The 72089-nt window shown below is 38.3% G+C and overlaps 3 protein-coding genes and 1 pseudogene across 4 annotated transcripts; 1 reads left to right on the top strand and 3 right to left on the bottom strand.

Annotated features, from left to right (window-relative positions):
• Window positions 1-4324: 4324 nt before the first annotated feature.
• Window positions 4325-7869, bottom strand: LOC148861801 (stem-specific protein TSJT1-like). 2 transcript variants are annotated; one of them, XR_016112607.1, is made up of 5 exons: window positions 7400-7687; window positions 5645-5885; window positions 5293-5559; window positions 4922-5214; window positions 4325-4659 (listed from the first exon to the last, which is right to left on the bottom strand). XR_016112607.1 is itself a non-coding variant. In XM_088983136.1 (5 exons), exons 1-5 carry the CDS (start codon window positions 7600-7602, stop codon window positions 4624-4626), a joined length of 711 nt encoding a protein of 236 aa, XP_088839262.1. In that variant the 5' UTR covers window positions 7603-7869; the 3' UTR covers window positions 4325-4623. The 2 variants fall into 2 exon arrangements, 1 of the variants encoding a protein (XP_088839262.1); XM_088983136.1 differs by having other exon boundaries at window positions 4922-5031; window positions 5439-5559; window positions 7400-7869.
• Window positions 7870-16775: 8906 nt separating this feature from the next.
• On the top strand, window positions 16776-17727 carry LOC148861800 (cytochrome P450 86B1-like; annotated as a pseudogene).
• Window positions 17728-21672: 3945 nt separating this feature from the next.
• CAX11 (cation exchanger 11) lies at window positions 21673-43528 on the bottom strand. Its single transcript, XM_088983135.1, has 2 exons — window positions 42160-43528; window positions 21673-22601 (listed from the first exon to the last, which is right to left on the bottom strand). Exons 1-2 carry the CDS (start codon window positions 43057-43059, stop codon window positions 21837-21839), a joined length of 1665 nt encoding a protein of 554 aa, XP_088839261.1. The 5' UTR covers window positions 43060-43528; the 3' UTR covers window positions 21673-21836.
• Window positions 43529-47172: 3644 nt separating this feature from the next.
• Window positions 47173-61483, bottom strand: LOC148861798 (signal peptidase complex subunit 3B-like). Its single transcript, XM_088983134.1, has 6 exons — window positions 61192-61483; window positions 60997-61044; window positions 60001-60063; window positions 54011-54064; window positions 47748-47834; window positions 47173-47619 (listed from the first exon to the last, which is right to left on the bottom strand). Exons 1-6 carry the CDS (start codon window positions 61315-61317, stop codon window positions 47494-47496), a joined length of 504 nt encoding a protein of 167 aa, XP_088839260.1. The 5' UTR covers window positions 61318-61483; the 3' UTR covers window positions 47173-47493.
• Window positions 61484-72089: the final 10606 nt, after the last annotated feature.

Here is a 72089-nt window from a genome sequence, read left to right as displayed (position 1 = left end):
AACCATCAATTGTTGAGTTGGAAAATTTATTATTGAATCAGGAAGCCTTGGTGACACAAGTGTGTAGTAAGTCTCCCTCTGATGTTGAAGATGCACTTCTTATCGAAGACAAGTCGAAGTCAAAGCATGCTTACAGGCCCTCATCAAGCGGTGGTAAGCAGCAAAAGGCAGAAGGGGAGCAATCAAGAAATTCCAAGCTAACATGTTTTCGGTGCGGAAAGGTGGAGCACATAAAGTCAAATTTCCGTGCAAAGATAATGTGTAAAAGGTGCGGAAAACCTGGACATATTAAGCCAAACTGTCGCGTTAAGCTTACAACATCAGACGTTAATGTAGCACATGAAGCAAAAGATGTCGATGAGCTGAAATGGGACAATTGTCTGTTTATTGAGGTGATAAATCAGCCTAATAACATTGCTTCTATTATGCATCAAAATGAAAGAAATATAGATGCTACTAGTTGCATTGATTATGAGAAGGACTGGATTATTGATTCGGGCTGCTCACACCATGCCACTGGAGATGCTACATTACTCTCCGATGTTCGTCCTCACTTGAGAAAGCGAGTGATTGTGACTGCTGACAATTCATTACATCCTGTGATAAAAGAAGGAAAGTTCAGAACTGAAAATTCGAACAGTGAAGGTCTTACTCTTGAAGATGTGTACCAAGTACTGGGTTTAAAGAAAAATCTTGCTTCAGTCTCTCAAATCACTAACTCAGGAAGGTATGTGCTGTTTGGTCCAGACAATGTTTAGATTCTTAGTAACCTAAAAGGTGTTGATGCTGATGTTTTATTTACTGGAACAAAGAGAAATTCTTTGTATGTTTTGTCTGCAAGTGAGGCTTATGTGGAAAAAACAAGTCAAAACACTAGTGTCTCACTTTGGCATGCTCGTCTTGGGCACATTGGCTACGAGCTAATGCAACAAATATCAACAAACAAGTTGCTTGGAGGTGTCCCTTTCTTTAAAACAGTACATTCAGATGTTGTATGTGCTGGTTGCCAATATGGAAAGTCGCATCGTCTTCCATTCCAGAAGTCAATGAATCGTTCATCCGCTATGTTTCAGCTTGTGCACTTTGATCTTATGGGACCAACCAGAACACCAAGTTATAGTGGCTACCGTTATATGATGATTATTGTGGATGATTACTCTCGGTACAGTTGGATGTACTTCCTAGAGAACAAGAGTGAAGCTCTTACCAAATTTCTGCAGTTCAAGATGATGGTGGAAAGGGAGTTCGAGTAAGCCATAAAGTGTTTACGTACAGATAATGGAGGAGAATTTTTGTCTCAAGAATTTTCAAAATTATGTGAAGAGCATGGCATCCAACGACAAATCACGTGTCCAAATACCCCACAGCAGAATGGGGTTGCTAAGCGAAAATTAGCCCATCTTACATCAGTCACATTGTCTTGGTTGCATGATAAGAATCTTCCTCGAGAGCTATGGGCAGCAGCTACGCAATGTGCTTGTCATGTAATTAATCGATTGCCTCCATGGTCAGGTACATCAAAATCACCTTTTGAGATGATATACAATAAGAAGCCTGATGTAAGTTATTTTAGAGTTTTTGGTTCTCTCTACTATGTCCATGTACCTAAACATAGCCGAACTAAGCTTGACCCAAAAGCAAGAAAGTGTTTGTTTGTTGGCTATGATGCTTACAGGAAGGGATGAAGATGTATGGATCTAGACTCTAAGAAGATTGTTGTTTCCCGTGATGTTGTCTTTGGTGAAGTCTCTACTGTATATCTAGCTTTTTATCATGGAGGAAATTCTGAACTTGTGCCACTTACAGATTCTAGTCTTGAGTCAATTTCTACTGAATTCGATTGTGGTGAAAGGGGGAGTTTGGAGCTCATATCTCATAATAGTCTGTCACCATGTGAAGTTACACTAAGAAGGACGTCAAGGCAAAGAAAACTTCCCACTCATTTGCATGATTACGAAGTCCAGTTCAATCATTGCACTGTTGTTTCGTGTTTTATGGTGGAAGACACATTTGAAAATGAACCCACATCCTATCACGAAGCTCATGGGAAGCCTGAATGGGAAGGTGCAATGAGAGATGAAATTGCAGCCTTGATGAAAAATTCTACCTGGGATCTAGTTCCTAAACCCAATGATGCCGATGTTCTTACTTGTAAATGGGTTTACAAGTTAAAGAAGGCAGCAGATGGCACAATTGCAAGACACAAAGCACGCTTGGTTGCTCATGGTTTTTCTTAGCAATATGGTTTGGACTACGAAGATACATTCAGTCTTGTTGCAAAAATGGTTACGGTACGTATTGTCATCTCATTGGCTGCTAGTCGAGGTTGGACTCTTCTACAATTCGATGTGAAAAACGCTTTTCTTTATGGTGATCTAGATCGTGATATTTATATGGAGCAACCACAGGGGTTTGTGTCGGAGAAGTTTTCTAATTATGTATGCAAACTCAAGAAAGCCCTCTATAGTCTCAAACAAGCACCTAGAGCTTGGTACGGGAAGATAGCCGGGTATCTCTTGTTTTGTGGTTTTCATCCTTCAAATTCTGACCCTAGTCTCTTTGTGAAAATAAAAGCATCATTGTCCACCATGATTCTTTTGTATGTGGATGATATGATAGTTACAAGAGATGATACATCAGAAATTATGCACCTTCAAGAAGAGTTGTCTATTCGTTTTGAAATAAAAAGCCTGGGTGAAGCTCACTGTTTTCTGGGTTTGGAATTGGAAAGATCAAACAGTTACTTTCTTTCACAAAAGAGATATGCTGCAAGGATTTTGAAGCGGTTCGGTATGGAAAATGCAAATTCTACAACTACTCCTATGGATCCAAGTTGCAAATTACAGAAGGATGAAGGAGAGCCTTTGAACGAAGTAACCGAGTACCGCAGGATGGTGGGAAGTTTATTATATCTGACGATAACTTGGCCAAATATTACATACCCAGTGGGCGTGGTGTCTCAGTTTATGGAGCGACCATGCACTGGTCATATGGCTGCTCCAAAACAGATATTAAGGTATGTAAAGGGAACTTTGGATTATGAGTTATTGTATCGACGTCAAAAGGTATATTCTCTACAAGGCTTTGTCGATGCCGATTGGGTTGGAGATATCAATGATAGACATTCCACTTCAAGTTATCGTTTTAATACTGGTTCAGCAGTTATATCTTGGTGCAGTAAGAAGCAAAGCACGATGGCATTGTCAAGTGCAGAAGCTGAATATGTCGCAGCCACATTGGCTACTCAGGAGTGTATTTGACTTGTAAGACTTCTTTATGATGTATGTGCAGCCACAAACTCTCCTATTTCTATTTTCTGTGATAACGAAAGTGCCACCAGACTTGGTGAAAATCTTGTGTTTCACGCCCGTACAAAACATATTGCCACTCACTATCATTTTGTTCGGGAAAAGGTGTTAAATCAAGAAATTGAGTTGCGTGCCATACGTACAACTGAGCAGGTTGCAGATGGTTTTACCAAGGCTCTCTCTAGTGCTAAGTTTGAAGAATTCCAAACAAGACTTGGTCTTATTGATCGAGGGAATGCACTAAGGGGGAGTGTAATGAGTTAGTGCATCCCCTGTTATTTGGAGTCAGGAGTTTGAGTCAGTCAAATTTGTTAGTTTATAGATTTTCATTTGAATTTTTCCTTAGCCATGTTTTGTCGTTGTTTGTTTTGGTCAGAGTCAATTAAGTGAAAATAGGAGTCCACTAAGTCTTAGTTGATTGAGAAATATTAGGAAGTAGTTAGATTTATTTTTCTTATAAATTAGAGTCCTGTAAACTCAAGTACGGCAGAGTGACTTGAGTTTTTACTTCCAGAATATATTTCCTGTTCTCATTGAGTAATAAATATAAATTTTCTGTTCAGTTCTTTTGTTATAGAGTGTTGATTAATATGGCTGGTTTTGTTTTTGAAAACAAAAATAATCACATTAGCAAATACAATACAATTTTATTGATGTGGCAATTAGCCATGAGTCTGGATCTGCTGACCACAATGCATTATTGGCCACATTCATCCAGCTGCATGTTGAGAATATTGGCGATATAAGATACAACTGATGCTCCAGATGTGCAAATGGGTGAACGTGGCCAGCAATGCGTTGTAATTAAAACCCAAACTAGTTAACCATATTGTCCAACACCTTCTAAAAGGGGTATGCATTATTTCAGAACCAAGCAATCCACAGAATATTCCACAGTACAGAACACCTCCCTAGAGGTCCAAAAGGTCCATCTCCGGGCGGAGCATTTCTAGTGTATTCTTAAACCCAGAAACATCAGTAATAAGAACAAAGCTAAACAGTAAGACTAGTTAGGCTTACCAGTTACTAATTAAAGAGTTTATTATGAGTAGAGAGAGCATAACAACTAGGAAAGATAAGTCAAGGATTAGCTCCAAGATAACAACACTCATACATACATCCATCCATTCCTTACAAATTAATGTGGTTGCCACTTGTTGCATTCATGACTTTTCTTCAGCTACTCTTCCAACTTCCTCACCAACTCTCACTTGGGTATTTACATTAAAACCACTACACGCTTGTATTAACAAGCTTATGCAAACCACCCCTCCCCCTTCAAAGCCCTGTGCATTGGTTGAAAAATGACAAATTTCTACTTCATTGCTGCAATAACTGTTGAACCTTCCACCTGCAACATTACCCAAAGGATTCTTGACATTAGTAGAAGAAAATGAGAACAATTTTGGTGCATTGTATCTAATATTCATTAATCTAGTAAAATTAACTAAGGTTATGTTTGATTTAAAGGAAAAAGTAGGGAAAAGAAGGGAAAGATATGAAACCTATACAAGATTTGTTAAGGTTTTCCTACATTCGCTTTCCTTTTTCTACCTTTTCCTTCAAGTCAAACACAGCCTAAAAGATTGCGTTTTGTTTTTTATATTTCTCACCATGAATTTGGCACCCCAAATCTCTTCCTCCGCAGCTGGGATGGCAGTGATCTTGTTCTTCGGGTTCTCAAAGCTTCTGATCTCTCCCAGTGCGGTAGAGTAGAAGCATCCTGTAATTCGTTCATGGCAAAAACAATCAGAATTAGAGAAACAAGAAATCCAATCAAAAAAAGAAAAGAAAAAGCAAGGCTCCGATAATAGATTCCTCTAGATGAAGCACTGGTGCCCTTGACATGTTTTTGAAAGCAAAAACTCTGCAAGCACGGAATCTAATTGCACATTGAGAATATCTCCTGTACACGTATTTTAAATTCATGAGAAGATGTTCTCAATGTATGATTGAATGTTCATGCCTGCAAATTATTCAATACCTGTCATATAAAATAGAAGAGATGTTCCAAATGTGCGGATGGATGAATATAACCAGCAATGTATTGTATGTAGTCAGTAGATCCGAACTCTTTCCAAATAGGCCAATGTAACATAAAGATTAAAGAGTAGGGATGAAGATGATTACCCTGAGGGAATGATGCAAGAGACTTGCCACATGCACCTTTGAGTAAATTGGCGTCATCTGCAAAGGCAACGTATCCATCTGCAGTGATTCCCCAATATAGAGGCACCTTACCAAATTGATCCTGTTACATTATATCATTGTGTTTAGCCAAATTGTTCGTAGAGATGGTAAATGATGATGATGATGACTAGATGATGACTACTCACCGAAGCAACAAATAATGTGGATGTCGACTTGTCAAACAGGACGAATGCAAAGTTTCCGATGAGATGGCCCACCACATGACTTGGTGGATATGGGGCCCGGTCTCGTAGGGCCTTGTAGGCCTCCATCACTAGTACTACCTCATTTGCAGACTTTGCAAGCCCATACTGTTGCCTCAGGCTCCCCAAATTATTCAGCACTCCCTCAAACATGCAAAATATCTCATCCTTTACAGCAAATGATCTGCACTCATTCATCAAAAAGAGAAAAAATAAATAAAATGATATTTTTGCAACTGTATCAAATATCATTTTGATATTTGAGGTTTACTCAATAAATATTTTTGCAACTGTACAAAAGTACTTTTGGGCCGTTTAGTAAATTTTTTTAAAAAGATATTCTAAAAGTTTTAATAATTAAAAGATGCATTGAGCTTTTGTATGAAAATCTGAGTAATTCATGTCCTTCTAAATCTTTCTATACGAGTATGAGAAAAATACTAAAAACTCCATTTGGAGTTTTTCAAAATTAACCCAAAATGGGTTTCTTACTTTCATTTTTACAGTTACACCTATTACAAACCAAACAGAAAAAGACCGTGGCATAATTTATAAAGACGACACAGAAAGACGTGTTAAAGGAGGCAATGGAAGATCGGGTATTTTTAAGGGACATATCTCAAAAAAAAATTCTTTAATATTTATGTTTTGTTTATTTATTAGTATGATAAATTGGTTAATCAGATAATTAATCATTCTTGCATTCTTATGCGGCTGTATTAAGTTTAATAAACAAATTTTAAAGAGTATCACTTATTCAAAACACTAATCCCCTCTTGCCTCTCTCTCTTTAAGCAGATAAGTGAAAATGCACACGCATACCAGCATCGAAGCTATTTACATAATTTCTGCCCATAATACTTGTCCCGTTGTTTGGATAAACTCACTTAACCAGTTAAGTGAAAACAAACAGGGCATTAGTGTGCCTGCCTGATCCGGAACAAGAGTCGGATCCACTGCCCATTTGTGGTCGGATCTGGGCCGGATCTACTTGGACACGAATCAGGACCGAATTGAAGCCATATAATTCAACAAGTAGTTCACTAGACTAGACAAAATGACAAAATGTGGCCTTACAAACAAGAGAAGAGTGTTCTGTCAGGGTTGTCGGTTGCCGGCTGGCACTCATCAAGTGGGGCCAGCCATATGCCAATGATGTAAAGTGGGTCCCATATTCTACTAGGCATCTAGCCGTCAATTATAGATAACACACATGGATGGATGAAGGCCTGTAGGACTCGCGCGAGTGTGATCGCCGATCCTCTCACTCTCGTTTATGGCTCATGCTGCACGTCCCTGAAACTAGGACATCTCTAGCGTCAAAACGGAATATTGTTTGTAAGATCATTACCGCCTAGATTGTTTCCTACTGTCCAAAAGACTTGGAAGGTTTTAAGCGATTATGATTAACTGATCGGCATATCGGGGTTAAAAAACACCGATATTCTACTGTCCTACGCATCAACACGATCGACTGATCCAGAGCATCTGACCACTGTACGTTCTTCGACCAACTTTCCTGAAATTGATCAGACGTTGAAATCATTCAATCGTGCTGATTTTTGGCGTACTGACTACTGATCATCGGGGTTAAAAAACAAATTAAATTTTCACCAGATTCTTAGACCGCCCGCCGGAATTTGAGGTCCGACGATGTGGAACGGCCGTTTCGAGAGGCGTTAGTCTCTGGATTTTTACCTGGGCTGTAACGCCGACTCGTTTTGGTGTGTGTACGCCAAATGAACATGGTCCCCGATCTGTAGCGACACGGCGGAGGTGTTACTCTCGAGGAACCGATTCACTAACGCCGTCGAGGATATCTTCGGCGATGGCGTCCGGCATCCGGCAGCCACCAGTTCTTCAGGTGGCGTCACGATAGCGCTGCTGAACACACCCAACATGGTTTTTTCCTCCTCTCAACCAACTCTCTCTCTCTCTCTCTAGAAATGCAAAGAGCTGAGACACGGGAATGAGATTGGACAAGAAAAGAGGAGCTTCCATTTATAGCAACTTAGCAAGGTCACGAGGGTATTAATGTCCATTTGCACCGACAAAGGACGAGGGCATGTGGAGTGCGGCCCACAAACAGGAGATGATTCTCGAGTGTAAAACGAAAAGGACAGGGGTGGCCCCACATCCGCTCGACCTACGGAGCTACCGGGGCCTCCGGCCTTGTGTGTCAAGCTGTAGCCTCGATACTTTTAGGGATTTTTTTAGAATTCTTTATACATCTTTCTTGTATTACCGAAAAAGAAAGACGGAGAGAATTTTTACATAGATATTTAGGAATCCTACCGTGGATCGCGAACAGGAAAGATGAACATAGTCCATCATCAATGAAGGGTGACACGAAAGCCACCTCCGTTAGATTCAACGTCAAGTTGCATCAAAGTGAGTTGTCTGCAAGTCAACTTGATGAAATGGTGCTGAGTGACACACGCGTGCTACACACGAGGATTTAGGCAGACAATGATTATTGGCGAGGCATCTGGAATCTGGAGCACATGGTCTCATGAGTCAACCCGATCTTTTGACCAAAACGACCTGACGGGACGGCCATGGGATATGGAGATAAGCCAATAAGGAACCGTCAGATTGGAATACGAGAGGATTCAGGAGTTGGACGGTGATCTTATCCAGTCCATGAGATCAAGGGTCCAGCTTTGTCGATTGTTGGAAGTTGCAACTCCCATGGGTTGTTACTTATTAGTATATGGGGGTATTTTCGTCTTTTAAAACAATCATTTCTGACCTATAGTATTAGGGGTGTGCCGCTTTATTAAATAGGGTAAATGCCCATTCTGTCACATCCGAACCATCATAGAATTTTATAGTCATTCCATCTGATTGGAGAGGTGTGGGACCCGTTGAATTAGGGTGTTCTCGGATTCCTACACGTGGAAAAATGTTTAGTATATTATTGGCCCTGGACCCACATGCCAGCGGCTAAGATGTCCCACGTGGCAGTGCTGGAAATCCCAAACGAATCGAATGTTCAAACAGTCACCCATCTAGGAGGTCTCTCCGCCACCCAAAGGATCCACTTAAATTCCAAAAAAACTAATCAAATCAGGTAGTGGGTGCAATGCGGATCTACCCGATCTGCTAGGAGCAGTGGGACCAACTATTATGGGGCTAGGTCTGATTGTCTGATCACTTCCCCTTGCATCCAGATATGCATCTGCTACCAACAGCACGCTCCCAACAATCCGCTCGGTCGCACATTTGAAACATCTCTGTTAAGTGGCTTGGTTATGGGTCGGATAATCCGATGGGCTGGCCCTGACCGATCCGTTTTATGTCAAACTTAAACAAATTTTAAACCCTTGGCTAGAGTTCAGGCTCCAAAATTGGGCCCAATTATTTATCAGGTCGGGCTTAGACTTTTCCAAATAAGTTTGGCTTGAGTTCAAGTCGACTTTATAATATATACATAATAAAAAATATAGTATTATGTAATAATAATATTAATAGCAAAAATGTATTATATAATATTTAATATATAAATAATATATTACAAAATATCTATCCAGATTGGGTTTCAAGCTTTATATGGGGTCAAGGTTAGGCTCAGATCTAATCATTTCTTCTTTATAAAGAGGTAAAGCCCGGGCCGGCCCAAACCCGGCCTGTGAACAGATGTTCAACTATAATGGCTTGTTGAGACAATATTGGGTCTGAATTTCCTTACGTCCGTGCATGCGCATACAGAATACAATATATTATTTTTCCTCCCTAACCTGCGCATTTGCGCTCCATTTTGCTGTAGTACAATAGAGATGCACACAAGTCCAAAAGCAGCTATATTATATTATTTTATATATATTATAGCAAGAAAGAAGAAATTACAGACGGGTCCAAGTGGGTAGCCTTACAAAATCGCAAAACTGTGGGTGGAACCAAGTTTTGCGTGTAATCTTTCTGACGGTACGTGGTAACCTGAACCTACTACAGTCTACAGTACCAGTATGCCTGGAGAGACGAACTACAAATTAAAATATCGGGTATTCGTGTCGGAGGGGAACATGGTGCCTTACCCCCGGTACGTTACATACTTATTTTATGCTTATTAGTTAATACCTTAACAATTATTTATACCAAACATTATCAAATAATTTTATTTGTTTTTACTAAGTGGAGCCCCTGAAAAAATACAGAGAAGTAAGGAAACATCCGATGCAGAATTTTGAATTCCAGCCCCCTTATAAATCACATCCTGTCCGTGAAACCTGTCCGTGAATTTGATATCAATTCACGGTCAGGATGCATTCTCCCTGTACTTCGGAGCTATAAAATTCTGATCTGCACTGATTAATCATTCTCCTTAAAAAATAATACTTCAATAAATAGTTAATTAAGCCCACGAGCCACTCAAATAATTTGCAAGTATTCGGCAAATCGGAATAAATCGAATACACCCCTAGGCCCCACCCCGATCGACTCCCGTCCCCAACGTCCATCATGACCGCGATTAGGATCGGGGATCAACTGTCCCATATGTAACCCCATCATTGATATAGACAACTACTTGTACACGTGTGGGCAATAATATGGACCCATTTTGCCACATGGAAGAATGACGTGGCAAAATGGGTGCGTATACTGATGTAGAAGAGTATGGTATCCAACAAAACTACTAGCAAATTGTCTAGTGGAGGGACCAGGAAGGTGAGTGGAAACAAGAATCCAAAGACAGAAGAGGATGACGTGTGTACTGATGTATGCATCAGTGGAGTGGATAAGCATCGTAGGAATCTGTTCTATTTATATATAGATAGAAACCGTGACGCCCCCGGTATTTGACCACGGCCCAAGGTTTGGGAGATTGTGCGCGGAGTCTTTCTTCAATCTTGAATTCTATTCGTCTAATCTTTCACCATCGCACCATCCATCATCAATCAATCATGCTAAAACTGGGGCCCGCCCATGCCTATTGATGTGAGTACCGGCAGCTCCAGATCAAAACTCTAGACTACTGTCCTAGTTGGCCTTTGGCCATAGCCGCCCGATCACGATCAGGTGCTGCAGCGTCTTAGGGTCGATGACATAGTGATGGATTTGATAGTATCTTAATTCGATTCTTTTATTTCTGATATATACAGTAAAATAGGACCCCGAGAATCTGACTGACGTCGTTGATGAGGCAAACCCAGATATGTATATTGTAGAAACACATAAATAGGTAAGAAATGCATCGGGGTCGATGGGTCACAACAACTGCTCCTAATCTACTACGGTTCTACTAGCAGATATTAGATTAAGTAAATATTTGTGTCGTTTTTTAATACAAGCTTGTTCCGTTTAAGGAAGGAACATTAGGGGTGGATTCAAACCGCATTGAATATTAGATTATTCGAACTTGAAACCGGCTCGATTCAAAATTTGCAGGTTTGAATTTGTCTCAGCTTGAGCTCAACAATGAACCAGGCTTCATGTAAATTATTAAAAGTTATATATATAATGTAAATTTCATAAACTACCCTTATGGTTTAACTAATTAATTAAGTGTATTTTTAGTGTTTGAAAATTGATTAACGCTATTCTTACTGCTTCTGACAATTGATTAACTTTAACTAATTGATTAAATGTACTTTTAATGTTTGAAAATTGATTAATGCTATTCTTATTCCTTCTGACAATTGACTAACTCTATCCCTGTCTACACCTATTGTCGATTTCAGCACTTACATCCCTGTCATTTTTGCACCTAAAAACCGCTTTCATAACATCGGATTCTGCCTGCCGGAGAATCTATAGTTTGTTGCCACTGTGAGACTCCTGTTCTCCTTTTTCAAGTATTCTTAAAGTCACCCCAGATCACCAAACTGTATTGTGATTTGATTAAAATCTTATTTTTTTTGGTGATTTCTTCAACGTTTCTGATGACAAAATCATCATTACTGCTCCATTCTCGGAACGAAGGGCTATTTGGCCCGGAGTATCGCCTGGAGGGGTGACATTGCCGTTGTTTTTCATTCGAAGGAAGTAGGGGATGAATGAGAGATAATGACTGCGGCCACTGCTGTTTTGCTTGAATACTGCTCGGCAAGGCAACGAGCCCTTCGTTCTCTCTCCCTCTCAGCACAGCCGTCGCAGGCGTTGAGTCACGTGGTCTTCATTAGACCAAGTCTATTTTTTGTCGAGTTTATCGTTCTCTGTCCTAGTATTTAGGAAATGGTTATTAGTTTGTTTATTCTACATTTGTTTTACTTGGTCTACGTAGACGTAAATAGTCCAGTTGTAATCCCTAGCTATTTGCTAAGTTGTTAGATGTACTGCCTATATAAGGCACTTTTCTGTTCAATAAAATTATCAAGCATCAAGCATTCCAATTTTATCAATGGTATCAGAGCTTGGTCAATAAAATAGTGAGTTTTTTTAGGAGCCATTTTCGAAAGTAAAACCCCACCTGACAAAAGTGAGGAAGAGAAAAAAAAAGAAAGGAAAGAGTGTAAATGAGATAGGAGTGCGTACATCAGTAGCTTTATTTCTATTTCACCTGTTGCTTTGTGTAGTATCAGATGGCTTCCGATAGTTTTGTGCAGCTTGCCATTCCACATTTTGATGGTCACTATGACCATTGGAGCATGTTGATGGAAAATTTCTTGAGGTCGAAAGAGTATTGGAATGTAGTAGAGTAGTGTAGCAGCACCTGAAGATGGCCGAGCACTCACAGATGCCCAAAAAACAGAGCTAGAAGGACTGAAGCTTAAAGATTTGAAGGCAAAGAACTACCTCTTTCAAGCAAATGATCGTTCAATCTTGGAGACTATTCTCAACAAAGAAACGTCCAAGCAGATTTGGGATTCTATGAAGAAAAAATTTCAAGGATCAATGAAGGCAAAAAGGCACCAGCTTCAAGCACTTTGCTCAGAGTTCGAAATGCTTCGAATGAAGTCATGAGAGTCCATGCCTGATTTTTTCTCAAGAACAATGGCGATTATCAACAAGATGGGTGTCCATGGTGAAAAGATTGAGGACGTAACTGTTGTAGAGAAAATACTAAGCTCAATGACACCAAAATTCAATTGTGTGGTTTGTTCAATTGAAGAATCAAAAGATCTTGATAATTTTTCAATTGATGAATTGATCTTTGTTGGTACATGAGTAGAAAGTTAATCAACAAGAAAAGGAGGAGCAAGCATTGAAGGCCTCAACCGAAAATCATTCTACACCAAGTAGAGCTGATAGAGGACGTGGTAGAGGCAAAGGCAAAGGAAACCATGATCGTGGAAATCAACAACAGTACCAGCATCGGGATAATCAACCTCAAGGAAAGAGTAGAGGAAGAGGAGGCCATCATTCAACTACTTATAAACCAAAATCCGTAGATAAGTCTAATGTTGAGTGCTATAAATGTCATAAATATGGGCATTATCAGCCAGAATGTCGAACTAATTTGTCCTATGGACATGGTGACTAACTTTGTAGAAAATGAAGAAGAAGTATCATTGTTGATGGTTTGTTATGCAAAGGAAGAGACCAATAAGAATTTGTGGTACCTAGACACAGGCTGCAACAATCATATGTATGGAGACAAGTCTGCATTCTCTACCTTAGATGAATCCTTTCAAGATAATGTGAAGTTTGGAGGCAACTCTAAAGTCTCGGTCGTGGGCAAAGGACAGGTAACTATTCGAACCAAAGGAGGTGCTACTCAAACAATTTCCAATGTTCTTTTTGTTCCAGATTTGAAAACCAACCTGCTAAGTATCGGTCAATTGCAAGAAAAGGGATACGATGTGTCTATTAAAGGTGGAGTTTGTCAAAATAGAGATGAAAAGTTGGGCTTAATTGCTCAAGTCAACATGACCGCGAATCGAATGTTCCCACTGTATCTCCACAATACTGCTCATTCATGCTTATTTGCAAGATTGATAGATGTGGCATGGCTATGGCATTTTCGTTATGGGCATCTAAACTTTGGTGGAATCAAGACATTGCAACAGAAAAATATGGTAACTAGGCTTCCACATATTGAATGCCCTCAACAAGTTTGTGAAGAATGTGTTGTTAGCAAACAACACCGAAATCTATTTCCGCAAGGAAAATCATGGAGAGCAAAAAAAGCTTTGGAGCTAATCCATTATGACCTTTGTGGACCAATAAATCCATAGTCTAATGGAGGTAAAAAATACCTAATCACCTTTATTGATGATTTTAGTCAAAAAACATGGGTGTATTTTTTATAGGAAATTTGAAGCTTTGGCAGCCTTTAAACATTTTAAAGTGGTTGTTGAGAAAGAAGTTGGCAACCCAATAAAAATACTTTGCACTGATCGTGGTGGGGAATTCAACTCACATTAATTTGAATTTTTTTGTGAGATCCATGGAATCAAGAAGCAACTTACAGCAGTATACACGCCTCAACAAAATGGAGTTTGCGAGAGGAAAAATTGCACTATTTTGAATATGGTGCGAAGTCTTTTGCTGAGGAGCGGCATTCTAAAGAATTTTTGGCCCGAAACAGTTAATTGGAGCATTCGTATTTTGAACAGAAACCCCACACTTGCTGTTTAAAATATGACACCGAAGGAAGCATGGAGTGGACGAAAACCAACAATTGATTATTTCAGAATTTTTTGGTGTATTAGGTATGCTCATATTCCAGATGAAAATAGGATAAAGCTAGATGACAAGGGAGAAAAATGCATCTTTCTTTGTGTTAGTGATTAGTCAAAGGCTTACAAGTTGTATAATCCTAACACTAAGAAGATCATTATCAGACGAGATGTTGTTTTTGATGAAACAAAGTTTTGGCTATGGAGTGATAACTCAACACAACAAATTCCAACAGATTTTGATGGTGAAGATGATGAGAAAAGGCGGCAGTCTATTGCAAATGTGCAACAGCCAACAACCAATCAAAATGTTCCACTTCATAGTCCACCTACAACAACAGCTGAAGTAGATGAAGGTCAAAGGCCTCAGCGTGTACGAAGAAGACCTGCATGGATGACTGATTATGAAGTAGCTAGAATTGATCAACCCGATGACCCACTTACACACTTTGCTCTATTTTCAGATTGTGATCCTGTAATTTTTGAAGAAACTATCAAAGAGAAAAGTGACAAAAGGCAATGGATGATGGAGTTGCATCCATAGAAAGAAACAACACTTGGGAGTTATCAACTCTTCCAGAAGGTCAAAAAACAATCGGTGTCAAGTGGGTTTATCAGACGAAGTTGAAGGAGAATGGTGAAATTGATAAGTACAAGGCAAATTGGTGGTCAAGGGCTACAAACAAGAGTTTGGTGTGGATTACAAAGAAGTTTTTGCTCTTGTTGCCAGACATGATACAATCAGATTAGTGATTGCATTGGTTGCTCAAAACTTATGGCCAATCTACCAATTAGATGTGAAGTCGGCATTCTTACATGAAGATTTGCAAGAGCAGGTATTTATTGATCAACCCCTTGGCTATGTAAAAGTTGGTAGTGAACATAAAGTTTATAGATTAAAAAAATGCTATATATGGACTAAAACAAGCACCTAGAGTTTGGTATAGTCGTATAGATGCTTATTTCCATAAAGAAGGCTTCCAAAAATGTCCATATGAGCATACTCTTTACACAAAAAAGGAAGACAAGGAAAAATTGCTTATTGCATGTTTATATGTAGATGATTTGATTTATATAGGAAATGATAAAGCCATGTTTGAAAATTTTAAGAAGTCCATGATGCTGGAATTTGCTATGACTGATCTTGGACTGATGCATTATTTCCTTGGCTTAGAAATAGTGCAATCTGTTGATGGAATATTTATTTCTCAAAAGAAGCGAGACATTCTAAACAGGTTTCAAATGGGCAATTGCAATCCTGTTACCACACCATCAGAAGTTGGGTTGAAGTTTATGAAAAATCCTAAAGGAAAGAAGATTGATGGAACTTTCTACAAGCAAATTGTAGGAAGTTTGATGTATTTGACAACAACAAAGCCAGATATCATGCATGCTGTGAGTCTTATTAGTAGATACATGGAAAATCCAAAAGAACTACATCTCTTAGCTGCCAAGAGGATCTTTCGATATTTAAAGGGTACAATTGATTTTGGGTTGTTCTACAAAAGGGGAGAAAAGTCAGATTTGATCGGGTTCACTGATAGTGATTATACTGGAGATTTAGATGATCGGAAGAGCACTTCTGGTTATGTTTTTTAACTGGGATCAGGGGCTATTTCATGGTCATCAAAGAAGCTACCAATTGTTACTTTATCAACTACCGAAGCTGAATTTGTAGCTGCCACTACATGTGCCTGTCAAGCCATCTGGTTAAAGAAAATACTTGAAGAGCTCAACTTCAAGCAACAAGGACCTGCAATGATCTATTGTGATAGCACATCTGCTATCAAACTCTCTAAAAATCATGTTCTTCATGGTAGAAGCAAACATATAGATGTGAAGTATCACTACTTAAGGGAGCTCACAAAGGAAGGGGTCATTGTTCTTATTTACTGCAAAAGTGAAACTCAAGTTGCTGATATTCTAACCAAATCCCTCAAGACGGTTACGTTTGTGAAGCTAAGGAAATTACTTGGTGTTTCCACTTTGGAGAATCCTGCTTAAAGTTATAAGTTGCATCATTAAACTGATAGCTTACAACTTTCAGTTTATGGGAGGGATTGTTGAGTCACGTGGTCTTCATTAGACCAAGTCTATTTGTTATCAAGTTTATCGTTTTCTCTTTCCTAGTATTTAGGAAGTGGTGATTAGTTTGTTTATTCTACATTTGTTTTAATTGGTCTACGTAGACGTTAATAGTCCAGTTGTAATCCCTAGCTATTTCCTAATTTGTTAGATGTATTGCTTATATAAGGCACTTTTCTGTTCAATAAAACTATCAAGCATCGAGCATTCCAATTTTATCAGTAGGTGATGACAGCCACCGATGAAGGGCTCCCTCTCTCTCTTTCTCTCTTCATCCCTTCGTTCTCTCTCCCCCCATTCACCCTCGTCCCTATTTCATCACCGCCGCTGCAACTTGCACGCACTCGGATACAGACAACGAGTGTAATCAGAGCTCTTTGGGCATTCCACCGAACAAGGAGGGAGGAGGGAAACTAAACCGATCCCATATGCTCGAAGATGATATTTTCACTCTGGACGACAATGAGTGGCGAGCTCACAAGAAGATAGCACACATCGTTTTGGCTTCCAAGGAGTTCCGGAGTTTCACAGCCAGCGTGAGTAGGAAGCTGGTGGGTGATGGACTCCTGAGCCTGATGCTTCAAGCTACTAAGCATGGCAACGTCCTGGATTTGGAAGATGTGTTCATGAGGTTTGCATTCGACAGTGTCTATACGGTTGTCCTCGGTAGAAACCCGAACTTGCTCTCTTTGAGCTCTGCTGCTAATGAGATTGCTAAAGCCATCAACAAGGGGACAAAAGGTTTGTTCCATAGGCACATCATGCCCAGGAAGTTGTGGAAGTTGTTGGGTTGGTTGGGGATCGGGAGTGAGGGGAGACTGGCCAGAGCTCGAAAGATCATAAATTGTCACTTGTTAGAGCACATTTCATTGAAAAGAGAAGAGCTACGCAAAGGGGTGGAAGTGATTTGATAGCTATGTACATGAGTTCTTAAGCTCAAAATGGAGAAAGCAAGGCTTACAGTGACGTGTTCCTCAGAGACACTGCACTGGGCTTCCTATTTGCTGGGCGGGACTCGACGGGAACGCCTCTCACAGTTTCCACAACCCCTTGCGTGAAGGAAAAGATCCTGGATGAATTGATGCAGTTAAAGAAGAAGGAAGCGAAAGGTGTTGTCAAAGATCAAAAGCAGCCATGGGTGTTTGATTCAGAGATATGAAGGATTTGGTGTATTTCCATGCAGCCATGTGTGAATCCTTGAGGCTGAATCCACCATTTTCTCTCACTAGAAGAGTTGTTATCAAAGAAGATGTGCTTCCTGATGCGAAGGGGGAGGGGGAGGGGGAGGTCTTAGAAGAGAGAGAGTGGGGGCTTAGGGTACAAGGGCAATATTGGGTTTTAAAAAAATTGTATAGGTCACGTGGGGTCATATGTGCATAGATTGTGACGGAGCATTAATGGATGTTAACGACAGGGGTAGAACTAGTCAATTGTCGGAAACAGTAAAGGTATTGTTAGTCAATTTTCAATTAACTAAACCATAAGGATAGTTTAAGAAATTTACCCTAAAAAAGTAAAAAATATTTTATACAAGTTTGATTAAAGTAGCAAATTTCATGAGCAGAACTTCATACTACTTCAACTCGGCTCCAAATTTGCTTTAGACTGAACAAGATTAAACTTTTAGCGAGCCAAGCTCGAATAACTTACGAATAGCTTGAATTATGTCTACCTCTAAAGCTAACATTCAAATTGGAAGAGGAATGGGTAAGAAATGATCGGTCCAACTGGAAATTATGGATCCTGATGCGACCCCAGGATTGACCAAATCCAACCCAAGGGGGTCCAGTCAAGAACTTGCTGATATATTATTCTGACTGGTTATGAACCTTGGGATGTATCGATCAATCCAATTTGAAATAGGTTGATTTGGATGCGCCACCCACCGCCACCTTCAAGCGTATACATTCATCTGAAAATCAGAATTAATAGTGGAATCTTTGAATCAAAGCTAAGGTCTCGATCAGCATAAGTCATTTTCATTCCTCCCAATCACAAGACAATAAATAAATTATAAGTTTATAACACTTAACAATTCGGGGTAACGACTGGGGCACCTTACATCCTTTTCTTTTTCATTTTGAAAAAAGAGGCATATCATATCCCTATTCCCTAGTGAAAAAACAACTAAATATGGCACTGTTATATTTTTGCATAGCTGAAAACATTAGATATGTTCATCTTTGAAGTTTGGACCGTGTAGAGAGATATTTAGATTTATGTTATCCGCGCCTAGGGGTGGATTCGAGCCGAGCCGAGCTGAATATTACAAGGCTCGAGCTCAGCTCGAATCAAAAACTCAAACTCAAGCTCGGTTTGGCTTGAGCTTGATTTTGAGAAAAAATGTTTTATAAAAATAGAAAACTATACATATAAATATTTTTATTTGATATTTAAAAATGAAGAATTAATATATATATATATATATATTTATTTATTTATTTATATTTATTTATTTACTTATTCGAGTCGGCTCGCGAGCCTCATGAGTCAAGCTCTATTAGGCTTGAGCACGAATTGTTTTTTAATCAAGCCTATGAATTGGGTTTGAAGTTCAGTTGAAACCGAGCCGAGTTGAGCTTTTAACGAGCCAAGCTCAAGTAACTCATGAAGAGCTCAACTCGTTGCCACCCCTATCCACACCAACCCCAACACATTGCAACTGTGTATTGCAAACCAAGGTTCAAAATATTGATACACCACAATATGTACAAAGGAGTGTATTGATATTTTGAAAATCATCGAAAAATATTAGAAAAAGGAATATTAGTAAACAAAAGATGATACGATACACCTAACATGGGGCATATTGCATCGAAATTTTGAACTTTATTGGGAACATTTCCCCATAAATAACAATATACAAGTTAGGGGTGCAAGTCAGGTAGGTTGGGCCAAGTTTATAGTCAACCCAGGCCCGACCCAAAATTTGGGCTTAAGGCCCAAGCCCGAAGTCAAGCCCAATTTTCCCAACCCACCTCAGGTTGGTCAATGAACCCACTTTAAAATTATACATATATAAATATATTTATGCAAATATATATGCATATATTTATGTGTGTATGCAAAATATCTATACAAGTGTTATATATATAAATATGTATATATATGTAAATATGTATGCAACATTTACATATATACACATATATATGTATAAATATATATAATTGGGCAAGGCTCAAATCGGGTTCGAGCTACCTAAGGGCTCAGGCCTAGCCCGAAAAAAAAAAAAAAAAAAAAAAAAAACCCAACTTCTTGGGCCCAACCCGAGGACCGAAAATCCAAACCCATCCTATGCAAAATTCCAAGTTGGGCCAGTTCTGGCTCCAGTTGGGCCTGCCCAAGTTGTAACCCTAATACAACTAGGAGAGATGTTTCCAATGTGTGTTGCTACTTACTATGGAGAGCAAACTTGAGATCTAGATTTACCCATTTAACCAGAAAATAAAAGGAAGATGTGGGCAAATCTACGTTCTGGAGCAAACCAGAGTTTTATGAAAGTTCTTTTTATAACCAAGGTTTTTAAAATCGAAACGGTTAGGGGTTTAGTCCCCTAGTCGAATGGTCCAACTATTCAAACCAAACGAGTGGCCTATTCTGAAAAAATTAAAAAAAATAAAAAACGGCCAAAATTGTTGGATGGTTCAAGCGGTTTGGATGGTTCAATCATTCGAGTCGACGGTTTGCTAACCAAATCAACTGTTTTTGGCAAAATAACGGTCTTAGGGTAAAATGGAACCGGTTCTTGATTTTTCCAGTCCGATCCGATCTGATTTTGAAAACCATGTTTGTAACACTTTTACAAAAGCACTTTTATGAAAGTATTTTTATAAAGTACTTTTATGAAACCACTTTTTTAGTACTTTTATAAAAGTACTTCTATCAAAGTACTTTTACAAAAGCACTATTATAAATGTACTTTTATATCATTCACTTTGGCTTGAATATTCTGAAAATTTGAAAGAAAATGAAAGACAAAAGAGTCACAATTGCTTATTGGAGAAAAAGATCACTAAACGTCCACACTAGAAAAAGTTGGGTGCCAAATGCAAATAAGTGCTTATTTGAATAAGCACTTATTTTTAAAATAAGCACTCCGAAACATGGCCTAAATAGGTGATAAGGGCAACAGCCAAATGAAAATTTGTCATTGTACAAGTAAAGAATGAAAAAAGAAAAAGTGAGACGTTTTCCTCCTCTTTCCTCCATTTGCTTCTTTTGTTTTTTTACCGCTTTTACCTCTTTGGCTCTTGCTTCTCCTATCTTTCTTCTTTCTAATTTCTACAATCAGAAACTGTAAAATACTACCATCTCAATACACTAAAAAGAGAGGGTAAGCTTTTTGAGGAGAATGAAATGTCTTTTAATAGTTCAAGTGTTCAACCAAGGTGCAATAACTTCAATATTGACTGCAAGTTAAATCCAGGTCTCAACCAATCACACTAAAATATAGTCGCTTTTCACAAATTGTACTTTCATGCTTAATAAGGAATACTTATCATCCTGTTCAACCAATCATATCTTTTACTGCATGATACAGAAGATGCACCATAGATTTTGTTGTGTTTTAAATAAAAAGGCAAATTTGGTTCCAATAATTTTTTTCTCCAGCTCACCATTTTTACAATTAGTTTGTAAACAGTAAACACACCCCTGAATTTGTCAATTTACCAAACTTGGTCATTTTTTCATCCAAATACAATCAACCAAGGGTAGAAATCAATAAACCATCTACCATCTAGGGCGATTATTAGTAATACTAATAGGGTAAGGATCCATTAATGATGAATCAAATTTTAGATGGGATTTTAGTTTTCTTGTTTTTTTCATGCAGCCAAAAGAAAGAAAGAAAATTAGATGTTAACATATCGTTGGGCCCTACTCTTCTCTAGAAGATGTATCCCCAAATTGCTTGTGGTCTAGAAAAACCCTGCCACCGACAAGATGTCACTGTCTAATCCCATGAATTGTGCTCCGAGTTGGGGTTTGGAAGTACCTGGATTTGATTTAAGGGGATGGCAAACATAAAAAAGGTCCATCACCATCAATGGGCCCAACCCTCCATGTATCAACATACATGGATTCACGACCCACCCAGTTCAATTATTTGGCATCGTCTTCATCTAAACATGGGCTCAAGACAAAATTCAGTGATGCTCACATGATGATGGCCCCAAAACCTGTAACTTGGCAAGCCTCTGCTCGTATATCAATTATCAGTTTCAATTTTTTGGGAAACTTTCTGGGTTATCATGACAACACTGCCATGGTTGTGTTGTTCCTTACCCATGTTAAATTTCTAGTTTCCTTCCTACTAAACTCAGCTGAATGAATGAATTCATTTAGGTTTGATTTAATACAGAACAAATATTTTGGTTAAAATAATGGCAAAGGAATAACAAATATACATATGTCGCAAATTATTTACCTGTGGTGACGGTGGGTATGTGTGGGTCAGAAATCCCCCTCCAGAGGTTGGTCCCTCTCCCTTACTCTGAAAACTTGGCAATCACTAAGCTAACCATTATAAAGAGACTGTAGAGGCCGATTAAGCAGAACCCCCAGAATCTTGGCACCCGGAATCTAAACCAAGTAACTACCAACAGAGACCCCATCAGGCTGGACAACAAGAACACAAAGGCAACCACAATACTGATGTGAAACCGGAGCTCATATGCCAGTGGATACACATCTGCTGTTTGCATCACTAATGCTGTACCCAACCCAACTAGCATGTTGAACATAGGCCCAGCGAAGCATCCTGCCATTGCCATTGCAGGCTGTCCTGCCTTGGCAACAGCAACGTCTGCAACAAGGTCTCCCACTGAGTTGCCCCAAGCAAGTACTGTCAGCCCAAGAAGCGCAGGAGGTAACTCAAGAATAGCCCCCACTGCTGCTAGACAGTCCAGAAGTTCTCCTGCAACAGTGGATATCCAAAACACGCTCATCATGAATGCCACAAGTACTACGGGCATCTGCTCAGTTTCTGGAGGTTCCTTTTCTATTACATAGTGCAATACTGCAAGAGAGGAGCTTGCAACGAGTACAATCAACCATAGAGGAAAGTGGGTCTGTGGAAGGAGAAATACAATTTTGTAGTCCAACGGGATGATTGAGCTGCATGTGTATAGAAGGGCTAAGGGGCACAATGCTATGTTGGCCGAGAGGTAAAATCTGCTCCACTCAGAAGGTGCTGTCTGTGGAATTGTGAGGTTGAGAAGAATTGAAACTGGAACTTCCCATACTCTTGATATCTGCACAGGCAACATGAGCAGAAATTAGGTCATCTTTAACATGTCAGAAATATTCTGATTATTAACATACAGTCACATTTAATAAAATTTCCAGATATAAAATGCTCATAGTACCGCATAGAACAACGAGACTAAATTCTGGTGACAATCATGTAACACCAGTGTCATTCCTAACTTTTTCTTAACTTTCTTATCCATGAGATGATAGAAGAATTACAACAAATGTCAGAACTCCATAAAAACAAAATACTTGGTTAAAAGATATTGTATATAAAATACTTGATTAAAACATAAAAACAATCAACAAAATCAAACTTCATGGGATCTCTCCACTGGTGGAAGTCAACAGAAACACCAATAATCAGTGATCAGTCACCAAGGGCCTCAATAATCTTGAGATATTTTTACTCCCAATTAAAGAATAATTTCTTTGAAATGGATCCTTAATTGAATTTGCAAAACCTAGTGTTTTTTTTTAAGGTAAAATCAAGTGGTATTGTTATGTGCTTATATCTTCTAGAGGTACATATTCCCCCTCCTTTTGCAAATTGCCCCTTATAATATATGTGTAATGATCAGTCACCTGTTAAACTTCAAGTAAACAACTAAAGATGTGACATGGTTGGTAGTTTGGTATTGATGGGGGATATTTTGCATCCCCACCGTAAACCCTGTTACCCCATCATTCTATGCTAGTGAAAGAAGGGAATATTCTAGAAGAGGTTTGCTAACTACTGACAAGTGGATATACATGGAACAACAAGGTTTAGTTCTCAGGGTTGATCTACACAAGATTTATTATCATATTGCAACTTTCTAGATGATTCTCAAAAAAGAATATTTTAGTTTTGTACAAAGAAAATGGAACCATTCTCTTTTGACTTGTTTCTTAGTACACATCTTAATGGTACTAGTAAACCCTTTCACCTTTTTTAGGTGCCTTGGAATCTTTGCCTCTTTGTTGTAGAAACTGATTTCAAAAGAAAGAGTGAGGAAACTGAAACAACTTGAGTTTCCAAGTTTGCGAAAGTGGGTTGGATATTTTAGGTTATTAACATGATATTCTTTTTAAAACACAGTAAGGATAGGGGGTTCCTCATTCAAAAAGAAACCTGGTATCCTCAGACCCAATTTATCACACTTTAAGGATGTCTTATAAATCCATGTCAGTTTTTTAGAAGGTATTTGAGATTTATGCCTTGATGTTTTCTTTCAGACAAGGCTCAAGGAAAATATCTACAGATCATGCCTAAACGTAAAAGGAAATGCCTCACACCTGGAGATGCCTGACCTCAAGGGCATCACAACCATATCGTAAATGGAATAGGATTGCTATAACAATGCTTAGTTAAAAGACCAAATTTTTACTTTGGGCAAATTTCTTAAACCACCCTTATAGAGCTAATTGACTAACTCACCCTTACTGTTTACATATTGTCTTAAAGTACCCCTACTGTTTCTGACAATAGTCTAAAACCTCCCCTACCGCTAACTTTCCGTCATACTCCGTTCAGATGTAACTGATATGTTTTTTAAAATTCCTAAAATAACCTTTTATAACATCAGGTCTCTGCAAATCCCAGTGGGAGAAAAATCACCAGCCAAGAGACTATGAATACATCGACATCATTTTCACCAGAAGGCCCAGAACCCGTTACATTGTGGAAGGGGACTGGAGGAGAAATGGTTGGATATTCATTTTTTTTCCTGAGATTCAGGTACTGTAATTCATCAATTCTTTTATGCTATAATTTCACTTCAATTCGTTTTGGATTCCTTCGTTTCGAAACTGAATCTAACTGCTGAATAGTTTCTTTGTTTTATTGGTTTATATTGAACAGTTGAGAAGGGATCAAGATTAGGGCTATTTGGGCATTTGTGTTTGGATTGGATTTGATTTTATTCATATTCCAGTTTATTCAATTCATACTGGCAGAGAGTCGGCATGGAGGCAATTTTGTTTGGAGAAGCTATGTGGCCCAGCCTTCTCATCTGCGGAGGAAAGTGAAGAATCATGCACCCAAGGAATTGAATGTGCCACAGCTTGTACAGTAAATTCAAGACAAGCTCACCAAGGGGCCTGTCGAATGCATGATCTGTTACGATATGGTCAGTTGTCGATCTGTACAGCGATTGCCGTCTACTTTAAGAAATTCCCCAGAGTAAAAGCACCCTGATTGCCAATCTGTACAGCTCCCTCCATTCCAAACCCCAAAAGCCTCATGGGTTTTGTTGTTACAGAAACCTCTCACAGAGAGATTCTTCTCTCTTTATCTCTCTAAATGTGTCTGCTTCCGTTTTTTTAGCAGATCAGTTTATTCTTTTACGTTAAGTCATTGTTAACATAGTTTGAGAATTAAGTTATTTTCAGGCTTGGAAAAATGGAGGGACTGATGAAGTGTAATGGTGGGAAAGAGAAAATCATTGGGATCTGACTACAAAGTAGAACTGAGATGACAATGATGAGAATAACCTAAAGGAGAAATGGGCAGTGGTCCAATGGTTGTGGTGTGATTGGTCTACATCTTCTCAGTAATACTGGTGAAAAAGTAGGGAAATTAATTGTTTCTGGGTATGTTTTCGTTACTAGTGAGAAAGTTGGGAAATTAATTGTTTTTGGGTTTGTTTTCGTTAATTCATTATTAAGTGGTGATTTTGGCTTGTGGCTTATGGGTTTTGTTTCCGTTAATTCCTTTGTTTGTTATAGTTTCCTGAGTCTCCCGTGTTAACCGGTTATCATCTATTTTACAAATGCAGCTTGAGAAGGTTGCTACTGAGGTTTGAACGAGAGCGGCAACGGCAGGCTTGGAGTGGAGGGTGGCCTCTTGCTCCTTGTTGATGGGCTTTCCCTGAGAAATGCCACATAATGACAAAAGGGAAAAGAGATTACAGTTCTTCAAAATTTTCATCAGTTAAGTTTTATTTTGAAATTTTGATGAATAGTGGAGGGCAAATTCAACATTTCATTTTTTTTCATTAGCACTTAATGACAATGTCAATTGTTAGAAACAGTAGGGGTACTTTAAGACAATATGTAAACAGTAAGGATAGAGTTAGTTAATTAGCTAAACCATAAGGGTAGTTTAAGAAATTGCCCTTTTACTTTTTCATATTTGTTAACTAGTTTAAATTAATGGTAACACTGATCGTGTTTAACAGTCTCAACCCCTTTCAAGGTTTTGTTTTACATCAAGAGCGTCTCTAATAGGGTTTGAAAGGTTAAAGACTGCAATATTCCAATACTTTTTAACTTTTTTGAAATTGAAATTCATGATTCTTTGGTGTAGATAAACAATATAGCAAATACTAACCAGGGCACTTTCTGTCTTAATTGCTTTTGTGACAATTTAGTTATTTCTATCTTCCCTACATAAAAAAGCATAGCCAATACGTCTTAAATATCTTATTCCGTTTTATCAACAATGTAAAAGGTATTGCATCAAAGTGCAAGTGTAAAAAAGATACACAATGCAAAGCCCCAAGACTAAACACAGAAATGTTAATTTGAGGACGCCCAACATCCAGATTTGAGTCCCGTGATCCCCTCCAAAAATATATACAAAAATTTGCATCCTCAAGATGGCAATGGAATATCAAAGTACAATTACACTCTATGAGACCTCTCATAAAGCTATTCGCTACCATCTGGCTGATATAAGAATCCAATGGAATGAAAGGTTCACTCTGAATACCCAATACCAGATATCAGTCCCATCAACAAAAATGTACCCAAAAAATATCCTCAAGATGGCAAAGGAATATCGAGTTGAGATCCTGCTCCATGAGTCCTCTCATAAGGCTACTGGACAATAAGTTGGCTAGTTTAAGAATCCAATGGAATGAGAAAATCAATTGGTATCTTGCCTTTCTAATATGGTAGAACAATGGAAGAGCCTCTAAGGGCCACTAATAATATTCCCGTCCCCCATCCATCCTACGTTGATTTGATCTCCCCTAACATTCATCATAGTTTAACTTGGAGTTTACACTAGGAGAGGCACAAACAGTCATTGTCTACAATAAAATAGAAGATCCAATAATAGCAATATATTCTTTGATAATCAAGCCTCTCATGACACCTTTGAAAATCTCCAATATCTAGAACCACTGAATCACTATTAACTAGTACATTGCTCATCCATGACTTAACAGGGCCATTCCTTATTTTGAAAAGTTTGTCCATAACTTCTTTCCTAAGTGCAGCAAAATATTGGATTCAGAAGGCATCTCCACATTATCTTACCCCTGGAACCAAGTGCCCATGGGATGGAATGCCATTTCCTAAGGATATCTTGAATATCCTGGTGGATAAAGAACCAATAACCAGAAAAACAATATAAATGTTTTCATATTGAGACACATAACAAATAAAAAGGTGATTTGCTGTCTAATGTAGGACAGGAAGGAGAAAGTTCTATTGCAGGGAACATGGTGGTGAAGGAAGGAGAGTTGAGAATTTGAATTATAAAAGAAATATAAAACAGAACTAATATGTTTTTTTTTTTTTATTTCATTAAATTCAACTCAAAAATGTTTGTTTACAATGACTCTGCTTATAAACCCAAGATAATATTTTTTTTTGTCTTTGGATGGTCTGATGGACAAGCATATCCAGAAATATACTCGTTTTCTAGTTTCTGTTTGGAGAGCCCATCTTGTTATTATTTTGGTCCTTCACTGTATAACTTTTTTGGGGTTTCCAGTTATATATAACCCCTTTAAATAACTTTCTCAAAAAGAAAAGGATAAACCTAACATAATAGTTCACATCTGTCTTTATAGAATATAGACACCATATTCAACTAGGAAACTAATGGCCTGAATTTCCATCATATCCTGTCCTGTGTTCTCATCCAAGAGATTTATAGAACAAATTGCCTTCATTCAAGCTATGAAAACATGAATTGGTCAATGAAATCTCTGGCCTTCCCAATTGAATGAGCTATTCAATAAGGAACCCAAGGATTGTAACTGTCTCACCAACGGCCTGAACTTCCATGGTAATTCTGTCCTGTTTTCTCATCCAACAGATTATAGAACAAACTTCTTTCATTCTAGCTGTAAAAACATGAATTGGTCAATGAAATCTCTGGGCCTTTCAATGGTGCCATCAGCATGATATTTGATAGTACCCACTTACAGCCTACTGGATCCTTCCCTTCAGGCAAATCAACCACTTCCCAAGTGTCATTCTTATGCAGGGCATCAATTTCTGTTTTCATAGCATACCTCCATTCTAGAATAGTAAGAGCTTCTGGCACAGACTTGGGAATTGGGTTAGAAGCAACAGAAGAAAGGTAGGCAAAATATGAAGGAGAGAGCAAACTATAAGAAAGGTGTTTGGAAATGCAATGTGCAGTACACTTCCTTTTTCCTTTCCTAATAGCAATAGGAATATCAAGGTCTGGGAAGGAAGCAACAGAAGAGCTTCTAACACAGACTTGGGAATTGGGTTAAGAAGCAATAGAAGAAAGGTAGGCAAAATATGAAGGAGAGAGCAAACTATAAGAAAGGTGTTTGGAAATGCAATGTGCAATACACTTCCTTTTTCCTTTCCTAATAGCAATAGGGATATCAAGGTCTGGGAAGGATGGCTCCAAAAGGGTTGTATCAGTACATATTGTCTCTACTGTGATTGGAAGCGCAGGAGGCTCATGTGTTGTAGGGGAAACAATCTGCTCATTTCTGGTTCTCTATTGTTGATACAACCTGGGATTAAAAAGAGGACAAGGAGGTAAAGGAGGAGGAATAAGAACACTTGAATGAGAGTGAAATGACTGATCCTCCCTTGACTCATTTGAAGGAGGAAGAGTCTCAGCAAAAGACTCAACTGGGAGATGAAGGGGAAGAGCAAACAGCTGTGACAAATTCTCCCCCTTTGGACAATGCCTCTCCTGAGAAGAATCATAAAAGGAAGAGAGCTCATTAAAGGTGACATCCATTGAGACATACCGAGTGCTAGTCTTCGGACCAAAACAACAGTAACCCTTTTGTGTGGGGGAATAACCCAGGAAGATACACTTGTGGGCTTTTGGTTCAAATTTATGTCTCTGGACACTTGGAATATGTACATAACACGAAGAGGAATAGGAAAAAGATCCTTGTCCGGATGAAGAAGACTGAAGGGAGACTTAAACCCCAAAACCTTGGATGGCATACGGTTGACAAGGTAGGTTGCAGTGAGAACAACATCACCCCAAAATTTTGTAGGGACATGTGAGGCAAATAGAATACTTCTTGCAACTTCAACAATATGCCTATTTTTTCTTTCAGCAACTTCATTCTATTTTGGGGTCCTAACACAGGAGCTTTGGTGAATAACCCCCAAATCAGTGAGATAGCAAGTCAAGTTTTTCCCAAAATATTCTTTTGCATTGTCGGATTTGAAAATTTTAATTCTAGTATCAAACTGGGTTAGGACAAATTCATGGAATTGCCTTGCAAGTCTGGGAACTTCATCACGGGACTTCATCAAAAATATCCAAGTGAACCGAGAAAAGTTATCAATGAATAAGATAAAATATTTGTAACCACCCATTGAAGGTAAATGGTAAGGCCCCCACACATCAGAGTGCACAATATGAAAATGAGAAGATCTTTTATTACTCAGAGGATAACTGTTTCTACAATGTTTTGACAATTCACACGACTCACAATGAAGACTGGACAGACTAATTCCCTTAAGCAATTCTGGGAATAAATGACTTAATGCAGAAAAAGAAAGATGACCCAAATGAAAATGGCATAACATGACTCGATTGATGGGCTCTGTAGATGTAGACCTAAAGCAACTTTTCCAGGTTGTTCATGGCTTTGTCCAAGAGTGTCCAGCAGATATATTCCATTTGCCTTATGGCCACTCCCAATCACTTTCTGAGACTCCAGATCCTGAAAAACACAGTAAGAAGGAAAGAAGGTTACACAACAGTTCAATGACTTAGTTAAGCTACTTATAGATAACAAGTTTGTATTTAGCTTGGGTACATGAAGAGCATAAGGAAGTACTAAGGAATATGTAGCCTTGATGGTTCCCTTGCTGGAGATAGGGGCAAGAGAGCCATCGGCTATGGTGATTTTGTCACGGCCAGGAAGTAAATCATAAGAAACAAAGAAAGTGAAAAGGCTGGTCATATGATCAGAAGCACCGGAATCAATAATCTAAGGGATCCTACGATTATCTGAAATTGTTGCATGATTGGTAGAAGCCCGTATACCTGAATGAGCAAATGCAAAAGAGGTTGAATTTCCTGGAGGGTTGGAAGAAGAAGCCATACCCTCTAGGTGACTGATCATCCTCCCAAACTTTTCATATTCTACCTTCATAGCTGCTAAATGCTCACTAGTCGTCATCTCTTCAGTTTGGTATCTGTCACTATCTGGATCAGCAGCAATATTGGCACTCCCTACCTTCATACTATCAGACTTCTTTTGAAACCAAAGAGGAAGAAGCTCAGGATGCAATTTCCAACACTTGTCTTTAGTGTGTTTTGGCTTTTTACGGTACTCACAAATAATCTCTTTCTTCCCTAAGCTACTTGAAGTCCCTGCAACTCCCTTGGGTTTCACTCCCATATTAGCAAAGTGATCATTTAGACCAGCCCCTTGGACCTGGACAAGTCTTCTAATTTCTTCACTACTTACCAAGGCATAAGCTTGGGACAATGAAACACTATCCTTGGATAAAATATTTTGCTTTGTAACGTCATACTCTGGATTCAATCCTGTCAAGAACTCAAATACCCTGTTTCTCTCAACAAGTTTCCTATAGGTTTCAACATCATTAGTGGTGTCCCAGGCTACAGCTTCTATCAAATCTATTTCTTGCCATAAAAACTTCAGTGTTGAGAAATATACAGCTAATGTTTTCTCCCCCTGTCTCAAATTCTTCACATCACTTCCCAGCTTGTAAACCCTGGCCACATTTAATTTCTGGGAATAGGTTTCAGCAACACTATTCCAAATTTCCTTCGCAGAATCCATCCACAAATAGTGTTGATTAATCTGTGGTTTCATTAACTTCACAAGCCATCCAATAACAATAGAATTTTCTTGCATCCGTTTTTCATATGATGGATAATCTTCCGAAGGAGCCTTCTTGCTCCCGGAGACAAAATCCCATTTGCCTCTACTGCAGATATGAATTTTTACTGATTGTGACCAAGCCAGATAACTAGTTCCAACCAGCTTGACTGTGGTCACAACCAGTAGAGAGTCTATAGAGGCTCCCGGAACCTGTCTAAATTCAGCGGCATGTTTGTTTTCAACTTCTGAAGGGTTCATCTTCTTAAATACTTCAAAAATAACTTCTAACAACTTCGAATAACAACAAATGAAGACAGGACAAAAAACTGTGTTGTGAGCCAACCTCTATGCAGTTGCACCAGCTACTTGCGTCACACCGGGAGAAACAGAGAAATCTCAGCCGCTCCTTGTAGACTTCACAAAACACCAATCCACTTGATTCGATCTTCAAGATGAAGGATGAGAAAGGCATTCGGTCACTAACAACTAGACTGAAATAGGTTTCTTTAACTATTCATACGATTAAGTTCTCCATACACACTGTGTTTGGGAAGCAAGAGGTGAAAAGAGGGGAAAAACGAGCTTGCTCTGATACCAAGAAGAAAAATAGCCTTTTGAAAAGAAATGACTGTTTAAAAAGTTGCAAAAAATCAAAAGAAAATAGCAGAAATCAAGTTTCAAGAAGAGAAAAGAAGAAGAAGAAGGTGGCGGCAACTAGGGTTCAAAGAGAGAGATTTTCTAACATAATCTTCTCTCTTACACCCCTAATTCCATTTCATTAAGTTACACTTCGATAATTTACAGAGAGGCCCCTAGTTGGACAAGAAATTAAAAAACATAGCACAAGAAAGAATAAAGCCCAGATTAAGGCCCATTATAGCAAAGAACATAAAAAACAAAGAAAGATAAACAGCCTATGGGTCATTCGGCCCATCTTCTCTACAATTTGGAATTTGTTTTCTTTCCTTTTTGGTTGCAGATGGTCTTCTCCTGATGGTTCAGAAGGATTGTTTAGCCCTTTTGTCTTTAGCTATACTAAAAGGAGGGGTAGGATCTTGGGGGGATGTACAAGTGCAGCAGTGCTTTGGACAGTTTGGGAAGAAAGAAATTTAAGAATATTTGAAGAAAGGGAAAGGAGCAAGGAAGCCTTGGTAGAAATCATAACTTTAAGAGTGGCACACTGGGCAAAAAGTTTGAAACTTTTTTCAGACTTCAAGGTTGGAGACTTCTGTAGGGCTTGGACTGCTATTGCTGCCTCATCATCTAGAAGACAAAAATCTATTGAGAAGTGATCACCTCCATTATGTGGCTGGAAGAAATTGAACTTTGATGGGAGTTGTTTGGGTAATCCAGGCCCCTTAGGCATAGGGGGGTCATCAGGGATAAGGAAGGAAACATCATAGCCTTATATTCTGGACCTTCTGAACATGGTGATATGGCAATTGCAGAACTATTAGCTGCAGTATATGGGGTTGAGAAGGCAAAAGAGTTGGGCATTCATAGACTAATCATTGAGGGTGACTTGAGAACTGTTGTGAAGTGGCTGAAGGAGGGGGAGGGGGTGACATGGCACCTGAGGAATGAATTCAGGCAATTCAAATGGCTATCAAAGCACATGACAATCAGAGTTAAGTGGATGAGAAGAACTGCCAACAGTTTGGCAGATGGTCTAGCTAATCAAGAAGTACAAAAGTACAAAGAGTTCAATTGTTGTGGGCACAATTGTAACATTTGGGTTTGGTCAGCTTTTCTACAGCTGTGTTTTTTCTTTTTTTTTTCAGAACCTCTTGTTGTATGCATACCTGATTTTTATTAATGAAACCAATTCTGTGTTGCTGATAGAAAAAAAAATCCTTAAAAGAAAATAAGATTTACACCAAAATAGTTGCAAATAAGATTTCTTTATGTAAGAAATATTTAGTTGGTCGTTATTTTCAGGTTGGATGTACTGGGTCCGTCTTCTTCCCTGGCACAAAATCTCTTTGTACAAGGTTTTCTCTTGTAATTGAATTTCTTATAAGTGAATAACTTTACCTTTTTTTATAGTAGTCGATCAAGACTACAATAATTCTTGAATCAAAAAGAAAAAAAGATTTTGATGGAGAAAAGAAGAAGAAAGGAGGAAAAGGAGAAGAGAAGTACACAAGGGTTTTAGAAAGGAGAGAGAGGGGTTGAATTAATGAATCTGCCGCCCCACTCTTAATATTTATAAGTTTACTAACTGTAGAAAAAGGCAGAATTGCCCTTAATGCTTACATGGCAAATAAACTAATATAATAAGCTGAAATAACAAGCTGTTTGAAATAACTACCAACTACCAGTGACATAACTAACAAAGAGTACATGTTGTGCTGTCATACGAACACAGTGGGAACCACAGCCATGGGGCCCACATCAGTGCTCTAAACTCCCCCTCAAGTTGGGAATAGATGTCTATCATTCCCAACTTGCATAGGTCTGCCTCTAACTTCTTCCTTGGAACAGCCTTAGTGAGAAGATCTAAGAGATGCATGCTGGAGGTGACATACGGAAGACACACTTCTTGAGATGAAACCCTTTCTCTAACAAAATGTCGATCAACTTTGATGTGCTTAGTTCTGTCATGTTGTACCGGATTGTGAGCTATATTAATAGCAGCCTGATTATCGCAATACAGCATCAAGGGCTTCTCATAATCAATTCCCAACTCTTCAAGTAATGACCTCAGCCATAGGATTTCAGCCACTCCATTAGACATCGATCTATATTTAGCTTCAGCACTAGAGCGAGAAACAACACTTTGTTTCTTACTCCTCCAAGAGACAAGGTTACCTCCTACAAAGGCACAATATCCAGAGGTAGACCTCCTGTCATCAGCACTCCCAGCCCAATCAGCATCTGTATAGACCTCTATCTTCATGTGATCATTATTCTTGAATAATATACCTCTACCTAGACATCCCTTCAAGTATGCTAATATTCTCTCAACTGCAAAGAGGTGGGTAGTTCTAGGAGAATGCATGTACTGACTGATAACACTGACTGCATAACTGATGTTTGGTCGGGTGAGACAGAGATATAGGAGTTTTCCAACCAACCGTTGGAACATAGCTTTGTCTTCAAGAGGCTCTCCACCCACTGCACTGATCTTGTGATTCTGTTTAATAGGTGTATCTGCAGGCTTGACACCCAACTTTCCAGTTTCTGCTAACAGATCTAGAACATACTTCATTTGGGAAATAAAGATCTCATGTTTAGATCTAGCAACCTCAATACCCAAGAAATATCGTAGTGCACCCAGATCTTTCACCTTAAACTCTTGATGAAGAAGTTGTTTGAGGGACTCAATTTCACTATTATCATTCCCTGTCACCACGATATCATCCACGTATACAGCAAGTAAGGTTAAAGAAGAGTCCACTCTCTTAATGAACAATGTATGGTCTGACTGGGCCTGTACATAGTCGAATTTTCCAAGGCTTTATTCAGTCGGCAAACCTTCTTACCTGTCTTTGCATCATAGAACCCAGGGGGTAATTGCATGTAGACTTCCTCCTGTAAGTCTCCATTTAGAAAGGCATTTTTAACATCCATCTGGAACAAAGGCCAAGAATAACTCGCTGCAAGGGCTAACAGAACTCGAATATGATCATCTTTGCCACTGGGGCAAAAGTCTCCAAGTAGTCTATACCACAAGTCTGAGTAAATCCTTTTGCAACTAATCGGGCTTTATACCTTTCAATGGAACCATCAGCATTATGTTTCACGGTAAATACCCATCTACATCCAACCGGCTTCTTTCCTTTGGGCTGGTCAACTAGCTCCCAAGTATTGATCCTCATAAGGGCATCCATTTCAACCTTCATTGCATCTTTCCACTCAGGAACTGACAAGGCTTCCTACACTGTTCTGGGGATAGGAATATTAGCAATAGAAGTAAGAGGGAGACAGGTGATCATAGGACAAAAACTGGGAAATGCAGTGAGTTATGGATGTGGTGCAACGTCGTTTCCCTTTACGGACTACAATAGGGAGGTCAAGGTCATCCGAAGGAAGTGATGAAGTAGCAACGGTGGAAGGTATCTCAGTGGAACCTGGATCTGATAAGGGGATTGTAGTACCTGGATCTGGATTCGCAGAAGGAACTGGGGTTGGCCTGGACTGTTGATGACCAAAATCAACCTGCCTCCGCCGCCTGTGATAAACTTTTAACTCCTAACACCTCTGACAACCCTCCCCATTACAGCCCTCATCATTGAATGGAATAGGTAAAGGAACTTCAGATGAAGTAAACCCCACTCTCACTACTCTCCCCCTGAGGAAAAAACCCCCCATTCTTACTACTCTCCCCCTGAGGAGAAACCCTAGGGTAATAGGGTACATCCTCAAAGAAAGTAACATCCATCGAAACAAATCTCCTCCCAGTGTAGGTTCATAGTAGCAATAACCCTTTTGAGTTTGTGCATAACCGAGAAAAATGCATTTGGAGGCCTTAGGGTCAAATTTGTAATGATGAGGTCCAAGAATCTGAACAAAGCAGGTACAACCAAAGGTTTTAAGGGGAACAGTAAATAATTCTTCATAAATGGAGGCTTCATGTCAAGAACCCGTGAAGGAACCCGATTATAAGATACACTGCTGTGAGAATAGCATCACCCCAGAAACGGATAGGCACATTGGAGGTAAACATAATGCTTCTAACCACCTCCAAAATGTGTCTATTCTTCCTCTCGGCAACCCCATTCTGTTGTGGTGTATAAGGACAAGTGCTCTGGTGAATAATCCCATGATCAAGTAGATAAGAGGCCAGTGGCTTGGTAAAGTATTTTTTCGCATTATCAGATCTGAGGATTTTGATTTTGACCCCGAACTGGGTTAAAATCATCTGATGGAAGGTCTGGGTTAGATCAGAAACCTCATCTCGGGAACACATGAGGTAAACCCAAGAAAAATGGGTATAGTCATCAACAAACAACAAGAAATATCAGTACCCCCCCATAGAAGGGATGTGATACGGACCCCAAACATCGGTGTGCACAACATCAAAAGAATTACTACTTCTTTTATTACCCAAGGAATAAGATGTTCGACAATGCTTTGCAAGCTCACAACTCTCACATCTCAAATTTGACATCTGAACAGACTCAAACAAATTAGGAAACAGACTCTTCAAAGACCGAAATGATAAATGACCTAACCGATTTTGCCAAAGCATAACCGGACTAACAGACTGAAAAACAAAAGACTTCTTATCTTCATGATCTTTCCAATGAGAACTCTCTCCAAGCAAATAGATCCCATTCGTCTCACGGCCAGTCCCAATCACCTTCCTCACCTCCAAGTCCTGAAAAGCACATTGGTCAAGGAAGAGGGTTACTGAACAGTTCTGATGTTTTGTAATACTACTGACTGAAAGCAAATTAGTATCAAGCTTAGGGACATGCAAGACTGAGGACAAAGAAATGGTATTAGACAACTTGATGTCTCCCTTGCCAGAAATGGGAACAAGGGAACCATCAGCAATGGACACTTTATCTCTACCAGAAGATAAATGATAGGTAGTGAACAGTGATGGCAAGCTAGTCATATGGTCAGATGCACCTGAGTCTATTACCCAACAATGTTCAGTGTTACTTGGAGCTGAAGCATGGTAAGCTGAGCCCCGAGTACCTGAATGAGCAAAGGTTGATGTGGCAGGAGCTGATGATGACTGAGATGACTGAGCTGAATTACCAACCTCCTTTTCCAACTGTATTAGGGCAACTTGAACAAAAGCTAAGGTGTCTAGAGGCGTGCCCTTTGTGCCCGATGAGGATGCAGAATCGGTGTTAACTGTTATATGAGCATTACCCCTTTTGTTCCTCAGTTTTGCTGGGACTAGATAAGGGTGCAACTTCCAACATGTGTCTTTAGTATGCTTGGGTTTCTTGCAATGTTCACACACTAGATCTCGCTTATCTTCCTTCTTCATATCCCTTTTTGTATCACCCCCAGACTTAGGTTTAACTGCTGCCAGGGCTGGTAGGAAGGGTTGATGTTGCATCATAACATTTCTCCTAGTCTCTTCACTATGCACCAAGGAGTAGGCTTGGGATAAGGTCACACTGTCCCTTGTTAGTATCTGTTGTCTCACAATATCATAATCAGAATTCAGACCAGCTAGGAATTCAAACACCCTATTAGTCTCAACTTGATTTCTATGAGTTTGTGCATCTTTCTGACTTTCCCACTCAAGTGTTTCCAGATGGTCAATTTCATGCCACAGAGATTTCAAGGTAGAAAAGTAAACGAAGACTGGTTTCTCTCATTGCTTGAGGTTATTAACCTCACACTTCAATTCATAGGCTCTAGCAACATTAAGGGGTTGGGAGTAGGTTTCTTTCATGACATCCCAGATCTCCTTGTCTGTTTTTGCCCACAAATAGTTTCGGCTGATATGTGGCTGCATAGAGTTGCACAGCCATGTCATAACCAAGTAGCTCTCCTGAACCCACTTGGTATACATTTGGTCCTACTTGGATGGTTCTTTCACATCTCCCAATAGGTAGCTAAGTTTTCATCTTCCCCCAATAGCCATCATGGCTGATTGGGCCCATTCTAAGTAGTTGAATCCATCAAACCTCACAGTTGTAATCTGAAATGCAGTCTCAGACATATTACCAGAATTGTTAATCCCAAAAACACCTTCCCCCATTCTTGAACTCCATTCTTGGTTAAGAATCAGTAATCAAAAACTGTTAGAGCTACTGTAATAAGAAAAACAGCACTTAAACAACTGATCATAATCAGCCTAGGTCTTCCACAAACAAAGGAAACAGAATTCTGTGTGAACTTAGTTCGGATCTGATCTGAAACCAATTGACAGTTCTGAATTTGAGGGTGAACCTAGTTCAGATCTGATCTGAAACCAATCGACAGTTCTGAATGTAAGATGTTCCAATTCTTGATGAAGGTTCTCGCCCCCAAAACAGGCTTTGGAGCCGAAACAAGCCTAGAACTCACTTAAAAAACAGTCTGAAATGCTGAAACTGATTTAGGGTTTGATCATAGGGTTAAGGAAAAAAACCCTAAAAAAATCAGAGAATTCTGACAGTCGCTCCTCCTAGATAAGTCTAACAAACCCTTGACTGATGACGATCTCAAGGAAAGATAAAAACTTACCCAGAAACTTCTGATCGCCACCTTCAATCTTGGCCTAAACCCTAATATCGATCCTTTGAACCTTCTCTGATTCTTCTTGATTACCAAAACACTCTCCAAGCCTCTACAAACCTTCGGATAGCTGCTAAACCTTTCTGGTAACCTTCAAGAATCAGCCAACGAACAGTTCTTTCTAAGCTTCCAGCCCTAGGCAGTTCTCATGTGGTCGGCTGGACTAGACACACATGAGAAACCCTAGATTGGCTCTGATACCAAGTAGCCGATCAAGACTACAATAAGTCTTGAATCAAAAAGAAAAAAATATTTTGATGGAGAAAAGAAGAAGAAAGAAGGAGGAAAAGGAGAAGAGAAGTACATAAGGGTTTTAGAAAGGATAGAGAGGGGCTGAATTAATGAATCTGCCGCCCCGCTCTTAATATTTATAAGTTTACTAACTGTAGAAAAAGGCAGAATTGCCCTTAATGCTTACATGGCAAAGAGTACATGCTATGCTGTCATAATAAGCTGAAATAACAAGCTGTCTGAAATAACTACCAACTACCAGTGACATAACTAACAAAGAGTACATGCTATGCTGTCATACGAACACAGTGGGGACCACAGCCGTGGGGCCCATATTACTGTACTCTACATTTATAAGCATAAAGAGAGAAGTATGTCAGACAACCGTGCGATCATCTCAACCATCAAGATGACTGAGAATGATCCTCTACCGCTCTGGAGACCCAAACCATGAGCTCCCAGCTATTAATCATGCTCTGATCACACATATCATGTTTGATTACATGTCAACAGCAACCAACAGAAGAATATGTGAAGAGGGGGTGCCTTGCCATGTCAATAAACAGGGTAGGTTAGTACCTTTTTGTGTCAGAGGAGGTATAAGAAATTTTCCCTTCCTTTTTTATTTAGGGCCATGGCCCTCTGCAAAAGGCTATTGCTTGATGTAATGGTAAAATCTCAGGCTGACAAATGTGAGAATTGGGGGTTAGGTCTGACAGAAGCCACTTTGCGCAAAAAATGCCAAAGGTTAGAGCTGTATCCATTTCAGCCCTCCCAAGACCCCAGAAAGCAAGGACCCAACATACAGTAATGGCCCTTTTTAGGGCCATGGCCTTATACCAGGATTTCTAGAGGTTGATACCAAATATCCATCCAGACATGAATATCTGGAACTCAATGCCACATACCAAGGTAAGCTCAAGCTTTAAAGAAACTCGTCCAATAGAGAGTAAGAACTATTTAAGGGAAAGGATATCAGAAAAAGCATCTATCTTATTTTATCCATTAAAATACCACATGCAATTATAGGCAAGAAGAAACTTCCTGGAACGTGAGATTATTAAGAAACAGCATGGAAATTTGACTGAAGTTCACAATAATTCATTGAAAATAGAGTTGTCTGTGGAGGAACCATCTCAAACAATGATGGAAAGCTTCTAAGGTTTGGATAGAATAGTGTTTTAAAAGTGAAAGGCAAGGCACACACCTTTTTGAAGCAAGGCACAAAATTCTTAAGAATTTTCAAAAAATGAAAAATTTTAAAAATAATATTTATTAAAAAATACATACTTAATTTTAAACCAAATGCTTTAAAAAGCCTATTAGCACAAATTAAAATGCATAAATATAACACATAAAGCATATAAAAGTGGAAATGTAAAAATAAAATTAAACATATAAAACATATTCAAGAACTCAACAATTTAAGCATGTGAAACTTTGAAGCTCTTTATTTCTTTCCCAATTACATTACTCTAATTCTATGAGTTGCTTTTTACTGAGCCTCCAGTCCAACCACCATGCTTAAAAAAGTACAAAAAGCATCAAATTTAACAAAGGCACATGCCTAGGATGAAGCACAAGGCACACTAGGCACGGAACTTTCTAAAGTGGCTGTGCTTGAGCCTGGGAAAGGTGCAAGCCTTGAAAAAAGCCTCACCTGTGCACCTAGGCACGCCTTTTCAATCACTGACCTGGATAGCCCAAGATACATGATGTGGAAACTAAAGCCCTTTCAGTTAGTGTGCCTCTATGTTATAAAAAGCATAGTTGTGTAGGACAAGGAAAAGGTAGCTAGAACATAGATGGATGGGTGGATAAACTGTCTCCTCCTTGGATACTTTTATATACCTTCCAAAGATTGATGCTTGTCTTGTCAATCAAAGATTGAGCTGAATATCAATCTTCTTTCCCCTTTTCCTAAGCATGCAATTGATAAACTATTGGAATAAAATAAAGCAAAACTTTAATGATTTACATAAAAATTATAGGCTATCTCTAGTTGCATTACCTCCTGCTAAGGAATGTCATTGACAGGAAATATGGAAAACGGGACCTGCTTTTAAAAAATCCTGCTGTTTAACAATGATATTTGGATAATATAACAGTAATATTTGCCTAATATAGACATGTATTACGAGGCCAGTTATGTCATTAATAGAACCCAGGAATCAACATCTGGATAAGGATAGATAAAAAGCTTTTTATTTTGTGCTGACTTGTTAATTACAAAGTAGTTGTAAGATTCAAATAGGAGGAGTTTAGTAATTAAGTGGTTAAGACTGCAACTTGGGCAGGCCTCAGTTGAGAATTTGTTAAGTTTTAAATGTGGAAAAAGGCCAATTTTGAGAAGAGAAAAAGAAAGGAAAGGCAAATTGTATCAAAAGCTTTGACACCTCTTATGTTCATCATGTTCTGGATGCCTTGTTTGGTCTTCTCCATCTCCTCTCTTAGTTCCCTACCATAGGTTCCAGAATCAAGAACATCCCCACAGTTGGAGTCTATGTAGTTGGTTGTAAATTTGATATTTTCTGCCAACCTTTTAATTCTATGGCTGGAAGAAGAGGACATGGGAGGGAACCCCGAATGCTAACCAAGAAGTTCAAGACAGAGAAATAGAGAACCTACAGAAGCAACATTTTAATTACTATTACATTTATAGCAACTTCAGGCCATAATATAAGTCCTATGAAGACACTGATTATCTTTTTTATGAAGATATAGGAGGGAACCCCCAATTTCCTCAAATGTTTGAAGACACTGATTATCTTTTTCTATGGCAATTTATCATAAGATAAATCCCATGAAGAAAAGCACAGCAACTTTAGGCTTGTACAAGTCGTTGGCACAGCACAGGACTTATGAAGGCACAAATACCTAATTTTGTACAACAGAAGCTAGAAGATGTAAGCGTCTAGGCACTAGCTAGTCAACTAAAAGAAATGTATATTTTAAATTTAAGATATTGAAGCAATCTCATATACAATTAATCATCATTATCAACTGAGCCTTGTCCCAACCATATGGGGTTGGCTTTTTTTTATCAGAAACAGTAACTTTCATTAGGAAAATTAAGAGAATACACTGTTTGGCTATGTGAATCTTATTTTGCACTTCTGTTCTGTTTAGTGCTATATACATTGTTAAATTATTACCACTTAAATTATTTCTTACTATAATTCGTGTCCTTTTTGGTTGCCCCTAGCCCTTCTAGCCCCTTCAACTAGCAACATGACACTTCTCATGTAATAAAAGGCGATATAGAACAGTTTTTGTTTGCAAACATAAAAAGGAAGGCTGGATAGGGAGAAATGGATAGTTCAGTCATTGTTTTTTAAAGGAAAGCGTGCAACCTTGACTATTTGATGTGGTCCCCTGGTTTGTTGCAATTCCTTACTAGCATATCACTGATCGGAAGAACACTCAAGGGAACTTCCCTTCTACTGTTTTTACCTTTTTTGAATAAGGTATAACTTCTCTTCTACTGTTCTTTTGTTTTATGCCTGATTTCTATTTCATATACCACCACAAATGCTTAAATCCACCGGTATGTACATTACAAAATATACATACCATATATGATATCATTATAAATAACAATAAATAAACAAATAAAACTTTAAAATAAGTTTGAGGTTCACTAGGTCAACTAGTCATTAGTTTACCTAGTCAAACCATTCTGTCTATGTTTAGCGATGTAATTGGTCTGGCCCTCATAAGTCATAACATAACCGGCTTCCTAACTAAACAGAAATTCTCAAAACATTAATATTCAACCTTAGTTTAAAATTTAGAAGGACAAAGTCAACTAAATAAACTCCCAACCTAACATTCCTTATATGCTAAAGACTTAAACAAGTAGTTGAGTACATCATAAACAATTGATTTAGCACAGAAACATACAAAAATGCAAATCTGGAACCCTAAAGGAACTTATTGCCCCAGGATCACATGAAAACTGAGCCAAGGCTAACAACATAACAGAAGACACATTTCTACTTTTCTAATGATAGATCTCAATAACATAATCAGAGAAGCCGATCTAATAGTAAATATGATTTAGAAACTTATAAACATCAGAAGCAGAAAGTGCAAATTATGATCCCAAACATACCTTTCCAAGAGCTCCTAGAAGTCCCAAACTCGGCTTTTCTCTCTCCACATTCAACAACACTTCTCCATACTCGCAATCTGACCTTATCAAACCCTTCTGAACCTCCCCAACTAAGCTCATCTCAGCTTCATCCCCCTTCCTCCCTCTTTCGATCCCCACATCCATCCAAAACACGAACCCCACGAAAAAAATATAAAACCCAACAAACCCAATTGCCTGCCAAAGAAATATCTCCGCACTCAAATACACAGAGAACAACCAAAGTGCCGCAATCAAATAGAAGAAAACATCCCTCACAAAGGGAGCTGGGTCGACGGAGAAGGGAGCAGCATAAATTGCAACAAAACCAACAACAAAGGCCGAGACGAAAGTACCCGCCGAGAGAATTGCACCGAAACCCGTCCGTGGGTGGCCACCGCGAACGGCAGCAACTGATGCGAACACATCAGGCGCACCATTGCCAAGAGCAAGAAGGGTCACTGCGCCCATGCTAGGAGAGAGATTTAGAAGGGTGGCTAGCTTTGTAACGACGATGGAGAATCGATCCTGCGCCGTCTTGACAAGGATATAGAACTGAAGGAGAAGAATGAGAGCGAGACAGGGGATTGAAAGAAACCGATTCTCTCCGAAAACGCAAAAGTGGAGAGAAGAATAGTTGAAGAGGCCATTGGAGTCTCCACCACAGTGTGAGATGGAGAAAGAACAGCGTCGATGAGGTGGGATTTGGAGGATGGAAGAGCAGGAAGGAGATGATTGGTTGAGGAGGGACCTGTGGGGGATTATTGAGGTTGGGTGGGGTTGGTTATTGAAGGGGTGAGGGAAAAATAGGAAGAAAAGAAGAATGGAGAGAAGGGTAACGGAAGCTGCAAAGTTTTGGATCGAGGATGAGGGGAAGGCCATGCCATTACAAACAACACGGTTGTTTACTCTGTAATGCTTGAGGCTTTCTGGGTTCTCACCAACCACCACCAGTGTGTCTGAGCAGTGCGACCACCAATGGTAATGAACTTCCGCGTAGTATTATTCTCTGTGTTTTGTCCTTTTTGGAAATTTGAAGAGCTTTTTGGGTCTTTTCTTTTTAATAATAAATAAATAAATAGAGCAGAGTGAGCAGAGACCGATCGATGGAAGCCGAAGCCCGACAACCAACACAAAGAACAAGGAACTGAAGTGAGGAACAACCAATTCCGGATTACTGCTCGCTCTCGCCCCGCTGTGTATTGAAGTATTGAACGCTACGTACACGCCAGTGTTACGTGTACATGCCCCAGCCCCCTGATGCACAGCGGTGCGCGGATCACCTGCCAACAAAATTCATTACGACAACCTACTAACATAATCTCACACCGCACATCTCAGGCACCCAACAACGTCCCACAGCATGTGTATTGAGAAGTGAGACATCTCCCGATGATAATACATGAATTGATAAATCATCATTGGGAGATGTTCGCAATACACGGTTGGGATATATTGTGGGACGTTGTGGGCATCTCCTTGTGGGGGCTGATGTGAATTCCAAAAAATCCCAATTCACAAGTGGCATATTCGGACTAGGACAAATTCCCCCCTCTAACTCGTTGGGTTACAAATAAAGAGTTTGTGATCTTCTCTCAAAATAAAAATAAAAAATAAGGGCCAATGACAAGTTCGGCTTCAATCAATGTAACCTGTGCTCACACCTTTACAATCTTGCATTGCAAATATCTCCTTATGAAATAAAGCACATAAATACGGAGATATTCCTAATGCAAGTTTGTAAAGTCTGTTTGGACAGGCTTTGCACTTATCAAAGCCAAACTCCAATGACAAAAATCCCCTAAACTTTCATTTGGCCTCCCTGAACTTTTACTTCACAACAAATACCCTTGCCTGTTAATTCACTAATTTAGAAAAACAAGAATCTTTAAATTATTGTTTCATTTCACTAACATGAATGTAGCTCTTCATCTTAAAATATAAAATTTATTCACTAATTTCTCCAATAAATCAAGAAAAACCAAATGAAACCATAAATCTATATCTATCAAAAAGAAACCTCTATCATTTCATTTTAATATTGAATCTAGCCATTGTTAGGATCTATTGGAGCAATGAAGAGTACTTCAACATTATATTTAAAAAACTAATTGAATCATAAATCACTCAAATAAATAAAGAAAAGGTAGTTTGGAGATTTAAAAAATTAAACAACTGAATGAAATTCTTTTTCAAAGTTAATTGAAAGAACTTTAACGGAGAGGGCATTTGTTGCAAAGTGAAAATTTAGGAGGGTTTGTCACATTATCACTGACCCCCATAGTAAGGGGGACTTTGTAATTTACCCAAAAACTCTTCCAACATGTTTTTTTTTTTCTTTTTTCTTTTTTTTATCAGTATACTCTTCCAACAAGTTCCAACATTATCAATGCCCATACATCTAAAACACATTCCATCAATTAATGTGTAGGGGTATTTGTTACAGAGGGCATTGTAGCATGGGTGGGGGGACAATACACTTAAAAACCAATAAAAATTTGTAAGGGAGAGCAAACCATAAAGAAAACAAAAAAAAAAACAAAAACAAAAACAAAAACAAAAACAAAAAAGGGTAAATTATAAAGACATCCTTATACTATGGGGTTTATGTCAAAGACCTCCTAAACTTTCATTTTGCGACAAATACCCCCTTATTTTCTTTTCCTTTCTCTTTTCTCTTAAACCCTAATTAACTAAAAATACCTCAATTTTTCTCCAAGCGAAACCATCTAAAATTACAAGAATCACTTTGTTAGTATAGACTTTTTTTAATTATTGATTTATTTCATTGACATGAACATCTCTCTTCATCTTAAAATATAAAAATTATTCACTCATTTTCTCCAATAAATCAAGAAAAACCAAATCAACCCATAAATCTATATCCATTGAAAAGAAACCTCTACCATTTCACAATGTTGTATTTAGAAAACTAATCTAATCATAAACCATTCAAATAAATAAGAAAGGGGTACTTTGGGGCTTAAACATTTTAAACATCTGAATGAGAAACTTTTTTGAAGTTAATTGACGGGGAACTCTAACGAAAGAGATATTTGTTGCAAAGCAAAAGTTCTGGGAGTATTTATCATTGACCCCATAGTATAAGTGGTCTTAGTAATTTATCCCAAAAACTCTTCCAACACGTTACAACATGATCCATGCCCTTGCTGGGAGAAGATCCAAAGTCCTAATATTTGTAACCCTACAAATTGAGGGGAAATTCATTCCATTTCAAGTCCAAACCTGCTAGTTGTTGCTTGCATTGTCATATATCTCAAACTATCACATGTATACAAAACACTAGGATTGGTTAGAAGTATCTCCTCTTTAAGAGCCTTGTTGACAATGTTTCTTGGTGTTTGAGTGCCCATTTGGGAGGGCTTTCCAGATGTGGCTTATGGAATTCCAAGCTGGGCCCGACATGGCAATGCTAGAAATCGTGTTTGGTAAAAATCCAGAAAGGTCAAATGCCTAAACCACTACTTAAATATGAAGCTATTTCGAATAGCTTCTCCACAACACTGGTGCTCAGCAACCGTAGTTTCAATAACATACCTCAAACGTAGAAACCCCCTCACTTGAGATCAGATTTGGTCCTCACATGACTGTCTTTTATACCGCCCTCAGCCTTTTTTGCAGTCATGCATTGAGAACTCCAATATTTGCAATGCACGGCTGCGAGTAGGGGTGAGCATAGGTCGGCTCGATTGGGTTCCATAGCAGAATCTAGAACCTACCCTGTAGGGGTTAATTTCAGGTTTTTTGGAACAAGAACCTACCTTGTAAAAATCAGTTCCAGGGGCGGTTCTAGGGTTGATTCCAAGGTCTATCCATGAAACTTGTTATTTGTTTACTCTCCCTCTTAAAAAAGTGAAACATGTCTTTTAAAAATTTGATTTTTAACAATGATAATATATACCTTATAACAAATTGGATAGGGTCGGTTCCATTGAGTTCTGAGTAGAACCTACCAACGAAAACTATGGACTTTGTACAAATTTCCCCAACGAAAACTATAGACAGCCTAAAAGCGTTGCGTATCGTAGATCGGGCCAGCCAAGGCCACTAAGACCTATCATTGTATCTCTGCTAGCTCTCCACCAAATTCATTAGCGGGTAGTAGATTCGGAGTGCTCTTTAATATCTCTGAAGGTCTCCTTAGTCCTTACTAAGAGATACCTCTGTGAGAAGATGGAGCTAGTTGTTCCCTTCTTGTTGCCATGGGAAGCAAAAATACCAAGAAATTAGCAAAAAGAAAATCTGGCTGGACTGTTCCAACTAAAATAAAATACGAGACTTCCGAAAACTCTATGGCCTGACCTGAAACTCTACTATACCATTCAAGCCTCTCCTTGACATTCTCATGGCTTATATTGAACTATTTCAGGATCCAGAAATCAGAACTACAATACAACTACAACCCCTACTTGAAATGTCTAATCAATGAGGTGACATTCTGCCTTAAATTGAACTATTTCATTGGCTTGGTATATATAATCATATATTCTGTGTACCGACTACCGAGAATCTGAGAAAATTTGTGGATTATTGATCTAGAGATACTAGACTAGCGGGCTCCGGATTGTAGGGTGAATTTGGTAGAGTCCATGACCTTGATGTTGCACTATGGAGCCGCTGACGGCTGATCTGACCAAGGAACCGTGGCCATATCTCTGAAGAGCAAATTGATTTGCACATTGCACTGGAACAGAAATCCTTAAAACTTGATGGCAAAGAACAGAAATCTACCAATAAAAGATTTTTGCATGGTAGAGTGCACTGGAACAGAAAGACAGTTCAGTAACTTCTGTTCTATAGGATGGCAGAGAACAAATCCTTAAAACTTGATGCACCTGTACTTGACAACAAATATTCCCAACTGTTTTCCATGTTCTGAGATGTGGTGGAACATTATCTTTGAAGAGTTTCTCATTTCACATTTTGACAGCAATAAGAATGCACCTCTTAATTATCAGATCAAAAAGAACATCATTTTTGCTAATGATAATGCTAGAAATAAAAATTAAAGATGATAAATGATATCATGATGTTTCGCAGGGAAAGTTCAATCTAATCCAGTCAATCAACCGAAACAACATTAGCTCAATAATTAAAGGATACAGAGTTTTCTTTTCCATCTTAGAATTACTGCACAAAAATTGTAGAAAAAACAGAGAAACTTCAATTTTTAATTCTTTTTCCATTCCCAAAACCTAAAATTCCCTGTTTACTCCCTTGCCATTCTGCCTAACTTCTTCCATATCTATCATGGAGAAAAAGATCAAAGGTACATCTCAGAAGACAGGCGCCCCATTATTTGTACTCATCTGGCAGGCGGTATCCAGTCATAACTATTTTGTCAGCAAACATCTTACCAGTCTTGGGCATGACATGCCAATGCAACGTCAAGTTAAATTCTTTGCCCCGAAGATTGCTTCCCTTTTACAAGGAAAAAGAGAATGGAAAAATAAATAGTCATAAAACTTTTAAAGAAGGGATTAGGCACATGATTCTTATGTCCAAACATAATATTCAGCTCCACGATTTAGGTGTAAAGAAGTACCCACCTGATCTGAAAAACGATACTTGTTTGTTGTGTGGATCCAGATTTTTGCATGCTCTTTTGATGGTATGATACCATCCCAAAGTGAAACCTGTTTTTAGTGAAGTCAAAATCAGGTGAAACAGAAGACATATTTCCTCAGAAACAAAAACCTGAATATGAAGGACAACCATTTATAATGTTTACACGCCTTATAATCTTCAAACATTTAAGGGACCAAATTCTAGTTAAGATAACACCCCCAGACCCATCAACTACTTCAGCTAGCCGCCTACATCAAAGAAGAAACAAGGAAAGAAAACATGAGAATGCACTAGCGCAGCAAACACTACTCTAGCCAAGCAGATACTATGCGCGAATTAATCTTCCGCCTCATCAAACTCATCTGGACCTCCTTCCTCATCCCAAATTTCTTCCCTAACGCTTCAGGAACCTTTCTCATGCTTTCAAGCTTCCACTTTTTCTCCAAAGCTTCGGAAGCTCTTCTAGCAAAGTCTTCTCCTAAGAAGAAAAAGCTCAGAGACTTGCCAATTTCCACCTCTCTGTCAACTAGAGTCTTCAAGTCCACTCCTCTTTTCTCTATTGCCTCATCCCCCGCTAACACTTCAACAGGAGCCTCTTTCAAATTAGATTCAGTCCAAGTTGTTTTTCCTGAACAATCAGGCTCTTTCGACTCCATTCTTTGGGAATCCACCAGAGGGGAGATCTTTCTAGCCCCTTCAGAAGAGAGAGATCACTCCAAACATGGGTTCTCAAGACTCAGGGAACTAAGTTTAACCCCTTTTCTTTTGTAAATCCTTTTATACTTATTAGTTGGCCTAGTTCCCACCAAACCATCTTTCAACCTTGAGAAAACCTTCGTAACATGAACCACATTGAGCTTGTTTTAAACTCTGGTCTTCTTTGGGATCTCCGAAACCTCACCACTTCCAGCCAAACTCTTCCCTTGCCCCTGCGGCCCAAATCCAATCCTAGCCTTCCAACAACCACTTCGGAAACCACATAATTGGCTTTGTTCCTAATCACCTTATCTTGGAGATACAAATCAACCCCCTTCTCGCCCTCAAAATCTGATAAGCCACTTCCTACCTCAATATTAGCTCCTTCCTCCCCTACCTCAGTTTTGTTATTCGACCCTTCTTCCGCCTTCTCCACCCCACACTCACTTCTTGCCCTCAAAATCTGATAAGCCACTTCCTACCTCAATATTGGCTCCTTCCTCCCCTACCTCAGTTTTGTTGTTCGACCCTTCTTCCACCTTCTCCACCCCACACTCACTCGCTTCCTTCATTACTGACTCCCTCTCCGAGACTTCCTCCTAGAGACAAGAAACAAAACCCCCATTCTCCTGACTCAGCTCCAAGCAAGAAGATGAAGAATGCGGATCTTGCTTACCTTTAGCATCATCAAGAGACAGGAAAACCTCGCCCTGCGAATCTTTAAGTGCCTCACCCGAACTCGAAAAAACTTCGCCAGTCCCTGAGCCACACCCAATAAATCAGGCATTAGAAGCATCATCCTCCGACGAAATGGTTACCAAGACCTTCTGATGGATATTGAAAGCCACGCCAAGCCTTGCTCTAGTTCTTCTCTGAATTCTCCCCTTTCGAATTCCTAACATACCTTTACCCAAGACATGGGACCCACCCTCTTAAAGTTACTCACAATTCTCCTAAACTTGTGGAACCCACTCTTAACCTGACCGAATTCAGACATGAGGATAGTTGATGCAGTTGACATCATAATGTTACTTGATAGTTGATGCAGTACAAAAACAAAGGAAAGAATCTATAGAGAAAGAATTTGGTTATATCTCTATTTCTTATCACGTGACAATTTCATAATTTCTGGGTGTTTCTATTTTTGGTCGATTTGAATCTTTTGATAGTTATTTTCTAGTCTGATGGTGTTTTAGGAATAGGGTTAGAAATTGTACAGTAAAGGGTCAGATTAGTTTAATAAGTATTTTTTTCTGAGAAAGATAATTGATTTCATTAAAAGAAAGGGAGAGTTGTACATGAGAACATATACAAGGCCCCATCAACAGGGAAAAAAAGGGCCCTTTAATTACTTGGTAATGTATTTGCAGTTTTGCACTACACAAACAGTCCCTTCCCAACCCAGATTTTCCTAGGTTATCTGCCAATTGATTTAACTCTCTGGTAATCCATCTGAAACTACACTGCTAGCAGGAAGAAATCTCATGAATTTCAAACCAAGGGTGAGAGAGCTTCCAAGGACCAAGGGTATGTCCAAATGCCCAATTTATGACATTCCTTGAGTCCCCTTCTACTGCAATGGATCTAAACTGCTGCAAGTCTGCAACTTGGCAACCCTGAGGCCTTCAACGCAATGTTTTAAAAGCGCAAGGCGCAAAAAAGACACAGGGGTCAATTTACACCTAAGGCGCGAGGACGCGCACATGTTTCTGAAGCAAGGCGCAAAGAAACAAAAAAAGAATGCTAAAAAATAAAAAATAAAAATGTCAAAAACAAATGCTAAAAAATTCAAAAAAAAAATATTAAACATAATATTAATAAAAAATATAAACTTAAATTTTAAAATAATGTTTTAAAAAACCTATTATCTAAACTTAAAATACATAAACATAAGATGTAAATCATATTCGAATGAGAATTTAAAAATAAAATCAAACATATAAAACATTTTTAAGCATGTAAAACCTCTATTCTCTTTTTTCATTCAATTGCATTACTCCAAGTAGCTAATGTAATGTAAAACATATTACATTCCTGATTCTACGAGCCGCCTTTGTGCCACACCCCCTCAAGGCAAGCCCAAACAAGTCCACATTAGGTCTTAAATTCTTAGTTTTCACACAAAAAATAATGATTTTATAGTTTTAATTGCTTTTTAAGAAGGCATTTTCTTAGGATGAATGAATGAACAACATTACCAAATTAGGGGTTCTCAAAGCTTCGATGAGCGAGCGAACCAGAGCGGAGTAGAACCCCCAATTTGGTAATGTTGTTCATTCATTCATCCTAATAAAATGTCTTCTTAAAAAGCAATCAAAGCTATAAAATTATTATTTTTTGTGTGAAAACTAAGGGCCTGTTTGGCAAGTCTTTTTGAGAAGATCTTCTCGTGGCTCTGACGGTCAATAGACACATTGAGCTTTTGACATAAGATCTGGGGAGCCTAAAGACCGTTTGGCAGACGTGCGTCTTTCCGCGCGTCATTTCGGATCTTTCCGCACGAGATTAAAATGTGAAAGACACGAGAAGCTTCATTTGGAGCTTCCCAAAATCAGCCCAAAATGGGCTTTGCACGTCTTTTCGGTCTTCTCGGCTTGCAAACTGGAATAGACCGATTTTCGATCTTCCCGGCTTGTAAACAGCTGAAAGACCGCGCCAAACGGCGCCTAAGAATTTAAGACCTAACGTGGACTTGTTTGGGCTTGCCTCGAGGGGCGTGGCACGGGGGTCTGGAGGCGGAGCCCCCAACCCAGTCGCTACGTTCAAAAAAAGCTAAAAAACATCAAATTTTCAAAAGGCGCACACCTGGGCTGAGGCGAAAGGCACATCAGGCGCACACCTAGGCACACCGGGTGTGCGCCTTTTGAAAGGGCTGCGCCTAGGACCTAGGCGAGGCGCATACCCTGAAATGCGCCTCGCTTATGCACCTAGGCGCGCCTTCTAAATCACTGCTTCAACAAGGACTCAAATCTCTGATTCTGCTGCAGCATTATTTGCCTCAGAGGGGCCACTAAATACTTAAATCAAGTCTCCATTAGATCTGCACAAAAGACCTCCAATTCCAGCTTCAGATGAACTCTCAATGGTCTTCCTGAAACTTCCATCAAAGTTTAGGATATACTCACTCTCCTATCTTGGGGTGATTGTAATAGGAGGTTGAGAATGAAATGGGGAAGTCAACATTAATTCTGACCAATTTCTTTCCAAGACACCCAGGTTGAAATCAGCGAAGACTTTACTATTCGCCATCCAGATATTAAGATTAGCTTGGGCACAAAATCGTAGTCTCCAAGGAAGAATATTTCTCTTCAAAAATTCTCCTGTTTCTTTCTTCCCAAATATTCCACATGACAGCATGAATAGCAGCTTTCCAAAAGCATCTTCCTCCCTTGCCAATTTTGATCTTCAGCCCTTGCCAACAGTAAATGAACTCCCCCTACAGAATTTGGGGGAGTCCAACTAAGCTCCCCCCCCCCTGCAGAAGTAAGTATTGCCACAAATTTCTAGCCACTTTACAATTAATAAGGAGATGGCCTATTGATTCACCCTCACTAAAGCACATGATGCAAACATTAGGGGAGATGTACAACCTGGCTTGAAGCTTTTTTTAGATTAGTTTAAAAAATTATTAGAGAGTAAATTTTCAAAAAGTTGAAGATGCAAACACGTAATTTTTCTTCCAACCTAGTTATTTTCTAGCTTGTCAGTGCCTTAAGGAATGTGGTAAGTCGCTTAAAAGTGTCAAATTAGTTTAAAGAGTCTTGTTAAAGAGTCTCAGACTGGCAAGCGTGAGAAAATGGGTTCAAAGATGAGACTGAGAGCAGCCACTTTGAATAAAAAATGCCAAAGGATAGGACCATATCCAGTCTACCCCTCCCGAAACCACACATAGCTGGGAGCCTGGGATTTAACATTTGGTAAAGGCCTTTTAGTCGTGTTACAGAGTCTGTAAAATTTTGAAAAGTTGAAGATGCAATCATGTTTTTTTTTTATCAGCAACACATAAATGATTCAATAGATTAAAAGGACATGTACAACAAGAAGTTGTGGGTAGACAAAAAGTCCACAGAAAGCCCACTAATTACAACACAATCCAAGCATAACCCAACAAACAAATCCACTAGTTACAACAGTCCCCCCAAAAAAAGCCCAAAGGAATCCCACTAAGGCACTAACTATAACATAACCCAGAACATAGATTGTCTTTGAACTCCTTGCTTAGCTAGACCATTAATGAAAGGGTGTCAGTCTTTGACTGGATTTTGGTCTTCCTACTTTTAGTCAATCATTGAATTTCCTATTTAAGTTGTTTTAGTCCTTACTTAAGTTTCTATATGAGTTACCTATGCGTTTGCCTTAGTTTTGAAGCAGTTGGAGTTGTTTTCAGTTTTTTGTCTAAGGGTATGCTCGTTTCCTATTAACTCTTATCTCTTAAGAGGAATCTTATAACTTTAAGAGGAAAAAGGGTGTTCGTTTACTCTTATCTCTTATCTCTTAAAGTAGAATCTTACAATTTTTTGTTTTCTAATGATACCCCCAAAAGGCAAACAAAAATTCTCATGTATGGGGTTAAAATGGACATTTGACAATGTTCAGAATTCAGAATTCAGAACAACATTCTCTGCATTCGGAGTTCAGAGGAAAGAAAAGTTCACCAATACCAATATACCTCTTAATGTAATTATTGCACTTTCAGAGCAAACGAACAGGCCCTAAATTGGAGTCTGAAAACAGAAACCCAAGCCCCTATGATACAAACACGCGCACGCACACACACACACATAATATGTATGTAGTATGTACATAAATTTGCATTGGGGAAAAAACTAGCCCTATACAAAACAAAAAAAATTAAGAACCATAAATTTCAACCAGAATAAGAGTTAAACTTCTAGTTTTGAAGCAGTTGGAGTTGTTTTCAGTTTTTTGTCTAAGAGTTACCTATGCGTTTGCCTTAGTTTTGAAGCAGTTGGAGTTGTTTTCAGTTTTTTGTCTAAGGGTATGCTCGTTTCCTATTAACTCTTATCTCTTAAGAGGAATCTTATAACTTTAAGAGGAAAAAGGGTGTTCGTTTACTCTTATCTCTTATCTCTTAAAGTAGAATCTTACAATTTTTTGTTTTCTAATGATACCCCCAAAAGGCAAACAAAAATTCTCATGTATGGGGTTAAAATGGACATTTGACAATGTTCAGAATTCAGAATTCAGAACAACATTCTCTGCATTCGGAGTTCAGAGGAAAGAAAAGTTCACCAATACCAATATACCTCTTAATGTAATTATTGCACTTTCAGAGCAAACGAACAGGCCCTAAATTGGAGTCTGAAAACAGAAACCCAAGCCCCTATGATACAAACACGCGCACGCACACACACACACATAATATGTATGTAGTATGTACATAAATTTGCATTGGGGAAAAAACTAGCCCTATACAAAACAAAAAAAATTAAGAACCATAAATTTCAACCAGAATAAGAGTTAAACTTCTAGTTTGTGCTGATCCATAGGAACAGAGGTTTCTGCAGTAGGATATACCAATGTTTACCTGATTCAGAGAATTCAGTGGGGTTTCATACTCAGCTGCTATAAATACAAAAACCTGCAGTATTTGATAAAAATAATATATCAAATTTCTTAACTAAATCTTAAACTCAGCCATGCAAAACACAGTACAGTATCTCTGAAAGTAGAACAGAATATATAAAATGTTCTATAAAGCACATGTTACATGAAATAAATTATCCCTTGAAAGATCTAAAGCCTTGTGGTCAAACAAAGAAACTACCAGTAAGAGGTCAATGACAAGTAGAAAGTAGAAACTTTACAAAGAACCCCAAAAGATCAAGCATCACTCTTCAGAATGTTGAGTATAAAAGCAATAATATGTATATAACTCAAATATGTGAATTTGCAACAAAGCAATTATCATGGTTAAGATAAAAGGGGTAGAAAAAAATTGGTGGTGAATCTTCCACATTTGACTTTTTTGTATATCATTGAAGGGTTTCATATAAGGTTGCTGGACATTCTATATTCCTTTAGAGGATCCACTTTTTCAGTTCATCTAAAGAAGTTGGAGAAGGAATACCAAATTAAGCTCATCCATAGTTAGTGAGTGATTCTCATTTATGAGAAAATTCTTCTGAAGCGGAAACAAAGAAAATTAAGCCCTTAATATGTATCCTTTTTATCAGCAACTGAACAATAGCATACAAGTTGTATTTATGCCAAGCAACCCTACAATGTTTGGTCAGTCTCCACCACTCCTTTTTCTTTCTATAAGTAAAAACAGTTCATTAATAATTCATAAATTTAGTAGTCATTAAATCATTTCCCAATTCAGATTACATCATATTACAATTGCCCAAAATAGAATAGGCCTGTCAACTCCTTGTTTTGCCAATATGTCCGCCATCTCATTGGCAGTTCTCCTTACCCAGCTGAAAGTAGCGTTGGACCTCTTTGCAATGGTATCAATTTCTCTAAATGTTTGTCAGTATTTCCAAGGGGCTAAATTGATTTTCTTTGTCCAAGCAATGACTAATTGTGAGTCTCCTTCAATTTCCTATTTCCTAAGTTCAAGTTGTACAGCAAGCCTCATTCTGTGTAGCAGAGACCTTTTTTTTTTGATAAATTGCAGAGCCCATATTTCAGCATGAACTGAACCTCTAAAGCCAACTGGACTTGAATACAAGGCCACTACCTCTCCTTGGTTGTTTCTGAAAACACCCCCTATGCCTGCTCTTCCTGGATTGCCCAACGAACTGCCATCAAAGTTCAATTTCATCTTATTCCCAGATGGAGGTCTCCATTCCATCCATACTTTTTCTACAAGTCTATCTGAATGCAATACTACAGTCCAAGCCCTTAATATGTCTTTGGTTAAGAACTCACGGAAGATTCTTTGATTGCAATACTACTGTCCTAACTGTTATGACTTCAATCAGTTCCTTCTTAGACTTGCTCCTCTCACTGAAGATTCTTTGATTTCTTTATTCCCAAATGTTCCACACCATCACTGCTCTTACTATCCTCCACATAATCCTTCCTCTCTTTCTCTGTTGCCTCAAGAAGCTGGGGTTGAACAACTCTACCACATCCTGTGGGGGAACCCATCTGCAACCAAAGAGAATGCAAATGTATTCCCAAATACAAGATATAAAGGAACAGAAGAATAATAAATGAGGAAGAGTCTCACCACTTTCCTTGCAAAGGAAACATATGAAAGGAGATAGGCACTTATTTGGCCTTCTTTTCTGTAGCAAGTCATAGGTATTGATCTTTCTGAGAAACATTTCCCAACATAGAGCTTGTACTTTAGGAGGGATGGGTTTGCACCAGACTTCTATTACCAGGAAGTTCACTACCCTAGGCTCAGATAAAACAAGAATGTTAAAAAAATGAAGCACAAGTGAAAATGCCATCAGCCAAGGGAGCCCAAACTCTACTATCTGAGATATTTTGGTCCACAAAGTAATTTTCTAGTTTTGTGAGTAGGAGAATAAGAGACTCGTATTCACTATCCCTTAGGCCTCTTCTAAAACCAAAATCCCAATTCAACCCATTTTTTGAAGGAAGTCCAAATTTAGAAACAGGTTCAGCCTTGTAATTGGATAAGGAGTGAAGTGTCGGAAATTGCAAGAGGGGCTGGTCCCAATCCATAGGTCCTCCCAAAACAAGATTCTCTCCCCACAGCCCACATCAAACTGGGTGAAATTGAGAAATGCTGGTAGTACCTCTATTGTTGCTTTCCATGGGGAGTTTGATCATACCGTTTCTTCTACACATTTGTCTTCACTCTATAATGGAGAATAATTAGGATTCATTAAAAAAAATCAATAATCCACTCATAGGAGAACCATTTCCCACATCAGGCACTAATATATTTTTAGCGTCTAATTAGATTGGGCAATCATTCAAATTAAGAACAGAAGCTCATTGCTTTTTGTTTCTCTATAATTAAAGCCATAGGGCTCTATCCATTTATTCACTTGACCCAACTTTGTTTGAATTTTGTGTATGAACTGCAAGTGCCAGCTTTGCATCCCAGCCATTTTCTGCAACACCGTGAATGCTTTCAATGACCCTATACCATAACCTATCTCCTATAGGGTATCTCCAAAGCCACTTTCCTAGGAGGGTTGTATTTCTTTTGATTATGTTTCCAATCCCAAGACCTCCCAACTCTTTTTGTTTGTACACTTGCTCCCATTTTATCAAGTGGTCTTTTTTCCCTACACTTGGTCCCCACAGGAAATCCTCATGAACTTTTCTAGTTGCCTTGCTATCTTAGGTGGTATTCTAAAGGCGGACAAGTAATATGCAGGTAGATTGGCTAAAGTGAATTTGATCAAAGTGACTCTTCCTCCTAGGGATATGTAACTTCTTTTCCACAAAGCTAACTCCTTTGCAAATATTTCTACCAACGATTCCCAAAAGCTTTTTGCTTTCGAATTACTCTCCAAGGGCATATCAAGATACACTAGAGGCCAATTTCTAACCTCACAACCTACCACTCATGCCACTAATTGAATTTCTTGTTCTTCCATGTTAATTCTTGCCACACAACTCTTGCCCCAATTCACTTTCAACATTGAGGTCCTTTGGAACCCATCTACTAAAGCTTTCAAATTTCTTACACTAGATTCATCACAATCCTCGCAAAAAATGATTATGTCATCTACAAATTGTAGATGCATAACAACAATTTCATTCCTTCTTATTCTCTAACCTCTTATCTGATTTTCTAGATCAGCCTTGATAATCAGTTTACTAAGAACTTCAACAACAAATGTGAACAGGAAAGGGGAAATGGGATCTTCCTATCTTAAACCTCTTTTTGCTAGAAAGAAATCCCTAGCTACTCCATTTATCAAAATTGAGAAATGTACTGAGCTAATGCACCCTTTGATCCTATTACTCATAAAAAAAATGCACCCTTTGATCCATTTTCACCATCTTCCTCTCAAGCCAAACTTTTCCAAAAAGTCAAGAAGAAAAGACTAATCCACCATATTATAGGATTTTCCCAAATCTAACTTGCTAATTAGACCTCTCTCCTCCAATTTCCCTTTTTTCAGCCACAAACTCATTTGCCACTAGGATTTGGTCTATAATTTGTCTCCCTTTCAAAAAAGGCTCCTTTATTTTGAGATATCATTGAGGGAAAAAACAATTTCCAACCCCCTTGTCAAGACTTCAGCAATAATCTTATGCAGGCTTCCTATGAGACTAATGGGTCTGTAGTCTTTTGGAGTTTTAGCCTCTTTCTTTTTCGGCACTAGAGCCAAGAAGGTAGCATTTGCTCCTGATGAGATTTTCCCTTTCCAATGGAATTCAAAAAACCAACTCCATCATATCATCTTTTATTATCTCCTAACAATCTTGATAGAAGGCTATTGAAAAACCATCAGGTCTCAAAGCTTTAGATCTTTCCATTGAGAAAACTGCTTCATGAATCTCTTTCATGGTGAAATTCCTTTCTATGAAAGTTGTTTGTGTCTCAGGCACTCTGTCCTAATCCAAATCCCCCAAATCAAGGTGTCTATTTTAAATGGTGATAAAGATTGATTTAAAATGATCCACAAAAATCTTAACCATTTCCTCCTCCCTATCTATCACCCGGCCTTCAACCTCAATGCTAGAGATCAGATTTTTCCTTTTTCTTCCGTTTGTCAAAGAGTGAAAAGATTTTGTATTGCCATCTCCTTTCAACAGCCATTTACATCTCAATTTTGCCTCCAAGAGATTTCTTCCTTTCTTAAGATCCCTTCTAATTCCACCTTTACGCTCCATCTTTCCATTCTTTCATCCACACTAAACTCCCTTCTGGTTTCTTTCTAATCTAGCTCCTCTATCCTTTTAGCTGTTCTCTCTTGATTATTATAGTCTCCCAAATTCTTCTTTATTTCCATTCCTTGATCCTTTCTTTCAATCTCTTTAATTTCATAACAAATTCCACCCCTTTTTTCTCACATTGATTCCGTCCTCCTCCCATCAAGCCTTTATTTGTTCAATGAATTTTGGAAATTCCAACCACATATTTTCAATCTGAAAGGTGTGGCCCCTAGGGGAATTTCCTGATTAAGGCATAAGGGACAATGGTTATAGGTTACCCTAGGTAGAGCTTTTAGAATTAAATTTCCCAAAAACTCATCCCAATCTACTGAAAAAAAAGAATCTGACTAATTTGGAGAATATTTGGTCTTCCTGAAAGTTTTCAATTATAGGTTTCCTTCTCCCTAATAAAGCTCGCCTTGCCAACAAAACAGAAAATATAAGAAAAGAAAACCTCAAAAAGAAAAAGACAGACCAGTCAGGTGATTTAACTTAAACATGGCTGTCTACATTAAAAGAACTCAATTGCAAGTGTCAAAATCTGACACAAACAGGACACAGGAGGTGCTGTAATCACAGATGCCAAAAGATGGGACTCAATTACTTTCCAGATAATATCTCAATTTTCTTAATTTATTTATTATATATCATGTATAAACACATAGGCCATTACATGGTGCAATGGTAAAATCTCAGGCTGACAAGTGTATGATTGCAGATTCAAGTCTGAAAACAGTCACCTTGTACAAAAATGTCAAAGATTGCATCTGCATCCAGTCCACTCTCCCAAGCCTTGGATAGCTAAGACCAATATTGGTTAATGGCCCCATTGTCTTTTCTTTATTACCTTTTAAAGGGTTGGTCTGATGAATTTGAGCAACTACTTGATGTAAAAAACAAAAAAAAAAAAAATTGCCAAGGGTTAGATCTGTATCCAGGCTACCCCTCCCAACCCCATAAAACCAAGACCATCATTGGGAATCCTTTTATGTATAAATACATGTATTGTTCCATACAATACAAACAAAACAAAACAATCCAATAATTGATTGACAAGGGGGCAAGTTGAATGTGAAAACATAGATCAATACAAGCAAGAGCAACACAAAGCAATTAAGGCACTGTGTCATTAGCTATATTAATCGCTAAAGAACCCAAAAATCCTTGTCGAGCAATAAATATCAATAAGGATCTTAATGGCTGTTCTAGCAAGTCCCGCAGAAATCTTAAAGGGAAGGGCATTAAAGTGCAAAATTATGATATATAAACAAAGACACCAAGTGAAACAGGTCCCTTCTGCCCAATCAGTATACTCTGATTTTTGAATAGCTAGTCCCCTTACAGGAAATTCCACTCAGCCATAATTATCAAAAACTGAGGTTTCTTTTTCATCCATATCTCCATTTCCTTCCAATCCAATCATAGCAAGGCAAAAAACATGGAAATGCATAAAGTACCTCAGATAATTATTTTCAGTATTTTTTTCACTTATTTATGTAGACTAGACCTTTAAATATTTGTAAAATAGCATGCCAAGAAATGCATCACTTAAAAAAGAGATATTCTTTATAAAATCATAACTCTAACTAACAGATCATACAGAAAATAAAATAAAAGAAGTCTACTTCAATAGTGTGAAATAGATTAATAAACATCACAAACATAGGCAAAATAATCCCTTTTGTTTTGATTTGTAACCTGCTTTGTGTTCCATGTAAACATTGATTGCAAGTTGGCAGACATGTTCAATGTCAAGCTGACCTGCATAAGACAAATTAAAGAATGTAATATTGAATTGAATCCAAACACACACACACACACACACAAAAGAATTGATCAGTGAGAAAGGCAATCCATTGGTGTAACAGTTTACAATCCATCATATCTAAAAGAAAGGCTCCTCAGCTTTTCTTTTCTTTTCTTTTCTTTTCTTTTTCTTTGGGGACAGGGGATGGGAGCAGCTCTGCCCCCCAGTGCAATACATTCCTCCCTATGCCACCCCTGGTAAGATTTAAGATGAACTTTTCTTTGAAGAAAAAAAAAAAAAAACAAGAGAGGGCAGACTGGTTACACCTGTTAATTTTCTGTCACCATTACCAAGGAAAATAGGAATAGTTTTTAATCTTATTTGAGTTTTTAAGCAGACTTTGAATTGCTTGGCACCCACCAGTCCAGTGTTTATACGTTTGGATCCTTTTATTGTACCGAACAAGATGAATAAATAAAATACTCGTCTTTTTCTACTACAATGATATTTAATATGCTTCTCCCGTAGTGAGATATCATTAGTTCTTATTTAATATTGCCAAAACACTAGATCTTGATCAAGGTTGAGGTGAGACTTCTCAGTTGTCTCTTAATTCTTATATTCTCTCTCGAAACAGTCTTCTATATCTTAATTTCCTTCTTTCGGTTTACTTGTGTCACATACCAAGCCCTTAAATATGTCAGTCAAACATCAATTAGCAGGACTTAATTCAAAAAATAATGAAAAAAACATATAATCATCTAGAACTCTCATGAACCAAATTATCGAATTAATAATGACGTCATGGTGATTCCTTTGTTTCACCCCTAAGTATGAGTTCCCAGTAAAAAAACGATATATAGATATCATCTTTAATAAACAATACGATAAAATGAAACCAATCAAAGAAGAAAAAGAGGAGGAGGTGGTGGAGGAGGAAAAATTACCTCGTCGTTTCCGTTTGGATGCTTCTGAAACCAATTTATGTTAAGTACCTACAGAGATAAACAAAATTGGACATGATCATGGCAATAAATTGTCTAGGGTTTTGAACCCAAAACAGATCGAGGAAGAGAGAAGCAGCAAGAAAGAGAAAATGGGTAGATAGGGATCTGATATAAGACAGAGAAAGAGAGTCTTGCCTGAACTTCAGCAGTGGGAGAGGGGACATTGAGATTGTCGGAGAAAGAGGCCATTGCGCACATTACCGCCAGTATCGTAACGGCGAAAGTTAGTAAAGCGTTGGCACGGTACACGAACGAATGCATTCTCTCTGCCTCTTGCTCTCCCTCTCACAGCTTCTCTCTGTTTCTCGCCTCTGCAGTCTTCTCCCTTCTTGCTCGGTCGCTTGATGCGACTTCGGTCGAAACTGAGGACTTGTCAGGTCCACTGAGGAAAGATTCCATACATTTTACTCCTTTCTGTTTTTTGGGTAAATTACAGAGAGCTACCCTATTGTTTTGGCGTTTTTCCTCTTAGCCCTCGGAACTTTATTTTGCGATAAAACCCCCTGAATTTTTATATTTCATTACTTTGCCCCACCATTAACATTGATTCATAAAATATTCAATTAAATTTTATGAATAAAAACCCTAAAATTACCCTTGTGGCCTGATGTTATTTATTTCTCTCAACTTTCTCCCGGCGAATTTCATAGCAAGAACCACTTAAAAATTATTTGCGCTTGCTTTTGTATGGTTATTTATAGTTTCATTATTTTGATATTTGTGGCAAGTTCATCCATAAAAATCTTGAATGGGTAATTTAGGTGGTGTTTGGTTATGTTGGAGTCACATCATTGATTAGTTTAGTGTTTGATTGGCAAATCAATAATAAAATTATTATTAAACTTGGGCTAAAAAGAGAAATCAATAAATTTTATGATTCCTTTTTTTCATGTTGATTTTGATTAATTTTTGAATGATATGTTATTTGACATGGATATGGGCAAGATTCAAAATATTGATATGCCTGATACGTCGGTATGGACGTATCAGGTGAATTGCTACAACTTTTGGTACTTTTTTATTTTTGTAATTGATTCAGGGGAGCTGGTTTAGGCCTCCTTCACACCCTGAACCAATTAGACCCCTGATACATCCATTGTAGAGGCATATCAGAGGGGTTCCAGAACGATACGTATCGGCCGATACATATCGATACTTTGAACATTGATTCCTTTTTTTCATGTTGTTTAGTTTAGTGATGGAGTCACATCATTGATTAGTTTTGTGTTTGGTTGGCAAATCAATAGTAAAATTATTATTACAATTTGGCTAAAAAGAGAAATCAATAAATTTCATGATTCCTTTTTTTCATGTTGATTTTGATTAATTTTTGAATGATATGTTATTTGACATGGATATGGGCAAGGTTCAAAATATTGATATGCCCGATACGTCGGTATGGACGTACCAGGTGAATCGATGTAGCTTTTGTTACTTTTTTTTTCGCAATTGATTCAGGGGAGCTAGTTTACGCCTCCTTCACACCTTGAACCAGATAGACCCCTGATACATCCATTGTAGAGGCATATCAGAGGGGTCCCAGAACGATACGTATCAACCGATACATATCGATACTTTGAACCTTGATTCCTTTTTTTCATGTTGTTTAGTTTAGTGTTGGAGTCACATCATTGATTAGTTTAGTGTTTGGTTAGCAAATCAATAATAAAATTATTATTACAATTGGGCTAAAAAGAGAAATCAATAAATTTCATAATTCCTTTTTTTCATGTTGATTTTGATTAATTTTTGAATGATATGTTATTTGACATGGATATGGGCAAGATTCAAAATATTGATATGCCCGATACGTCGGTATGGACGTATCAAGTGAACCGGTAAAGCTTTTGGTACTTTTTTTTTAGCAATTGATTCGGGGGAGCTGGTTTAGGCCTCCTTCACACCCTGAACCAGTTAGACCCCTGATACATCCATTGTAAAGGCGTATCAGAGGGGTCCCAGAATGATAAGTATCGGTTGATACATATCAATACTTTGAACCCTGATACCTTTTTTTTTCATGTTGATTAGTTTAGTGTTGGAGACACATCATTGATTGGTTTAGTGTTTGGTTGGCAAATCAATAATAAAATTATTATTAAAATTGGGCTAAAAAGAGAAATCAATAAATTTCATGATTCCTTTTTTTCATGTTGATTTTGATTAATTTTTGAATGATATGTTATTTGACATGGATATGGGCAAGGTTCAAAATATTGATATGCCCGATACGTCGGTATGGATGTACCAGGTGAATCGGTGTAGCTTTTGTTACTTTTTTTCGCAATTGATTCAGGGGAGCTAGTTTAGGCCTCCTTCACACCTTGAACTAGATAGACCCCCGATACATCCATTATAGAGGCGTATTAGAGGGGTCCCAGAACGATACGTATCAACCGATACATATCGATACTTTGAACCTTGATTCCTTTTTTTCATGCTATTTAGTTTAGTGTTGGAGTCACATCATTGATTAGTTTAGTGTTTGGTTGGCAAATCAATGATAAAATTATTATTACAATTGGGCTAAAAAGAGAAATCAATAAATTTTATAATTCCTTTTTTTCATGTTGATTTTGATTAATTTTTGAATGATATGTTATTTCACATGGATACGGGCAAGGTTCAAAATATTGATTGCCCGATACGTCGGTATGGACGTATCAAGTGAATCGATAAAGCTTTTGGTACTTTTTTTTTCGCAATTGATTCAGAGGAGCTGGTTTAGGTCGATACATATCGATACTTTGAACCTTGATTCCTTTTTTTCATGTTGATTAGTTTAGTGTTGGAGTCACATCATTGATTAGTTTAGTGTTTGGTTGGCAAATCAATAATAAAATTATTATTAAAATTTGACTAAAAAGAGAAATCAATAAATTTCATGATTCATTTTTTTCATGTTGATTTTGATTAATTTTTGAATGATATGTTATTTGACATGGATACGGGCAAGGTTCAAAATACTGATATGCCCAATATGTCGGTATGGACGTATCAGGTGAATCAATAAAGCTTTAGGTACTTTTTTTTTGCAATTGATTCAGGGGAGCTGGTTTAGGCCTCCTTCACACCCGGAACCAGTTAGACCCGTGATATATTGTAGAGGCATATCGGAGAGGTCCCAGAATGATACGTATCGGCCAATACATATTGATACTTTGAACCTTGATATGGGATATAATTTAGATAAATACAAAGTTGATTTTAATTCTTTTTTGACATAATTCTTATAAACACAAAAAAAATCAATGCTAATAACCACTACTAAACAAATTTATAATTGTTTTTGTGAGGAATCAGGACATGACAATAATGGTACATGATAAGGGTTGAACTAATTGCCAATAGGATTTTAACACGTTACAACATTCAAATACATGCTACACCTCGGATGCCACCAGCTACAATTCGTTCCTAAGTCATTGAAGACCAGCTTAGTGGGAGTACATCCTATTGATTGAACTTGGATTAGTAAAAACACATCTTGTCGAGTTGAGCTCACATAAGAAGAAGAAGCACACAAAACTGAGATTGATCCACGTGTGGCAAAGTGGCAAGCAACAACCACATGGCTATACGGTCATCCAATTTACCAACTATGGAGGGAGTGGGGCCCAGGTTCTCTCCACGTGCAGTGGCAGAGCCAAGAGGGGACCCAGGGGTAGGGGTGAGCATTATTCGGTTAAAACCCAAAAATCGAACTGAAATTTTCAGTTTTGGAAATCGAAATCAGTATATAATATGTAATATATAATATATAATATGCTATACATTTATATACTAATATATTATATATAATGTATTATAATGAAATTTAGTTTCATAATATATATTATAAGTTATAATATATAATATTTTATGTATATTAATTAAATTTGGTCTTAACCAGAATAATCAACAATCGAACCGAAATCTGCCACGACCTTCGCCACCACCCTAAAGACCTTGTTCAATGCGAATACCTTCCTAGGCTTATAAATATCAAATAGCATAAATCCAAATAAGAGCCGCACCGACAAGCACTGAGCCTGAGCTCCCCAGATCGGGGTCATTGTCATCATCTTGGGTGGGATGACCCTTAAAGGGGAAACTAGGCGCGAAATACCTGTTCCAAAGAGCTGAAGTGACAGTACTAAGATGTACCAATGATCGGCGTCGAGCACTAACAGCGACCGGGCTACACAAACTTAATAAATAAAGAATTTTCTTCAAGTATAGACGATCCCGCACATAGTCCAACCAAACTCTGCGCTTGCCAGCAGTCAAGGCCTGACAACCATCACATAAAAGACCTGACCAACCACAGACAGTGGAGACCAGAACAAGCCCCACGACAGGACACCGTGGGAACGACGTCCCCGCCACATAATGGCAAGAGGACGACTACAAAGCCAAAGACCTCAGCCAACGTAAGACCGCGGCCACGAAACCGAAGACCTTGGCCATCCAGCATAATGCTGAGGCCACTAAGCTAAAGACCTCGACCAGCAAAATACAAAGCGCCACCAACCCTGAAGTATGCTAACTTGAAAAAAAAAAAGCAAATAATGCACAAGAGATATGCCTGACAAAAATGGATTTTCATTAACGAAGTAAGTACATTAATAATGAGCCTGGCATATCGAGCTGAGTACACCAAAAAAAGGGAGAATATAAAAGCGTCATTCTGCATTGGCCATGCTATCAACAAGGTTCGCTTCCTCGACAGCGACCGCGGCATCGTTCTAGGCAGGCGACGTTGCTAGAGTCTTCTCGGTGTTGAAGGGTCCATACCCAGCCACAGCTATAGCTATCTCTGGATACTTGCACATAACCCTTCTCTAGCACTGAGCAAAACCAGTTTGCCACACGAGGAGGAAGATGAAGACATCTTACCAAAGAACTACACCGTGGAATACTTGAAACACCAGCTGAGGACTAACACTCGCCGAGCTCCTATGGTCACTCACTCAAAATGGCAATGTAAAATGGCTCGCCACCTCCCCTTTTATAGGGGCGACCAACAGTCCAAATCAACGACGTCGATTCGGCGCCACACTTCGCACACACATGACCTCGGGAAGATGAAATGACGTGTCTGTCGACTCGTAACAGAAACGGCATGAGCACTAAACCAGCCAGTCTGCCCAACAAACCGGTTTTACCTCAGGCCAGTCAGCTCAAAAAAACTAAAGTTCCTCAGTAGAGGACTGTAGAACTCTTCCACGCTTAGTTGCGGCCAAGCACTATACTCATTGACTTCAGAAATGAGGGAGTAGTGTTCGGGTGATGGTTGAGCTGGCCAAGGATGCCACGTGGCTATCTCCATGGCTGTCACCCCCCCTCTCAGGCCACATCAACGCCACACGTAACGGAAGAGCACAACTACGAAGGAGTGTTGTGCACAGACAAGGAAATGGACTCTACCAGGGAAGAGGAAACCTCTCGAAAACCTCGACGGACACTCTCATATCAACAACCCCGAAAGCCCTATCCATCTGGGAAACGGACACCCAACTAGAAGTAGGTATTCCCCGCTCGAGGTAAGGGACTTTTGGAACGACATTCTTTGAATACCTCTTTGCACTATCTTTTTGGCTTGGACCAGCACTATCTCAACTTGCTTGTCCCGACCACATCCTTCTCTACTCCTACTGATTTGAGTGCCAGAGTACTTAACCCGGGAACAACTCCTTGAACCTCTGAACTGTCTCCTAATTGTAGATCTCGGTGCATGACTTCGTCCTCAGATAGATCTGAGCTAGTCAATGGGGTGAAGTGGACCATATTCAGATCAAACTTGATGAAGCAAGTGAGCGTTGACGTGGCATGCTTGGCATTCGTTGATGGTGGGGAGACAGCTGATCAAGCGGTGGTGATTGGGACGTTCCAGATGTTGAACAATTTGTTGGAGTTTGAGCTTGTTACCTCAACCCTAGTGTTTAGTTCTTCCCTGTTCTTCGTGAAGTCCACATGTGCTAACTTCAATTTCACTTATGGAAATTGATTAATATTATCATCATCAGTCAAGGTCAAGCCATATGCCTCCCCGTTTTCTCTCAGTAATTTCTTAGGCTGTGTTTGGTTAAGTTATTAAGTCATGACTCAATAAATTAACATTCCAATTCTGAGACTATCATGTATTGTTTTGACATTATTAATCACACCACTACATATGCCATATACATTATTTAAATGAATTGAACCGAAATAAACCGTGAAGGATCAGACCGAGTCTAATATTGCTTGGATCCGTGTTCAATTTAGTGGTTATTTTCACTTTTTTTTAGTGGGTATACACATATATGAAGAAGAAAATTTTTATTTCAGAGTGGATAGACACATGTATGAGGAAGAAGGCTTCTATTTGAGAGTGGGGTAAGAAAAGAACCGAGTCTACTGCCGGTTCAGTGTCCGGTTTAGTTTCCAGGTAAGAAAGGAAATATGTTGGTTTAACACGTGTGAGTAGTGGCTGCTACATTTATATTGTTAGCTGGATGACAGAATTTTCTATTATCTTTACTTGAAAAAGAATGGAATATCATAACTAATACAGTAGTAGCATCCAAAAGTTAGTAAATGGTCTTTGTTTTCTGTTCTTTAAAGAAGATTCTCTAATTTACCTCTCAAGAAACTAACACCCATAACTCCTATGGAAACCCTTAGAGCTTATTGGCCTTTGTAGACTATTCAAGCATTTCCCATTGGTTCCTCTTTTCTCCTCTATCCTTTTGACACACCTGTGACCACTCCTGTTCTAACCCAAAATTTCCCATTATCTAGGTTTGATCATGAATGAACTTACTGAAACAGAACAATTCTCAGGGCAGTGAGCATCTCTTAAGTGCTCCGGCAAGCGGGCTATATGGAGATGATGAATGAGAGAAGAACAAATGAGGTTTGGAGCACGCCATCTACTCCGGTGGAGCATTCACCTGCAACTGTGATTGCAGGAGGATCAAGGCCATCAACATGCATTCCAACTTCAAACTCTACTGCACATGGTTTAGATTCTGTCAAAGATGATGATCAGTCTCTAACTGAAGACCCAAAGAGATTGAGGGGCCTACAATTCATCATTCTTTCTAAAGAATTGGCAATCTCTACAACAACAAAAGAGGTAATTCCCATTAGCAGTACTGTTTATGAAGGAGTTAAACGTAGAAGAGATATAGATTTAAATGCAGAACCATCTGAAGATATGCTGCTTGATACAAATTCTAGTTCACCATTATCTAGTCCTTCAAGAAGCCACCTAGCAGAAGAATTTTCTGAAAACCTTACCACCATATCTCAACTAAGTCCTTATGCTTCACTATCAGTGGGGAACCAGGTAGAGTCTTCTCCTGCTTTCTCTGTTTCTACTCATCAGCCTGATGTGTATCAACAAGCATTTCACAGGATTTCAGTTGCTGCTCCTTGGACCCCTTACAATGACCTCTATGAATGTACTAGATGTCACAAAATATTCCGCAGCGGCCGCGCTTTAGGGGGTCATATGAGTTCACATGCCAAAGCAAGGAAGAGGGAATCAATGTTGATAGACAGTCCATAATTGTTAATACTTGGTATGGTTTTACAGAAAGATCAGATTCTCCCATCAATGCATCCACCATAACAAATAACTGAGGAGAAGCTAAAAGTAAAGACATTTCTCATAGAGATGGGGAAAAGGAGATGCAAAAAGGAAGAAGAAAGAAGAGGAAAAAGTTCTCCAGAAGTGGTGGACGAAATTAAAATTTGTTCGTTTCCTTCTGTTGTGATATTCTTTCTTTTTTTCCCTTTCTTGAATAGCTCCTACTAAGCTTAATATCCGGAGTCCAAGCTTTTGTATTAATTGCATACAACTATAGTCACAAGGTTGTATGGAAGATATACTTTACATTTTATACCTGTCTTTTTTGTTTCTTGAGTGTTAGTGGTTGGTAAAATGTTTATCAGTGATTTTTATTTGAAATTGTCAAATTGCTATTATTTATATGGTTTTGTTATCCAGCCTTCCATAAAATAATAAAACAACCCTCCAAATGGAAATTTCTTTTCTTGGGAAGATCTTAAATTATTTGAGACTTCAAGGAACAAGGGTTTGCCTTCTACCTAACAAATTGTTGATCCAAAATAATAATAATAATAATAATATATACCATGATCTTGAGCCATTATCCCAGCTTGGCTGTGCTTGACTGGTTTGTGTCCTGCGGACTATGGATTCCAAGATACCCTCTTCCCTTTTCTGACGATTTTATTATAATTTCTGAAAATTCAATGAATGAGACTACAAGGAGAGGATATGCAGATTAATGAATTGGCAACAGATCTAGGGCTTCTCCTTTGTGGTTGTTTTGTGTCATGTGGACTATGCCTGGCACGAGCCCAGGCGAGCCTATGCCAGACTGTGGGCCAGGCCATGGGTGGCACAATTTTCTCTTTTAGAAAATTAAAAAAAAAAAAAATTAACAAGATGGATGAGAATGTGAAAAAAAATCTTAAAATTTTATTCTATGAATTTTAATGTATACAATTGTTTACATATGAAATAATAAAATCAAATTGAAAAAAAATACAATAAAATTTAAATAAATAGTATATATACATGGGCTGTGCTGGACTGAGCCACAGGCAGTGCCAACAGCCAGCATGACCCACTTTATAAATCTATTTGCATTTGTGCTCTTTAATTTCAAGTTTTCAAATTATTTATTGCCAAAGAGGTTGACTTTGGAAGCTACAAAAAAAAAAAAAAAAGCTTCCAAAAATAAAATATCTTATTGGGTTCTGATTCACTTCTGAAATTGAAAGCAAATACCCAAAAAAATGAGAAAACTTTTTCTCCAAACAGCCTGGACTGTTTTAAAGTTTTAAATGCATGACACGTTAGCATGGATGTGAAGTAAAAGAGTAATTGCAATCAATATTCTTTTAATGAAAAGGACAAACAAGGAACTGAATATGGGATCATGTTCATGTGCAGAAAGCCTCCAAAGAGCCTAGGTTTTTCCAAGAAAAGATGATTTTTCACTGGCTTTAGAATTTAGATTGTGAAAATAGTGAGAACACATTAAATACGTGGGTATAGAAAGTGGTGGGGGGGGGGGGGGTTAGCCCATCCCCCAGAACGGGATCTGTTGTCACATTTGGGCGCCTCACATGCACATCCACCGTGCATTGGGAACATCTCCCATGAAAAATAACTTATAAGTACGGGAAATGTTCCCAATGCATGGTAGGATGTGCATGTGAGGTGCCCTATATAAGGAGCAGATCCGGTCTCCCATCCCCCAACCGAGGTGCTGACGGGATTCAAATGACCCCACTGAAGTTCAAAAAAGGGGTATGAAGTTCATGTACTATTATAAGGTTTTCAACTATCTTTGACCTCGGTAAAAAAATTAAAGGGATAAGTTAACTACAATGCACCTAGAAATCTTAGCTCCACACTAAGGGCTGACTGAACTATAAAAACCCCAAAATTAAATAAAAATGTAAAAGTGTGGAATCAATTTAGACATTTTATTTGGGCTTTATGTTAATTGACTTTTAGACCACATATGTGAAGAGCCTGCTTGGGAGGACTTCTACGATGATTAAGCTGCTTTCAATAAGCTACCTACAAGCTATAGTAGCTTCAAGGGAAAGTCGATTTTTGGGGCCATGTAAACCTAATTTTAGCTTTTCTTATTTTTCCCAAATAAGGTTTCACAATTTTGATGGTTTCTTGGCTCATCTAGAAACCACTACATGAAAGCCCTCCCAATTAGGCACAAAACGTCTTCTTCCCTTCTTCCTTACTACCAAATAATGTTTTTCCCAACTTTGATTTTTCCCAAATAAGGTTTTACAACTTTTTTCATAAAGTGCTTTCATAAAAGGTAAAGTGCTTTCATAAAAGTACTTTTGTAAAAGTGTTTTTGTAAAAATACTTTCGTAAAAATGCTTTCAAAGGGTATATTTTAAAAATTTGAAAGAAAATGAAGGGAAAAATAGTTACAAATGCTTATTTAAGTGTTTATTAGAGAAAAATACTACCAAATGCCCAATATAAAATAAGTGCTTATTTTAAAAAATAAACACTTGAAAAAGTTGGGTACCAAATGTAAATAAGTTTTATTTAAATAAGCACTTATTTTTAACTTAAGCACTCCCAAACATCACCTAAAACCTCCTGCATTACAAAATTTCTGTGTGTGGGACCTAGGCCATGTTTGGGAGTGCTTAAGTTAAAGATAAGTGCTTATTCAAATAAGCACTTATTTTATATTGGGCACTCAAAGTCCTTCATTTTCTTCAAGTTTTCAAAATATATCCTTTGAAACCACTTTTATGAAAGCATTTTTACAAAAGGACTTATAAAAGCATTTTTACAAAATAAGTGTTTTTATAAAATTACTTTTGTAAAAGTGCTTTCATAAAAGTTCTTTTGTAAAATTCAACTGGAGATAATTTTATAAGTGGTATTTTAAAATTCAACTAGTGATAATTTTGGAAGAAAATTTTGAATAAGTATTTATTGTATAAGCACTTAAAAAAAACTAGAAATTTGGGCTTAAAAAATAAGCCCTTAATTTTAAAATAAGTACTTATTTCAGGCTTATTTCCCAAATACCAATAAATGTTCAATGGCCCAAATAAACACTGTAAACATGGCCCTAGACATGCAAAAGTGCTCTAATCTCTTATTTTACATTCACGCAACAACTTTTATACTTTTTAAAAAGTATAAAAGGAACAAGTCCTCTTTGTGTTTCACCATTAAGTTGGTTATTGTTGCGGTGGTTTCTGATTTTTCTTAATTTGCGTAATGTGTAATTTGAAGTCTCTATTTGACTCCTTTTTTGGGGTAAATTTTTTAAACTAGTTTAGCTAATCGACAAACTCTATCCTTATTGTACATACATTGTTTTAAAATATCCCTAAATGACAAGGGAAAAAACAAAATGTCATCGTCCTTAAATGATCAGGGAAAAAACAAAATGTCAAATGTGCCCTTTATTTTGATTCAAATTTTCAAATTTCATCAATCTCTTCAAGCTTTTTTTTCCCTTTTATATGAT

This window comes from Nelumbo lutea, chromosome 4 (assembly GCF_056320005.1).
Source record: "Nelumbo lutea isolate HS-2025 chromosome 4, American lotus-T2T, whole genome shotgun sequence".
Taxonomy (NCBI): domain Eukaryota; kingdom Viridiplantae; phylum Streptophyta; class Magnoliopsida; order Proteales; family Nelumbonaceae; genus Nelumbo; species Nelumbo lutea.
This window is presented reverse-complemented; position numbering and strand designations above follow the sequence as displayed.

Excerpts from the sequence above, each read along its gene's own strand:
- LOC148861801 (XM_088983136.1), bottom strand. The coding sequence starts at position 7,602 with ATGTTGGGTGTGTTCAGCAGCGCTATCGTGACGCCACCTGAAGAACTG. Across the intron at positions 5,560-5,644 it reads CCACATTATTTGTTGCTTCG|GATCAATTTGGTAAGGTGCC; the intron begins GTGAGTAGTCAT and ends ATAATGTAACAG. Across the intron at positions 4,660-4,921 it reads TTTGGGGTGCCAAATTCATG|GTGGAAGGTTCAACAGTTAT; the intron begins GTGAGAAATATA and ends GTAATGTTGCAG.
- CAX11 (XM_088983135.1), bottom strand. The coding sequence starts at position 43,059 with ATGGCCTTCCCCTCATCCTCGATCCAAAACTTTGCAGCTTCCGTTACC. Across the intron at positions 22,602-42,159 it reads TTCTAGGAGCTCTTGGAAAG|ATATCAAGAGTATGGGAAGT; the intron begins GTATGTTTGGGA and ends TTGCCTGTGCAG.
- LOC148861798 (XM_088983134.1), bottom strand. The coding sequence starts at position 61,317 with ATGCATTCGTTCGTGTACCGTGCCAACGCTTTACTAACTTTCGCCGTT. Across the intron at positions 54,065-60,000 it reads TTACATGGAACACAAAGCAG|GTTTTTGTATTTATAGCAGC; the intron begins GTTACAAATCAA and ends CAAATACTGCAG. Across the intron at positions 47,620-47,747 it reads AGTATCGTTTTTCAGATCAG|GGAAGCAATCTTCGGGGCAA; the intron begins GTGGGTACTTCT and ends TCCTTGTAAAAG.